Source organism: Mizuhopecten yessoensis, unplaced genomic scaffold, assembly GCF_002113885.1.
Source record: "Mizuhopecten yessoensis strain PY_sf001 unplaced genomic scaffold, ASM211388v2 scaffold8233, whole genome shotgun sequence".
In the NCBI taxonomy this organism is placed as follows: domain Eukaryota; kingdom Metazoa; phylum Mollusca; class Bivalvia; order Pectinida; family Pectinidae; genus Mizuhopecten; species Mizuhopecten yessoensis.
The window spans coordinates 747387-819475 of record NW_018407445.1 but is presented as its reverse complement, the minus strand read 5'-3'; the positions used below and the strand labels follow the sequence as shown (position 1 = coordinate 819475).

At 34.3% G+C, this 72089-nt stretch overlaps 4 protein-coding genes across 6 annotated transcripts; 2 read left to right on the top strand and 2 right to left on the bottom strand.

Annotated features, from left to right (window-relative positions):
- Positions 1 to 2344: 2344 nt before the first annotated feature.
- On the bottom strand, positions 2345 to 7923 carry LOC110455512 (signal peptidase complex subunit 3-like). Its single transcript, XM_021505686.1, has 5 exons — positions 7722 to 7923; positions 6370 to 6443; positions 6117 to 6193; positions 5427 to 5542; positions 2345 to 4252 (listed from the first exon to the last, which is right to left on the bottom strand). The coding sequence occupies exons 1-5, from the start codon at positions 7862 to 7864 to the stop codon at positions 4123 to 4125; spliced, it is 540 nt and encodes a 179-aa protein (XP_021361361.1). The 5' UTR covers positions 7865 to 7923; the 3' UTR covers positions 2345 to 4122.
- A 201-nt stretch (positions 7924 to 8124) lies between these two features.
- Positions 8125 to 17790, top strand: LOC110455508 (lysosomal Pro-X carboxypeptidase-like). Its single transcript, XM_021505681.1, has 9 exons — positions 8125 to 8302; positions 8839 to 8979; positions 9977 to 10078; positions 10525 to 10706; positions 11237 to 11394; positions 12127 to 12299; positions 12559 to 12723; positions 15450 to 15637; positions 16313 to 17790. The coding sequence occupies exons 1-9, from the start codon at positions 8135 to 8137 to the stop codon at positions 16512 to 16514; spliced, it is 1479 nt and encodes a 492-aa protein (XP_021361356.1). The 5' UTR covers positions 8125 to 8134; the 3' UTR covers positions 16515 to 17790.
- Positions 17791 to 32102: 14312 nt separating this feature from the next.
- On the bottom strand, positions 32103 to 36520 carry LOC110455511 (ubiquitin-fold modifier 1). Its single transcript, XM_021505685.1, has 5 exons — positions 36459 to 36520; positions 36303 to 36359; positions 35657 to 35714; positions 34541 to 34613; positions 32103 to 34032 (listed from the first exon to the last, which is right to left on the bottom strand). Coding segments are annotated over exons 1-5 (264 nt in total). The 5' UTR covers positions 36461 to 36520; the 3' UTR covers positions 32103 to 33958.
- Positions 36521 to 36704: 184 nt separating this feature from the next.
- On the top strand, positions 36705 to 71272 carry LOC110455509 (tissue factor pathway inhibitor-like). 3 transcript variants are annotated; one of them, XM_021505682.1, is made up of 4 exons: positions 55576 to 55746; positions 66168 to 66380; positions 66705 to 66827; positions 67414 to 71272. In XM_021505682.1, exons 1-4 carry the CDS (start codon positions 55683 to 55685, stop codon positions 67752 to 67754), a joined length of 741 nt encoding a protein of 246 aa, XP_021361357.1. In that variant the 5' UTR covers positions 55576 to 55682; the 3' UTR covers positions 67755 to 71272. The 3 variants fall into 3 exon arrangements, with proteins under 3 accessions (XP_021361358.1, XP_021361357.1, XP_021361359.1); XM_021505683.1 differs by lacking the exons at positions 55576 to 55746; positions 66168 to 66380 and adding an exon at positions 36705 to 36911; XM_021505684.1 differs by lacking the exon at positions 66168 to 66380.
- The last annotated feature ends 817 nt before the right edge of the window (positions 71273 to 72089 follow it).

Below are 72089 nucleotides of genomic sequence, written 5' to 3'. Positions count from 1 at the left end.
CATTACCAACAACCACATTGTTTATGAAAAGGTTATATAAAATTTACAAGTCATTGCCATAATGATAGTTCATCAATCATCTGTGCTCTTTCCTACAAACAAGCATACAGTTATATGTAACTCAAATACATTTACAATTTTACATTAAAGATTTTTTTTATTTGTCTCCAGTGAGAAAAACATTCTGCATAAGAATGAAGAGCGTACCGTCCCAAAATTTCAACTACAGCACTATATATCATAAATGAAGTCCAAGTAAGCAATGACAATTATTTCATTAAATGAACGATATAATTTTATGAAATGAAAAATGTTCATGAAATTTTAACTTGTGAACATTTGAATGTAAAAAAATCATTTCAAATTTTAATTCTAACCAGGTTTTGGGGTGTAAATGACATTTAAACAGAAGCATTACTGTAAGTATCCTAAAGCTACTTCATCTTATGTTTTCCTAAACGAGTCTTGGATATCAAAATAAAAGAATTAAGCACTGTTAGGTGGAATCATGTTTAGATTTACGTCTAAACCAGAGAAGTCTACAATACACACTAAACAGGTTGTTCTGCAAGTTAACAGAAGAAAATACAAAATAGTTTTGTAGAGAAATGAATTACAACATACCACAAGAATTAAATATAAATTAAATCAGTCATGTGATTTACTCCATGTGTAGTTTTTATGTTATAATTTAGTTTAAAATGGCAATGATGCTGAATGTCAAATTTATAAGATATTTTACAAAAGTTCATGATTTAATGTATCATGTAATCACTTTCCTCAAGTTAGATATCGTGATCACTAAATTTAAACATGATTGCATTTTAAAGAAAGTATTCTTGGATGTCAAAAGATAAGTCTTAAAAATATAATGAGCATTCAGATCTGTGAAAGATGATACAATTTACATAATTGAATAATGTAATGTAACAAAATTGTAAGCAAAAAATTGTNTCCTACAAACAAGCATACAGTTATATGTAACTCAAATACATTTACAATTTTACATTAAAGATTTTTTTTATTTGTCTCCAGTGAGAAAAACATTCTGCATAAGAATGAAGAGCGTACCGTCCCAAAATTTCAACTACAGCACTATATATCATAAATGAAGTCCAAGTAAGCAATGACAATTATTTCATTAAATGAACGATATAATTTTATGAAATGAAAAATGTTCATGAAATTTTAACTTGTGAACATTTGAATGTAAAAAAATCATTTCAAATTTTAATTCTAACCAGGTTTTGGGGTGTAAATGACATTTAAACAGAAGCATTACTGTAAGTATCCTAAAGCTACTTCATCTTATGTTTTCCTAAACGAGTCTTGGATATCAAAATAAAAGAATTAAGCACTGTTAGGTGGAATCATGTTTAGATTTACGTCTAAACCAGAGAAGTCTACAATACACACTAAACAGGTTGTTCTGCAAGTTAACAGAAGAAAATACAAAATAGTTTTGTAGAGAAATGAATTACAACATACCACAAGAATTAAATATAAATTAAATCAGTCATGTGATTTACTCCATGTGTAGTTTTTATGTTATAATTTAGTTTAAAATGGCAATGATGCTGAATGTCAAATTTATAAGATATTTTACAAAAGTTCATGATTTAATGTATCATGTAATCACTTTCCTCAAGTTAGATATCGTGATCACTAAATTTAAACATGATTGCATTTTAAAGAAAGTATTCTTGGATGTCAAAAGATAAGTCTTAAAAATATAATGAGCATTCAGATCTGTGAAAGATGATACAATTTACATAATTGAATAATGTAATGTAACAAAATTGTAAGCAAAAAATTGTCAAACAAAGGACTATGTATGGTTTGGGCCTTTTTTGGCCCCCAAATCCATCAAAATTAAAAAATCTGCAACAGAACTTTCAAACGACTGTTTCTTGAATTTTGAATACTTCCCCAGTACTATTATGTAACCATTTATTTGTGTTTTCAATTTTGGCTGCCATGGTAACCAGGTCATATTTGCATAAATTATTGAAATTTGATTATTCAGTCAATTTTGACAGGTTTTCACTTAGTTTTTCTCTTAGTTACCATAGAGTGCACTCTTGAACAAACTTTATATTTCTCCTAAAGATGTATTATAGGTGCCTACACATTATCCTTTGATATTAAGTTTGTTCAAGCATGCGCTCTTTAGTTTCTAGGAGAAAAACTATGCAAAATATAACAATATTCATTGATTATTAGAAACAGTCATTTCAAAGTTCATTTAAAGATTTTGAATTTTAATGCACTTGGGGGCCAAAACAGGCCCAAACGATACATAGTCCTTTATTCATGAACCATATCCTCACTCACATACATTCCTCATTCACATCGAGTCATTAGAATGGAAAAAAACATTTCTTCTTTACAATAGTTTATGCATGGCAACTTTTTGATATATTTATACAATCATTGATGACTGCACACAAAAATACCACCAACACATTTTCCTGCTCCTTTAACTCATAAAGCCCTTCAAGGCCCATCTTTTGTACGTCAGTTTTGAAAATCTTGCATACACAAGTAACTGATCATGATGTGTCACTGTAAAATTTCTTAATCCGGCACAATCTTAGTTTATAGCACTGTACTATGTTAGACAAAAAATTATTGTGGGAAACGTTCAGGTGGTAAATTACCTTCTTATGCTGAACAAAACTTAATGTGCAAATGTAACAAATGTTTATGAGCAAAAATAGATTTGCATTGAAGTATTTCCTCAAAATACCATTTTCACACAAAGTATGTATATTCACCATATTAAAGTACCAAGTAAATTCTGTGATAGCGACTTTTTAATCCAATAATTTCTTTTTTTCTTTTTCTCTAACCATTTAGGCTTTAATGTTTAGGGAGAAAAGACTTTTCATCAAATTCCTAGCCGGTAGCTGCAGGATCCAGCACTTCGGTCATTAGGATGTTTGTATTAGCAGCTATTAGATATGAACTAATTAATCAGCATCAACAGGCTTATACCTTCTTCTCAATTTAGATGAATATTTGTATATTTGTTATCAGAATGATGGTCTTCAAAGCCATAAACTTCAGCTTCAATACATAATTCCCTATTGGATGTCACTAAACAAGTTAATGAAGCATGTTATAGCATGCCCAAGTTAAGATTTTACAAACTCTGCAAGAGTGATTCCCATTCAACAGTCACCTTAGTCTTTTTGTCACCTGATGAAACATGTTTTTTTAATTAGTGAATAGATTTTAATATAACTGTCAAGTATGATACAGCTAAATCTCATACTAAACTTCTTGAAAAACAATTCAGTGATCAAAAAGAGACAATTTCAATAAGGTAAGGAACTTCATCACTTTTCTATCATATACATTGATCTTGAAAATGATAGAGATTTTCCTGAAGAAAACATATCATGTCCTCTTTTCATACAAACATATTTATACATTGCTGACTTTATTAAAGAGTTGAAAACTTCTGAATTATTTCAACTTATTCCATAGTATTGCTAAAACTTATTGTCATAACAAATATCATGACAAATAGATCAGTGGATAAGCTCCCTGCCTAATAATCAAAAGGACATGGGATTAAATCTGTGTGCAGAGATGCTTCTTCTATAAAAAAAGGAAAGTTTTAATTCCTAAATGTTTTGTTTTGTATATAAGTCTTTGCTGTAGTAAATGGGCAGGCAACTCTTTAAGTCTGAATATGTGGAATAAATAGGAACTCTTCAATCATTGGAGATGCTGGAATCTCTACCTTACACTATGTGTAATTTTCATATTTCATCATTTGGAAAATTATTGAATTTCCAATTAAAGTACATTTTAGGCCGATTTTCAAGGAATAAAGGATACTATCAACCGATATGTTGGAGCCTTTTGCTTTGCAATCCATATAAAATAATCACAGATTAATCTCAAAAAGAGAAAAAAAATATGATAAGTTACAAGGAATGTGTATTTACTTATTTCTTTATAAATTGTAGATGTTGATAATTGTAATTTCTTTATGCCCTGGCTCAAGCAAAGTAAAAAGAAATTGATGTTTTAATGTTTTATTTTTTTTGGTTTCAAAAATCCCCAAATCATACACAGTTTTTGTACTGTCTGTCATGATTGTCCTTTGCACTAAAGCCTGTTCGTGCTGTATTCATTTGGAAACTTGAACTTGTGAGATCCTTCTCCTCTGATTTTTGGTAATGTCCCAGCATTGGGTATGACATTCCATGACAAGGTCAGAGTCACATTGTTGTTTCCCCTACAATGAAATTGAAAATTATGTCAAGAACAGAAATAACAGAAAATATAACCTGCCAACTCTTCATGGTTTACACACAGTACCAGTTTAGGAAACTCTATTACTGTGAGAGTCTTACAAATATCAATCTCATGATTGTGGTAATAATACAGAATAATGCAAATGAAATATTTCATCATCACATGGAAACATATATACTGGAAGGAATGGAAGACAGCAAAGAAGTTATCCGGTTTTTTCAGAAAGATATAACATTGAAACAACATTCATTTGTACAGAGATAGGTGATTCTCTTACCCTGGACAGATTTATCGTTACTTTTACCGGTGTGAGATTTCCTTGTCTCACCCTAGGGTTGAGACAAGCTACACATGCTCTTTGCACGTTCTCCACAATAAACCCGACGTCACTGATGTGACCTGAAGAAGAGCTACTTTTATGTGGTCACACACATACACAAGTTTGTCTGCTAATCTTGTCGTGTTTACATTTGACATCAAAGAAGATTGGATTGATTTTAAAATGTTTAAAATATGACGCGTGAACCGTCTGACGCATACATATAATATTAATATGCTATCCACATGTTCCTGTTTACAAACAATATGCTTCGTCTTACACTTGGACAGGAACAACAGGGTAAGAGAAAAATAATCATTCACCCCTCGGGGATGAGATAGGGGGATCTCAACCCTCGGGGGGAAGACTCAACCCTCAGGGGGAAGATTCTTAAGTTGCCAAACACTCAGCAAAGCCTCGTGTTTCGCAAATTAAGAATCTTTCCCCTCGGGTTGAGATTCCCCTATCTCACCCCCAAGGGGATGAAAGATTTTATTATTCTTTCACCAGGGCCTACAAAATTACGTCAATTCTCCACAGTGCCACATATTTCAATTCATTCCTCAACATCCTCAGATGGAATTTTTTATATTATTCCCGTTACAACAAAGAAAGACTGAAATACTAAGATTATGAATTGCATCACATTTATTTATTGCACTCAATATACTGGAGTCAGTTAAAATTTGGTAATACATATCACCTATACAAGCTTTCAGGCAGGGGTGGTCAGTCGAGCCATTTCAGTAACTTGATTACAGCTAGGAAAAGAGAATTATAACAAACTATTTTCAATCTCACTACAGTGATACTGAACTGATTATTAGATACTTACTTGAGGCCATTGCCATAGTCCCAGAAATAATATTTGGTATTACTGCTGCGGTAATCCAGTACAGAGTTTTCTCCCCTCTTAATGATTTTGTCCCAGATCACTACCTGGTTTAAAACCTGTAAAAAAGACAAAAGACAATTACAAACATGTACCTGGTAATAAAATGCCTAAAACTTTAATTGCTTTTATAGATCAATGACAACCTCCCAAACATATCTCTACTACATGTATACAGCAATTCAACATAGACAATTGATATCTTTTTGCAAGGGATGTCCCACAACGAATTATGTTTATATCATTTTAAGACCCTGTTTCAAAGTCTGAAAAGAGTTGCATCTGATGCCATGAGCTGGATTAGTGCATACCAGCAATGTTGTGAAATGCTAATCTAAATCTCAGTCAACCATGACTGCATCCTCGAGGATGCCATGAATGGTACCTTGAAAGTGAATTGACATCTAACTTACAAAGTATATGGTTCAGCAGCATACCAGTACATTTTTGAGTCAAATTTTCAGGAGATTATTTTTTATCTTTTTTTTTGCAATATAATGTTTGTTGAAAACCAGTTAATAGAGAAACAAATGTCTATCAAACTATATAAAACTAGGCTGAACTGCATCATCATCATTAGCTTCCATATATGGGGGATAACCTAAGGAAGAAACTCCAAGTAACTTTACTTACGTGATCTTTTGTTTCATATTCGGCTGTCAGATACAAGAATAACTGCTTCACATTCCAGTTAAATATCCTAGATAAATGTTTGTTTGTTAAAGAAAACTCTTAAATTAATCACATCATTATAATATATACAATTACAAATATCCCTAGTAAAATCAGTTTATGCAAATCAAAATTGTATACATTGTACATGCATCTAATTACTGTATCATAATTTTATGAATTCATCAATACAAATTAACTGTATAAAGGATATCAGCTTGCATATCAAACACAACAAATCCTAGGTCGTTTTTTTCTCTTGTAGCACTGTAATCAGGAACATTTTTTCTGCAAAAGACAAAATATGAATATGGAAACTTCAATGTATACAAACATGCATATAAAACATTTTTCATGGTGATTGCATTGAATTTTGAATCTATAATCAAACAACACACACGCAGTATTAAGAGAGCATGAAATGCAAAATCAGAGCGTATGTTAAGTGTCCCTGCAGTCTATTGGTCAATGGTAACTAATTCTGTAAAAGTAAAATGCAGAATATATTTTGCTATCAACAACGTCTTTGCCAAAGTGCCAACTACAACTGTAGGTCCTATATTGCTACTTCCAAGGAAAATCTGAATTTTAAAACAGTGGGCCATTTTCAGTCAATATCAAAATTCCATGTAAAATTAAAAGAAAATTGGAACATGGAGGGGTCAATTTCAGCATTGAGGGGGTAATGGCCCCCTCCAGGATTATCCTTGACTTCAGACTGACAACAATATATATGTATACAGTCACCATGAAAACTCTGTTTGAATTAGTTCTTAAGCAAACCTGGTGTGAATCACAACGGGGCAATTTTCTCATTATTTGCCAGTACACGAGTCTGCATCCATATTACACGTTTGTAATATAAACTATTTCTATCTCAACCTAAAATTTAGTTAAATTATCAAGTTCACGAAGCGAGAAGCAGTTTCTTCCCACACATGAAAAACATGTGGACATGCAGATGAGTCAGTGAAAGGAAAGATTATTATCTTATAATTCGATTTCCAGTGATTTTTTTTATTTACATCGATGCAAATTTGGTATGCCTTTATAACCTGTATCTGATGGTAAGACTTGAATAATAACTATTTCTGTACCAAAACACCAAATAGTTCACCCCCTCTCAGCACATTTGTGTTGTCTTCGTGATGCTTATTTTCAGGAACACATTGAATAGACACACACTATAGATTTATATTAAAATGCAATGATAGATTTTCATCAAATCAATGAAATTGTGTTTTTATACTGTACATTAATGTTTAATTTCACCGACTGAACTGTTTGGTCTGGTCAACAATTTTATCAATGGACATAAGATAAAAATCCCGGGGGGGGGGGGACTGGCCAATCAATTGTTGAAGATATTACTCATTTAGGTAAATGACTATGAATGTCTCAGAATTCAAGTGCATGGACATTTAACCAATTGACGAAACAGGCACTATTAGCCATCATGTCGCATCAAAAAGAACTGAATTCAATGCCGTGTAAAAGACCCCCAGATGGCAGGCGTCCAATATCATGATATTAATGCTCAAGCCGGTTTGTACAAAAATGTCTTACACGATCGCTTTTCCTGTTCCAATATATACTGGTGCTTTATGTTCGTTGAATGCTGTCGTCAGGAAACAACAGAACGTCAATCCCGCCATCACACTAAGTGTGAAGGCGAAAATTGTGTTCAATCTGGACAGAAATGTGTTCATCTTTCCTTGTGGCTTGTTGGCCGGAAGTGCTCGTCAGCTATTGGGGCGTTAAACAACAAACGGACTTGGAAGTAATTCCGTAAAAAAATAATTGTTTGTTCTGCCGATTCGAAACGTTTGTGCATGGATAGCATATTTCTTTATGTAGTTTTATAATAGTTATTCACGTGTGTATATATGTTAATTTAGTTCGATTACAATATAAAGCATTTCAGGTTTATTATAATCCGGAATTATTGTTCTAATTTTGGACAGTCACATGACAAAATCATGGCGGCTCAGTTAAAAAAGCAATACCAGTGTTTAGTTTTGTTTTGCCTATATTTTTGTTTATGTGTCGAATCGTTACGCCCAGGTTTCCCATACCGTAAACATCATCATGCAAGAGAGGCTGACAACACTGGTTACAATTACAAGACAGCATACTTCGAACAGAAGGTTAGTAAAACTGACTTTTCAGTTTTATCACGGATTTAGATAATAGCATATTCCGTGATTTTATCATCGAGCACCGACTTCTATAATTATCTCAGACGACTATGACACGTATGTAATGGAATACGTTGTGTTAATGATATTCACTCATACAAACTGATTTTAGCGGAAGCAATAACAATAAATGCTAAAGCAGGGACCGGTTATGGGTGTTGTTTTCATTGAGTCATCTCCCTTTGACCATGTCATGGGTTGCCATTCGTGGTCATGAGTCAGTCACTGTTCATGTATATTTTAACTAGTAGATCTCTCTGTTTTTATTTTTTATCTCTTATTAATTAATATATTTTCTTTTTGTAAAAAGTAAAGAATTTTGACTTACTTAAACTGTACTGTAATATTGGGTCTTAACGGTTAAGAAGGATTGTTAGATGTTTTTGATTTATATGTTTTCAATTAAAATACTTGCTCTGTTGATAATAAATCAAAATGTTACTTAAACATATAGTCGCATTGCAGTAATTTGTTTTTGTTTCAAGATTGACCATTTTGGATTTGCCAATGACGACACCTATAAGCAGAGATATCTAGTCGCGGACCAATATTGGGACAAAAATGGTGGACCCATATTTTTTTACACCGGCAATGAAGGCGACATTGCCTGGTTCTGTAACAACACCGTAAGTGGTTTGACCGGCATGAGTTAACAATCCCAAGTGAAAATTGATTGAACTCCCTTTTTATATAGAAGCCTATAGACTTATGATGGAGGTCTTCAGATTTTCCTATTGCGATTCCAATAAAACGGGAACAAGTGGGACAAAAATCGAAAAGTTTTTCTGCTCTAACAATCTGATTACAATCATCTGTTACCTGGCTTTGTTAACTACGTACTATATGCCTGTTCAGGCATAGTACAAAGTTATTGAAGCCATGTCAAAGATGATTTTAATCAGATTGCTGCTATATGCATTCATATATATATTGCTATATGTTGGGTATTACCTTGTACATACATAGTTGAAATTGTATCGCAATACACTGGATATTGCAATACAGAGCACAATATAGTGATCTATATATTTATACACTAATCCAGGCACTGACTATGTGGAAAATTACAATTCAAGTACTCATTCTTTTAAACAGATATTGTCACACATTTAAAAGCAAAAATGTTGATTCAATCCAAAATTCACGAATGGTCTTGAACTGGAAGAATCTTAATATAACCAGAATGCATGGATGATTACATTCCACATAAAAAAATAACTCCATTTCGGAATTTTTTACTTGGTTACAAGTGCCTCTTTTATGAAAACGTTTATATTAAGTTAAGGTCATATGATCACAGACTTGACTCAATGGTCACAACTGGTCACATACAATGTACAAGTGTAATGTATACATATGACTCCATTAGTATAGTGACCAGACACTAAATCCTTTAATTACAGAACTTTTCCATAAGGTCTATTTACAAAATATATGTATTTTAGGTCTTTTATTTATTTGTAAACAATGTTATAAGTACTGTAATATTGATTCAAAAAACTATCAGAAGTATATATCAATTTAAAAGTAAATGTCAATTTATTTTTAGGTTTTAATTACTGTAATCTGAATATGTATAATTATAATAAATTTATAGATTTGGTTTGGGTTTTTTCTATCCAGGGATTTATGTGGGAACTGGCCCCTAAGCTGAATGCCCTGCTGGTGTTTGCTGAGCACAGATACTACGGCACCTCCCTACCTTATGGTCCTGATGCTGTCAAGGTAATGGTCAACTATGCCAGTGACAGTACATGTACTGTAGAGCATCAATGGATAAAATGATATGTTCTGTTGGGGAAAAAAATACTTAGAAAATACGTGTTTTAAATGAAAAGTGTGGATTATGATGGAGGGGTCAGAGACTTAGATGGTGGATCTTTCATTGAATACCATACTTCTTAAATATCATTCACAAACACATTGACATACTTATATGTGACTGATACATGTATATGAAATGTCCATGGACCAAGGGGAGTCAATTATATAAAGAGAAAGATTTGACGAGTCAGCTCAGAAATGTGAGGTGTGAAATTACAGTAATAAGACACATATTAACTGTACAATAGTGTTCCAGAACCATTTAATCTCTGATGACCAGGAAGTATAATGCTGATTTTGTTCAGTTTATAAAATATTTAAAGAGGAACGTATTCACTATTTTACAGGATCCTAAGAAGTTGCAGTACCTAACATCTGAGCAGGCATTGGCCGACTTTGCAGTATTGATCCAGGAGTTAAAGGCCAATGTACCAGGGGCTCAGACCAGTAAAGTGATTGCCTTTGGGGGATCATACGGGGGAATGTTGGCTGCCTGGCTCAGGATCAAATACCCCAATGTTGTTTACGGGTAGGACACATGTCAGAGACATAAGATATATAGTTCTTATTTTTGTATCAACTGTCTGATAATATAATACTATAATACAAAACTCACCAGTTTATAAATACACATGTGATCACCAAGTACATTTTGGTAGGTGTAATTTGGTTTTCACTTTTGGTGTCATCAGTGTCAAGTGATACATCCCTACACAGTGTATTATTACATGCAAAATGTATTTATATTTTTGAAATTATCACTTTTTTCTTCGACTAATTTTTTGCTTACAGAAAAAGTGTGAATATTTAGATAAAAATTAAGAGTCTGTAAACTGTGGCCTTTGACCTAAAACTGGATATGAAATGTGTGAATTTTTGTAAATATTTTCATCTGCTGATACTTGATTTTTTATACCCATAATCATTTATTACTGGAAAGTGAATGACATCAGAAAAGATGTATGCATGATGATAATTTTCAAGTTATCAAAGAATTTTTTATTTTGTATTATGTACTATTTGGTTGGATAGAGAGATTTATTGAGTGAATGTCTGCAGGTCCTTAGCTGCCTCGGCCCCTATCTGGAGCTTCATTGGCCAGATCCCTTGTGACGCACAGCTACAAGTTGTCACCAACTCTTTTAAAAGGGAGTCTCTCACATGTGTTAAAAACATCAGGAAGTCCTGGGGCATCATCAACACAATGGGAGCTACAGGTACAGTGTCTATCACATTGCTGTATTGATGCTAGCTTATAGATTTCTATAATGTGTTATTGATCCCAAGCTTTAGTGGTAAAATAAGGTTTAACTTAACTATTAAACAGTCCTGATACGTCTAAGCATATGCATCTTTATATTTGAAATGGATGAGCCTTTTTCCGAGGTTTTGGTGAAATCTAGGTAAAATTAAAACCTTTGGTCTAGTTTTAATGCTGTAAATCTAAAATAAAATGAACCTGTCCCTCACATGTTGTGTATAGTTATTCATATTCCTCCCATAGTTCACCAGCCATCAAAAATATTCAGACTCAGGGAGGGCACGCCTCTCCACCACATTTGATTTGTGTGTGTTGTTGAATGTTTCAGACTCAGGGAGGGCACGCCTCTCAACAACATTTGATTTGTGTGTGTTGTTGAATGTTTCAGACGCGGGGAGGCCACGCCTCTCCACCACATTTTATTTGTGTGCGTTGTTGAATGTTTCAGACTCGGGGAGGGGACGCCTCTCCACCACATTTGATTTGTGTGCATTGTTGAATGTTTCAGACTCAGGGAGGGCACGCCGCTCCACCACATTTGATTTGTGTGTGGTGTTGAATGTTTCAGACTCGGGGGGGGCACGCCTCTCCACCACATTTGATTTGGGTTCATTGTTGAATGTTTCAGACTCGGGGAGGGCACGCCTCTCCACCACATTTGATTTGTGTTCATTGTTGAATGTTTCAGACTCAGGGAGGGCACGCCTCTCAACCACATTTGATTTGTGTGCGTTGTTGAACTCGACAGCGGATACAGAGGCCTTGAAGTCGTGGCTGGTAGAAATCATGTTTAACCTAGCTATGGTGGATTACCCCTACCCGGCCTCCTTCCTGGAGCCTTTGCCTGGCTGGCCTATCAAGGTGTGATCTCTGTCTTCATAAAAGCTGTTTAACAGTTTATTGATATTCAATATACAGCCAAATGCTGTTAATTTACTGACCCAAGTGGCTGGGAAATGAATCTGCTTATTTTTGGAAATGCTTTTAAATATAACGTTTACAAAGTACAATGTATGTATATATAGGGTTTCCTACAGTCAAACTTTATTATGTTCTTGTATTCCTCACCTATCTCAGTTTTTTATTTGAAGACAGTTCATTGCTTGATTGTCTATTCCAGGCTGTGTGTGCACCTCTGTCCACTGAAGTTGTGGATGAAGTGGCTTTGATAGAAGCTCTGTCTAAAGCGGTCAAAGTGTACTACAACTACACCGGTCAGGCCAAGTGTCTGAATGTCAATGAGAATGCTGTGGGTAGCCTGGGTGATGAACTCTGGGGTTACCAGGTAAGCAGGCTGATACAGTGACACCTTTCATTTAGAATATTATTAGTGATTTATATCTGAAAATTAAATCTAAATTACCAGTAGTACTTACAGAACATTTAATGTTGAGGCTTTAATACTGTGAAAATCATTCAGAGGTTTGTGGCAGTCAGACCATATAAAACAGAATTGTATTTTAATGTCTTTAATAAGATTCATCAGTTTGGAAATATTTAATGTCAGAGTTTTACTTTATACACAAGCAATGTACGTATGTAACGTGTTGCAATGATTCAAGACCGACTGGTCCCTATGATCGAGTGAGTATTAAGACCTTTTCCATACAGTGTATACGCTCTCTATGGAAAGGCGAAATGTCCCGGGTCGAATGATATGAGAAAATACAAGTATATGCTCAGTTAATTTTTATACGCTCGCCAAATTGGTATACATTATAATCATGATATGAAGTTGTGATGCCGTGAAAAGAATTTTGATTCAACAAATTTTGCAAAAGTTATTCCCCTTTGTTTATTTCAGTATTTGTTTTTTTTGTCCGGAGATCTCCTCCTACATTTTTCGAACGACTTTTTTGAAACTTGGTAGACTTTATAATCATGATATGTTGTTGTGTTCCCTTAAAAGAATTTTTTATTCAACAATTTTTGCAAAAGTTATTGCCCTTGTTTATTTCAGTATTTGATTTTTGTCCGGCAATCTCCTCCTTTTTTTTTCGACGGATCTATTTGAAACTTGAAATACATATAATGATGATATGACGTTGTGTTTCCCATAAAAGAATTATGATTCAACTATTTTTGCAAAAGTTGTTGCCCTTTGTTTATTTCAGTATTTGATTTTTTGTCCGGATTTCTCCTACATTTTTCAACCGATTTCTTCGAAAGTTGTTATACATTATAATCATGATATGAAGTTGTGTTCCCCTGAAAAGAATTTTTATTCGATTATTTTTGCAAAAGTTATTGCCCTTTGTTTATTTCAGTATTTGCTTTTTGTCCAGAGATTTCCTCCTACTTTTTTCGACCGATTTCTTCGGAACTTGGAAATTGTAAAAGTCATGATATATAGTTGTTTCTACGGAATTATTTTTTTGACTATTTTTGCAGAAGTTATAGCCCTTTGTTTATTTCTAGTACTTGAATCTTGTCTGGAGATCTCCTACAGTTTTCTATCAATTTCTTTGAAACTTAAAATTGGTAGGCTTTATGATCATGATATCAAGTTGTGTTTAATGAGTTGGAGACTAATCTTTTGATTACTTGTTTTCCTCAAACTGTTCGAAAATTAAAGAAAATTGAACATTGACTTTTAGTGAAAGGTGAGATTTATAGCATGTTAGCTAGCCACTCTTAAGGTGATGCAAATCTTATTTTAATGCAAGATAGTATAAAACAATATATGGCATTCAACGGATGTATATTGTTCTGCCCTGTGGTACTCTTGTTTACTTGTGTGCCAAGGTAAAAAAGCACCATTCTACAGATGTATTCCATGTACCTTGGTAGATCATACAATGCATTTTACTGAACTACAGTTGCTCATAATTTCAACATTTGGCGTAAAAAAATGAGCCAAAAAACATAAATTTTAGAGATTGAGATAAATTATGTCTCCCCTTCGAATAAAGGGAGACATATTGTATTAGTACTGGTTCTTCTTCTGGTTCTTCTAATCACAACTTGTCCGGGCCATAACTTTTAAACCGTCAAAGATATCTTGATGAAACTTTAGGTATATATGTATCACCCACAGAAGGTGTGCATTGCACTAGAATTAGGTCACTGTGACCTTCACCTCAAGGTCAAAGGTCAAATAAGTGCAACATTTTCAGTAAATTCTTGTCCGGCCCATAAATTTTAAACCGTTTAAGATATCTTAATCAAATTTGAAGTATACCTACATCCCCCACAGAAAGTGTGCAGTGCACTGAAATTAGGTCCTGTGCTTCACTATATACAGAGTTATGGCCCTTTGTTTAATTTTAATACCGAAGTTTGTTCGGAGCATTAGTTCCATGTTATTTCACCTACATTGACCAAACTTGCTATAGTTTTAATGTATCTTTGGAAGTAGAGTGTCACAGTCTAAATTCGGGTCTGGTGCCCCATTATATAAAGAGATATGTCCCGTTGTTAATTTTTTATACCAAAGTTTGTCTATTGGCTAATAAGGGGAGACATATATGTTTTTGTTCACAAAAACAAAATTCTAGGTAATAACTTTTTTCTCATCCCTTCCTGCCAAATAGACTGGACTATGTTGCTTTATCTTGCATATTAAAGGCAGAAAGAACCCCAAAACTCATAAAAATCAAAAGTTGAACTTTTCATGGAAATTATAAGTGTACCCCTATGTGTTAAAATGTAGAGATTCTAGATTCTTTTAGATGTCAACTAAATTCCCTATATAACACTTTTCTCACAGATACTCTAACTAACTTTGCATTTGCATATAAAATGACTAAAAATTTGTGTTGCTATGAATTTAAGAAATGAGCATTTACTGTAATGTTGCATGGTGTAATATTTGTAAGATTTTAGACTTTGTATAATTGTTACAAGAATTTGAACGTATCTTTACAGTTTTATCTCCTTATATTTGTATTCAGATGGTGTATGTTCTTCTTCATTATCCCCTTGAAATAAGATGTGTAGCAGCTTAATGACCATATTAGGATACCTAAATGAACACTTTTATATCGTACTCAACGTTTACTTGCCCTGTAGGCCTGTACCGAGATGGTGATGCCGTCCTGTTCTAACGGTGTGACCGATATGTTTGAGCCTGCACCATACAACTTCAGCCAGATCTCTGACCAGTGCTACAAACAGTTCAAAGTGCGGCCAAGAAAGTCCTGGGTTATAACACAGTATCTGGGGAAAAGTCTCTCAGCTGCCAGCAATATAATATTCAGGTGAACAGCTCTTGAACACCTTTTGCCAAAAGTTGCATATCTTGGGAATTTTGCAGGCCCATTTTTAGTATGAAAGATAAATGACACTCTCATTTCCGTCCTTGTTTTAAACCAAATTTTTCAATTTCTATTCATTACAATTGAAGATGTATCCGTCAAAAAAATTAATAAAATAGATTATGTAATTATTATTTTTCAACACATATATGTAAATATATATACTTATTACTAGAGTATTAAGATGATGTTCTCAATTCAAGAAATGCTTTAAAACATACTAATTGGATTTCATAATTTAGAGTATGACATAATGTGTATAACAAAAATGTGCTTTCAAATGTCATTAAAAATATATATTTCATACAAATATTCTATCCTCTTTTTTGTCACAACATTGTATATTTCTATATGGCTTCAAACACCATATTTATTTATAAAAAATAAATAGTAAGAAAACGTGATGCATCAAACCTTGTTCATCCTTAAATCAAGATCTTTAGCATATAAACTCATGAGAGGACGACAATTTTAAATATTTGATGAAAAAAAATTATACCAATTATTTGTACTTTTGTTATTTGTGCTCCTTTTGCAGGTAAAATTATTATGTGTGATGTTTTGAATATTTATGCAATCTTTTGTCAGTAAAAGACTGATTTTAATACTTGTTTACAGTAATGGTCTTCTTGACCCCTGGTCATCTGGTGGCGTGCTGAAGTCTATCTCACCAAGCCTGACAGCATTTGTCATCCCCAATGGAGCCCACCATGTAGACCTGCGCAGCTCTAACCCTGGCGATACTCCAGACATCACCAAGACAAGGCTGGCAGAGGAGTACATCATTCATAAAAAGTGGATCGAGGGAGACAACCTGTGATCTCTAATGGAAAATGATGTGGTGCAGTTGTGATTCCTGTACAGAAAGGCTGCTGGTGAACATCTTGAATATAATTCCACTCCGCTCAATTATTTAACCCTTTCACCCCTATGCAACTTTAGTAGACTCTTCTATGCATTGATCTGGATGAGTCCATTATGGTCTACAGTGGTGAAAGGGTTAATAGTGTTAAAATGTGAACTGATTAATACTTCATACTCGATCAGTATTCAAATTTGGTATTGTTTGGAATTTGTGAATTTGAATCATAGTGCAAGTGCTGCAAAACAAAATAATTATCTCTAACAAAAAGATCTGATGGGAACATATTGAGTATTGCACATTCAATATAGATAAACTGTATGTGACTAGTACATAGTTAACCTAGAGATCTGAACAATCCATTAACATCCCCAAACCACCCATCTTCCACCATGTTACCTTGGGCCGACTTCCCGTTATGTAATTGCCTCCTTGTATCTTTGTCCCCCAACCCCCACTACACTCACACTTATTTACAATTGTAAAGAAGTACTCTGTTTTGATTTGTGCTTGGCGTTATTTGTTTTAAATCTCTCATTGTCATTGATGGCCAGCTTTGGCCTTTGTCCTTAAATTAGCCTAGTCGTGTCTATGAAACTGTTTATACACATTCTTCTGTTTGGTAGCACCCTATCACTTGTGGAACATGAATGGTCTAAACAGTTTCAATAATTTTTATTGTAGATGTACAGTCCTTGACCACTAAATAACAGAAGGCAGTAAAACTGGCAATCAAACTGTGATACATAGAGTGCAATTAATCTGTTGTAAATAACATGCCTGTAATTCCTGGATTTTTTGTATGTCTTGTGTAACTTTTGATGTTGATCTGTGTGAATGAGGATGTTTAGATTCTGATCTGAAGTATTTTACATAAATGCTATTAAACAATAACCATACATTATTTTCAATAAGATCTTATTTTAGATATCGAAATAGATACATGTATGTTAAATCATATCAGAAAGATCAGCCCCGTCTCTTATACTGAAGTATTTTGAGAGTATGATCTTGTGATACAAAATGTACATGAAGTGTTTACCTTTGACATGTGTATCTCCATAATCATATACATATATATTATACTGTATCACATTGAAATATGTGTATCACTTCAAAATATACAAGTAAAACTATATTGATTCTGAAATGTGTCACTACCACAAAACACACATTATACTGTATTACATTGTAATGTGTGTCACTGTACAATTACACATATTAAATATTTCAAGGGTCTTATATACCGCTTTATCACAATCTAGTTCGCAGATCGTCTCAAAGCGGTTCACAAATTATTATACGTGGTTATAGGGCCTTTGCAACCAGCCAATACCTTTCTTAACTCCCTGGGGAGCATACAACAGGAGCTGCCATTTTGGCGCTAACAGCTAGCATTCAACAATTCTAGCACTGCCCAACCACGTACTCATTTACAGCTGAGTAGACTGGAACAAGCGAAGTAAAGTATCTTACTCAAAGATACAACACAGTACCGTGCCGTGCCGTGCCGTGCCCGTGCCGTGCCGTGCCGTGCCTTGACTCGAACCCGCAACCCTTCGGTCATGAGCCCCGCGTCCTACCACTAGACTACTGTACCGCCTATTATACTGTATCAAATTTTTTAAAAGTTTGTTTCTCTAATTAACATACATTATATGCTGTATTAAATTGTAGTATGTGTATCGCCATACACATATACTTATAATATCACATGTATTATACAACTAATGTAAATGCAATGATTGGTGATATTTTTTTATCAGTGCTTTGTCTCAGAAAAGGTAATGCCATAATATCAAGAAAACTAAATATACTCATAAATGTAGAGCAATGTGTTGGATAGACTCAAAATGCTCTTAATGTATGATTACATCTCATAAGGATGTTCCCTGCCCACCCTATCCCACCCTACCCAAAACACACACAATGCATTCCTTAGTGGTTACATCTAATTACAATAAATGTAGGTTTACATAAGTATGTCCACACTGTCATGATAGATATTGCAAGTGACATGTTAAAAAATGCAGGAATAATCTCATCTTTGTTACAATTATAAAAATACATGTACTTTTTTTGTGTAAAATGTTTTAAGATAAGATAATAATATCACCAGATCTTAAGATAAGGTAGTTATATCACCAAATCTTAAGATAAGATAGTAATATCACCAGATCTTCAGATAAGATAGTAATATCACCAGATCTTAAGATAAGATAGTTATATCTTAAGATAAGGTAGTTATATCACCAAATCTTAAGATAAGATAATAATATCACCAGAACTTAAGATAAGATAGTAATATCACCAGATCTTAAGATAAGATAGTAATATCACCAAATCTTCAGATAAGATAGTAATATCACCAGATCTTAAGATAGGATAGGAACATCACTAGATCTTGAGATAAGATAGTCATATCGCCAGATCTTAAGATAAGATAGTAATATCACCAGATCTTCAGATAAGATAGTAATATCACCAGATCTTAAGATAAGATAGTAATATCACCAGATCTTAAGATAGGATAGTAACATCACTAGATCTTAAGATAAGATAGTAATATCGCCAGATCTTAAGATAAGATAGTAATATCACCAGATCTTAAGATAAGATAGTAATATCACCAGATCTTAAGATAGGATAGAAACATCACTAGATCTTAAGATAAGATAGTAACATCACTAGATCTTAGATAAGATAGTAATATCGCCAGATATTAAGATAAGATAGTAATATTACCAGATCTTGGGGGAAACATAACACATACCAATATGCTTGTTAGTCCCAACCTTAATCCTCTATATTGAAAAAAGTACATGTGATATTGCAGTCTTTCCGTCATAGGTAGTACCATGAATCTTCATAGTCCGAATTTTTCTGACGTTTTATCGACTTTTTTCATATCTGTCTGTCGTCGATTAACGTCAGAACTCCGGCCCTCTATAATATGCGGGAAATATTCGACCCGCGCCCGGAGCGCACTTCCAACTGATATTTAAGAAACAAATTGTCACTTTCACACACATGTCGCACATGTGAGCATAACTATTGGAGACGTTCCTTTTATTTTGTCACTTGTTGTACATGATCACCTTGTAACTTTAATGATGATATGTATTTTATGTAATCCAACTGATGTTGAATAAAATATGTTAAGAAGTATTCTTAACATAAACAAAATAGATGTTAAATGCATTTTGTAATATGTGTATATATGTATGCAGAAGATGTTATAGGTTGTAAGTTGTTGTTTCGGATCCATTTGTTCGGCATAATGAAAATAGGTTTAAATCGAGAAATATATTCAAACTTTGATAATTAAGCAATATGATTTACCAAGCGTGCATGTATGAAGTAAGTGACAGTCATTTCTTTCTAAGCTTAACAGCTGAATACAGAATTCATTCACTTGCATAAAAAGTGCTGTATTTCATCCAAAATAACGAAAAATGAGGAAGATATTTTCAATCTAAAGTAAAAAATGTTTTATTTTCCCGGATTCATCTTTGAACAGGCTGTTGTAGAGTTTAAGTAGAGAAAAATCCACAAAGTGCTGCATCAAAAATACTGAGTACAGTGTATATTACGACTTCATGTAACACGAATATGTCTAACAATTTATATTATATTACTGTATGTGGAAAATGTATTTGTGACATTGGCTCAAGTATGTGAACTGGAAAGACGTCAAGGTGACTGGTCATGTCTCCACATCAGAAACTGTTGTTGAGGTTATTGTCATACACTGGAAAGACGTCAAGGTGACTGGTCCTGTCTCCACATCAGAAACTGTTGTTAAGGTTATTGTCATACACTGGAAAGACGTCAAGGTGACTGGTTATGTCTCCACATCAGAAACTGTTGTTGAGGTTATTGTCATACACTGGAAAGACGTCACGGTGACTGGTCCTGTCTCCACATAAGAAACTGTTGTTAAGTTTATTGTCATATACTGGAAAGATGTCAAGGTGACGGTCATGTCTCCACATCAGAAACTGTTGTTAAGGTTATTTCATATACTGGAAAGACGTCAAGGTGACTGCTCATGTCTCCACATCAGAAACTGTTGTTAAGGTTATTGTTATATACTGGAAAGACGCCAAGGTGACTGGTCATGTCTCCACATCAGATACTGTTGTTAAGGTTATTGTCATATAATGGAAAGATGTCAAGGTGACGGTCATGTCTCCACATCAGAAACTGTTGTCAAGGTTATTTCATATACTGGAAAGACGTCAAGGGGACTGGTCATGTCTCCACATCAGAAACTGTTGTTAAGGTTATTTCATATACTGGCAAGACGTCAAGGTGACTGCTCATGTCTCCACATCAGAAACTGTTGTTAAGGTTATTGTCATATACTGGAAAGATGTCAAAGTGACTGGTCATGTCGCCACATCAGAAACTGTTGTTAAGGTTATTGTCATACACTGGAAAGACGTCACGGTGACTGGTCCTGTCTCCACATCAGAAACTGTTGTTAAGGTTATTTCATATACTGGAAAGACGTCAAGGTGACTGGTCATGTCTCCACATCAGAACCTGTTGTTAAGGTTATTGTCATACACTGGAAAGATGTCAAGGTGACTGGTCATGTCTCCACATCATATACTGTTGTTATGGTTATTGTCATATACTGGAAAGATGTCAAGGTGACGGTCATGTCTCCACATCAGATACTGTTGTTAAGGTTATTGTCATATAATGGAAAGATGTCAAGGTGACGGTCATGTCTCCACATCAGATACTGTTGTTAAGGTTATTGTCATATAATGGAAAGATGTCAAGGTGACGGTCATGTCTCCACATCAGATACTGTTGTTAAGGTTATTGTCATATAATGGAAAGATGTCAAGGTGACGGTCATGTCTCCACATCAGATACTGTTGTTAAGGTTATTGTCACATACTGGAAAGATGTCAAGGTGACGGTCATGTCTCCACATCAGATACTGTTGTTAAGGTTATTGTCATATAATGGAAAGATGTCAAGGTGACGGTCATGTCTCCACATCAGATACTGTTGTTAAGGTTATTGTCACATACTGGAAAGATGTCAAGGTGACGGTCATGTCTCCACATCAGAAACTGTTGTCAAGGTTATTTCATATACTGGAAAGACGTCAAGGTGACTGCTCATGTCTCCACATCAGAAACTGTTGTTAAGGGTATTGTCATATACTGGAAAGATGTCAAGGTGACGGTCATGTCTCCACATCAGATACTGTTGTTAAGGTTATTGTTATATACTGGAAAGATGTCAAGGAGACTGGTCATGTCTCCACATCAGATACTGTTGTTAAGGTTATTGTCATATAATGGAAAGATGTCAAGGTGACGGTCATGTCTCCACATCAGAAACTGTTGTTAAGGTTATTGTCATCTTCACGAAAGACGTCAATGTGACTGGTCATGTTTCGACGTCAATGTCATCACAGATACTATAAAGATAGTCATATATCTAAACGATACGTCTTTACTCAACTATTTAGTCATGCATGTATACTAGAACGACGCTTAAGTTTTCTCTGATACACATGTATCTTTACAGTACGTGTCGATGTTTTTCTCTTTATGACATACGAGATAGATGTCATTGTCATTTCGCCGATTCGTCACGTCTTTATACCACTACTTAATCTAGCTACAACAGAGACATATCATGTGTCCACAGTATGATGTTGTTTCTAAGAGTCATCGATGCAGTAGTGGTATTTCATTTCTCAATGTTAGTCTCTTTCCTCAACGTTAACCGGAAAAAGACTATGATAGAGATTGTGTGTCTCGATATTTAAGATGTCCTAACGTATTTACTCATGGCATAGAACGTGTTGAATAATATTGGAAACACGTCAAGCTTATAGTCATCATATTTTTTCAATAAATATTGTTGCTCAAGATCATCACCATCTTCTAGAGGCGTCCAGGTCGGGATACATGTTCACCATGTCTCCATAACATCGATATCGTTAAACATCATGAAGAGACGTCCAGATAATGACAGATGTATCCGATGTTTTTCACAGACACGTAGTAGTTTATAGTTGAGGTGCTTCGTTGTTATCATTGGTATGAAAAAAGGAACATAAAGATTATGATAGAAGTATTATATGGAGATACAAGGCGATGTACTATATAAACTTGAGATAATATAACGTATAGTCATCTGGAGCACTCCAATATTATCAATCTTTAACTTTGAAGCCAGTATAATTGGTGTTGTTTAAACGACGTAAATATGTATATACATATGCATAATGTATGACTGTAGTACATATTTGGAAGAATCTTCTACTTCATCTAAAATGTCTCAAAAATAAACCTTTCAGGAATATCTGATTCTTTTTATAATTCACAGCATGTTTGAGTAACAATATATATATTCAATGATATACTGTATGTACTATATAATCAGCAGTACGTATTACCCCGGTTCTGAATCATAGTATAACACTTTCTGAAAGTGGGTTTGTTCTTAAAATAGATAAAAATAAAATGAATATTTTCAGACACAGTTTTGGAAAAATAAGTATAAAATAAAATGGTTATCGGATTCAAAGAAAGCTATTTAAAACATCAAATTATTTAATTGATAACAGTGGTAAAAATTAGTTCGATGCAGTACATGTTTAACACTGAAATAATTGCTCCGGCTTTTCGTGATTACTTGATATCCATTTCGGAGGAACACATTTGGTATACAAATAAATGCATGCGACCAACTGCAAAAAAACAAGATCACCGCCACTTAAATCAAGTTTATATCATAACTATCATGTCAATTCTAGTGGGTCCATTCATCAAAGTGTCAACATGCTTGATACGGCTGGTCCTTGCTCGCCTGGACGTTCCGTCCCTGCCTGGTGTGAGCTAGCACTCGTCAGCACACCTGAGTACACCTGCCAGGTAAACTGTGCAGTGCCATTCACGCGACCACCTTGGTTCCAGGTACGGATCGGTACCCTTGCTGCTGACTTTTTACCCGACTCAACACAGAGATAATTAAACCAGTAATAGATAATTCACAGCAAACAGTTGTTATAGAACAAACAGCGTGTTAGGTGAAGATACGTGGAGGGAAAGACGAGCCTTCTGATATCAATATACACACTCATCATTCCGTGATTTGGTAGGTATCGGTACGACTCGGGAGATATGCACAGGTTGCACCGTCCTTTTTTTTGGCATTGTCTCGATGTGGTGTTCTTTGACGCCTTCTTGGCTCACACCGGTACTAAATCTTTCGGTACCGTCTACACAGAGGCTCGAGACATGTTTGCAAAACTTACATTGTATATTCATTATAAACAAAGCACCTGATACCGCAAACAGAACCGAGCCGGCGGAATGAAACAAGACATCGTGCCAGGTGGTTTCTCTCTCTGGAAAACTAATTAGATTTGTACGGGAATATTATAGTATAGTCAGAGGAGCATGCATTTATGGTAATTTGTCCTACATATTTCAAGTGCAGATACACCTTTGTGATTTTACATGTATACTTACCATGATGTACCAAACTTTGGTACGTTGATTTACTACGTTAAACAAAAGAATATAACAATAGTAATGAACATTTCTTAAATATCCCCTTAATCTACTGATGTAAAGTTCATACATCTTGTTAATAAAGATCCTGTCTTCAAGATAACCTCAGATATGAAACAACTAATCACAAAACTCAAAATGTTAAAATGCTTCCTTCTGTGATGGGATTTGCTTGTGTTACAAGTTTGTAGATAAATATGTTTTGGTTTAAGCTCACATGCAATGATCATGTTAAGTTTTGCCATCCGGCACCGTCAGTCGTCCGTTAGCAATTTGATGTCGACTTTTCTCCAGAACTATCAAAGTAATTGACAGTTAAACTAATAATTTTCCTTATACCGATACAGAACTCCCAGATAACCCATCTGGCTGGGACATGTTTGGCTGCTCCTTGAGAACCAATCGACATCAAGCTCAGTACAAGTCACTAACAAGTTACTTTCCTTGCCGATCTTGAAATGTAGGATAATACGGCGCCATAGCTTCTAATTTGCTGAAATATTTTAGAGTTATACCTTTGGAACCAATTAAGCATTTTACTCGAGTGCAGAACAAATGTTCCTTTTAAGGTCACTACTAAATATTGGAAGGTTCTGTTTGGATCTAAAAAGCCAAGATGGTAGCCCTGTCACTGTAGACCGGAGACATCTTTTTCTGCTCAAGAACCATATTAAGACATTAACTCCAAACTCTGTATAAAGATTTCTAGATGTGGTACTGATTAAGCATTCTCACTTTTTGTTCCGATGCTAATATCTAAGATGGACGCCATGACCTCTGGTTGGTTGACATATTTTGTTTCTTGTTTTCTGTTACATAGATTGATTGACTTTAAACCTGTTGCTAAAGTATTAAGGCACACGAAACTCACGTGAGCGTTAAGACCGCATGGGCCCCTTGCTGATAAATGTTATCGATAAAATATTGTCCTTGATATAACATATCTACACATTTAAAGACATTTTCCATTATAGACATAAAATTGTATGCATTTAATTAAAATCATGAAATTATATACATTTCACTACTGACATGGAATAACAGACTTTTCATTATATTGCCATCGATTGGAATTGCCACAATATAACCCAACCTTTAGATGATATCATTAAGACTATGAATGCCATACGTGATTGTTGACGTCATTATTATAATGATGTCATAACTCTTACGTTGGATTCCACTCACCCGCCCTGGACCTATGGCTATAATATTTATTCAATAAGCAAATACGACAGGAACACTAGTTTGGTCTTAATGCCGGATTTACAAAAGTTATTTTTCTACGAGATTAACATATGTTAACTTAATAACGATAAATATCAGTATGTATATATATAGGAAATTCTATCTATATAATATTTATGTATTTATTCATTATATTTATCCCTTTTGTTATTATGCATTAAATACATCATGTTTTAATGCAGTAAATGTAAAAGAAACCTTTTATTTGTTATGGTATATAATGATATGCAAGTAAAAAATCCAGAGAGCTTGTTAGGTAGGGACTTTCCCAGTCACCTGCTCTCTGGGTTTGAATCTGTGATAGTTTGTTTTAATTTTACTAATATATACATAACGTATTATTACTGTTCTTAACACAATTATGATATTATGTCTTTATATTTTTCATTAAGATTATTGATCTTTGCTATGTAACTTAATGTTTTTTATACTGTGCAACTATATACGTGTACGATAAAATCGTATGATATTATGACACTATCATAAACAAAAATGACTTGACTTGACGATATAGACAACTCATATTGCGATATAAATATGCACATTTCTTTGTATAAGTTATTATATCTTTTTCGGACGAGTTAACGCTTATTTTGCTTTCATCTATTAATACTGTGTCCAAATGTTATGTCAATCCTTTGATGTATGTGCCTCTGGAATGACGAGTTTTCCGTAAAACATGTACCCCTTGTCAGGTGGTTGGCCGGTTACGTGGTGTATAGCGACAATATGTACACTGGGTACCTCTTTCTCCATTGTGCATTCGTTTAAAGTACCGCGATATATCATCCCGCTACCAGTTTTGTAAATAAGATACGCCCTTTTTTCATTATTTGAATTTCGTTTTTATTTCTTTCAATTACAAAATGTTTTCTGTTTGGAAATGTTTTAATCTATCGGATTGTTTATGTCTCTGTTAAAAATTCTGATCACACTCATCACAAACATCCAAATGAATTACATCTTACTGCTGTGTGTTTTCATATCATCATAATTTTTTGTTAGATGTATCTAAATAGCAGAAGAAAAAGTGAGCGAGTCCATTGTTGCGCGACAAATTAGTTAAGTTAGATTTTTTTTCATCAGCATCTAAACGAAATAATAGGCTTAATAACGAAAAATTATAAAATCATATACATAATTGCATTGTTAACTAAAACAACAAGAGAATATCGCAGTGTCAACAAAACTGTAATTTAGACAAAAATTGATAAAACAAGAACCAAATATAAACAAAGGAGAAAGATTAACGTGGATACCTCTTAGAAATGTACGCGAATAATGTGACCGGGTGTTTAAGAAGATAAGCATCTTTTACTTTATCGGCCACAGCCGCCGTGTAAATCTGGGTCAAATCTTAGTAACGCCACGTCCTCGTCACAGGAACCGTGGTAGCGGCAACACAAGGCACACTAATGAACGAGATATAATATATCCACCTTCATATCATGCAAAGAAATAACACACTTCAAACTTAGATCATGATGTAGGCCATAACAATTGTCCATATTATTGATGTATATGAGGGCCGCGGTTGCCGAGTGGTTAGATCATTTTTTTAAGAAAACAAAAGGCGTCTGGCACTCTGCTGCCACTAGCCCTCCACCACTGGGTCGCGGGTTCGAGACCTACGTGGGGCAGTCGCCAGGTACTGGCCGTAGGTCGGTGGTTTTTCTCCGGGAACTCTGGTTTTCCTCCACCACCAAAACCTGGCACGTCCTTAAATGACCATAGGACGTAAAACACAAAGAAAGGAACAGATCTTGAACCTGCATCTTTAGAAACCATGTGTTGTTACAGATGATCTGAAGATTGTCTATTAGCAGTCGACATCCATGGCGGAAATTATGATATTGTTAGCACGCTATTGAATACTTAATGAACTACGACATGTAACTAAAAGAAAGGGAGTGCTTATAATCAGAAAATCGAAATCAACCAATTTATCGTAAAGCTGTAGTGAGCCGTCAATGTTGGTAACTGTGTAAGTTAATATCAAGGTAAATGGCTAAAGTAGGAGAGTCTGTAGTGCACTTGATTTCAAGCTCAGGAGGGCGAGTGCGATCGATAAATTTCTTGGTATTCAAAGCCAGTACATCGTCGATATATCTGAATGTGAAATTGACGGAATTGCTAGGTTTCTTTTTAACCAGTCCTGATAAGTCCGTCAATAAATTTCAGCCTTATATGAAAACACAAACAGGTCGGTTAGAAAGGTTGCACTGTTCCCATAGGAATGTCTACATTCTGCTAGAATATTTGCCACCGACGAACTCAACGAATGATGCTGTCAACAAGGAACTCAATCATTCGCATCCTTTCATTCTCAGTACTCTCAGTAATTTCATTCTCAGTCCATTCCATTTCTCAGTACCTTTCATTCTCAGTACATTTCATTTTCGGCCTTCGTAATGTTTTTCAGAAAATTCGCTCCAAAATAATTACCAACCAAATATGTTATGTACAGATGTATTCACGACAGATATCATAAAAAGAGACCGAAAGCGTTCCCTCAGTTTGGTATACTGAACAGAAGATTTTTTGAATTCGGTATTAAATATAGTAGTATTAAGTTTTGAAAATGGCTTAGTTGAGGAACTAGAAGAGCAAGTGATAAAACGTTGTTTATCAGGAATTTTATGACGTGTCGGAATTATCTTACTGAAACATTCAGCTCGACATTTCTGTTTACGTACGATGATATTATTAGTTAATTAATTCGTGTAGACATTAAAAAAAAAAAATCTTCTTACCCTTCCTTCTAGATTATTACAAATATCTGCATCTTTCCTGGGGTTTTTTGGGGGGTTTTCCGTATAATGTCAATTCATAAACTGAAGTTTTAACAACTCCACACTGCCAACGTTAACATTTGTTTGAAAAGGTAAAAAATCTCACTATTGACAGATAAAAAGGGAAACATCTCTACAGTTTACGATAAGTCCTACGGATAGCCAACGTAATGTAAATCTTTATATTCTGTGCTTATTAAACAAATGTCATCTGTTTGTATTGGTAAATCTGCTATTTCTACACTTGTTCCACTTGTCTCTGTCCGATTTAGTTATTAAATGATAAACACGGGATGGACTCTTTCTGAGGAAGCACAGTCTTGTAAACATCTCTCTGTATAATGTTATCTTTGTCCAGATTCTGTTCAAATTCAACTCTTTTTAGCACATTTTTTTTATAAGAAAAATCATTTGCAAACGATTACAATAAAATAATCAATAAAAGCTTATTATCTGTACCTTATACTGAATACCCCCGGTAACCTATATCAAACAGGGTGAAGGCGTTATATATTTCTCGGTTTTAATTACTGTTTGATAAATAAGAAGGTGTGAAGCATGATCTTTGTTATTCCATGATTACTCAACGCAGAATTAAAAAATACATTCAATAGGACAACTGTACTTTATCTTGTGCTTTTGTAAAAATAAAATTTAAAAAAATGAAAAGATAAACGCTTGATTCATACTCAAATCAGTTACAAATTTAGCAAAGTTTCTGCATTTTAGGAATGCTTAACATACCTCTAGTAACTGAGTCCAGGCCATTCTAAATTTTACGAAACAATTAAAATTAAGATACATTTCCATTTGATTATCCTGTTTTATATTTTGCATATCAAATAAACCATGTCCAATCCTGGAATAGTGAATATATCTACCCTTGTGCTGCTTGTTGTTTGGTTGAAGTCAGCAGTGGAGTTGTGTTTTATTTAATTTATAAATGTATACAGACTCTATGTGACATCGTTTTGAATGCTCTTATAAGAGAACTGCCGGACGCCTGATGTAGCTGTTATTGGAATCTTATTGAATGAATGGAAGTTGCAATATTATATTGTAACATTTATTAAAATAGTTCTATTCTAAAAGAAAACTTGACTGCTCTTTTCCCGTTATCCAATGTATGTTTACAGAACTAATGCACATGTTTAAAGATTAACAAAACTTTTAATGAATGAAGGAACATCGATATATTCACAGTTTTGATTTTATCTTGTCTAATGTTATATTTTTAAACAATTTCCAAAATCAGTTTGTTCGATCCTACTTGAAAGCTATATATATCAAATGTTACCTTAAGTATTTTACGGAATTCCATTCTCCCTTACCTATATCTATACAATAGGACCTATGACTACTAGCTAACCTCATAGTTCAATAACGTTCTGTATGCCGGGTAATTTAACCGATTCCTCATTTGAGTAAGGTTTTTAAATACTTCCGATACTTTACTGTAGGTAACGGCTTTTTACCAGCATTAATAATTCCAAACATGTTACCATAGTAGTATTTAGCAATACAACAGCTGGTATTATATGGTGGTGGTGGTGGTGCTGGTGATGGTGGTGGTGCTGGTGGTGTTGCTGGTGTTGCTGGTGGTGTGGTGGTGCTGGTGGTGATGGTGGTGTGGTGGGGTGGTGGTGGTGAAATACTATGGCAAAAAGGAAGGACTGCATTGAAATGTTCAAAAAAGGGACAATCATCCAATGCTATTTTATATACTGTCACCAATAAATAAAGTTCCGGCTCCTTTGGTACCTTGCTATTTAATAAGATCAATTAAAACAATATCAACACGCGATTTCCCGCAAATTGTTAATCAACAACTTTTAGTTATGATATTCTATTTATTTAAAAGCTGTTAATGGTATGTCATGATCGATACTTTACTCACACTGTACATATTATTTGTAAGTATATGAAAACGTGCGTAAAGTACAAATGATGTCGAGCTATCTCCCTGAGCGCGACCTAGGGTCACGTGGTGATTGTATAGGGATTTTATTGGTTAGATTTATGATAGTGATACAGGAACAACGCCTAACACTTTATTATTTGTTGTTCTCGCCAAATGGCTTAAGCTATAAAATGTGCACTTGGATATCCAGTTAAAAACACTAATATTTTCAACATGAAAGAGTTTTGAAATTAACAGCTCAAAATGATATGATGGAAAATAGACGTGCGGAATGATTTATTGTTCGTTGATTTGTTCAAACTTAATGGTTCATACTTTACTTCTTCCTTCCGTTAATAAATCACTTCATATCAAATATAAAATGTATAAATATTAATGGAAATAATAACTGAGGGAGGTGCCCGTTAACATTTTGCTCTTTATGATGTTTTCTTTATATACTTTTATGATTAAATGAATGACCATATTGTAGGGAACAATTTCTCCAATTGTCAAGTTTTCTACTAAGTGTTTTTTTTAATTCGGTATAGCTGACATTTTAATTAAACATGGGTTATATTGGCGTTAATTGTCACTTGAGTGAAACTATGAAATATATATATATATATCGCTGAGTATAATCTTAATATTCGTATAAGTGGGGCAAGTGTACTCCAATTTGATGTAAGCATATAAAAATGATCTCGGGATTTTTATCAATATCTTGTTTACCAGCAATGATATCGTTTGTAGGTTTGAACCACGCGACCACTTCATAGCCCCAGCTTCTTTATACCCACCGCCAGTTCCCTTTTATCTGTATGGTATTCGCTTCTTGAGTAAAAAATAATCTATGGATCATATCGAAATGTCAGTAGAAAATGGACCAATCCGTCTTTCAGAGAACATTTTGAAGGGTTTTGCACTCTTTGACTCCTTATAACCCCGCTTCTTAATCTTTTGGGTGATCAGCTCCTTCTTGATTCTATATACCAATCCTGATTATCAATGACCATTTCATGCCGTGTTGGTCTAAATTTATGGGGAACTTCCAGATAAAGTGCTTTTTGTTTTGCGCTTTATACCTTCGTTATGACCCCACCTTTCAGTCCCCTGGACATCATTTTCTTTAGTATGGATTCTGATATTCATTATCTAATGAATAATTTATCAATGAAAGACAAAAAATCTCCAATAAAAAGTCTCATAGGAAATTGGAATTTCAGTTGGAGGTTTTGCATTTTGTGATCCAAATATAAGTTGTGGGGACCGGAGAGCTGGAACAGCACCTCTTGATAATGGATTCTGATTCCCGTCATCTATGTGCGTAATATTGGTTTAAATCCATCACTTACTTTCAGAGGAGAAGTCTTTTGAAGGTTTTTGTACTAATTTACTCCATAAGGTTCAGCCCCCTCTTGAGTTTCAACTCTTAACTTTCGTCGTCTACTGATCACGAAATTCAGAGATATCTTTCGAAACTTTGCATCGAGTAACCCCTAATGGTCATCTCAATTTCCGAATCTAAATTCCTATCCTAATCATCTTTGGATTATCTTAAGATATGTTGGTCAAAATCTAAAGGTTATATTAGTTTTAAGCAGTTTTGCAATCTGTGACCCCCTTATGGCCCCATCTCTCAGGTCATCCTGAAATGAAGTGGAAAATCTGTTTTTGCATGACGATGTGCCGTCAGGAGGCAATCACATAGGTCAGCCAAGTCACTCAGGCGACCTTACATAAAGCAACAAAAACTGTCCAGGCTAAGACAGTGGCGCTGTTTGTAGTCTTTGTTTGGAGATGCTTAGTAAAAGGGACATGGTATTGTAAACATACTGTTATGTCGGAAATTCATTTAAGGATTGAATCTTGTTTTGATCGATTTCATGGGGTGATGAATTGGGTTGGTCTTGAATCAAACTCAACATGAACTGCTTTGTAGTTCATTAAATATTTTCCAAGACCAACTTAATTCATCACCCCATGAAATCGACCAAAGAAAGATTCAATCCTTAGATATTATTCAAAAAGATAACAAACTATACTATTTTTTGCAGAATTTTATTTTGAAAGTTTACTACATATTTGTTGCAAACTTTTTTTCCTATTTTAGAATTAAAATACCTTATAACAATTCATTTCTTACATAACATTAGTATACCATACCAATAAGACATTAAAATGTCATATTTTGTACAATCATCATATAAAGTCAGAAAAAAAAGTTTTTTCTTCTATTGATATGATTAAACCCATTTAGATTCTTCAATTGAAATACAAAAGGAAATAATATTTCTTGAATTTTACAACCAATTTCTAATATTTGCTATAAATTGAAGTTGAATTAATGAAAGTAACGATACACAAAATGATAATGGAACTGTGAAGCGTACAAGAACAACGCTAATTATTTTGTGGCTACAAGTGTGTTCATTTTGAAATTGTCTTTATAGAGCATGTCCAGTTTTAATCTGGATTACATTTCTTCGTTACTAAAAATAAGATTGATTTGCAGTTTGTTCCAAGTATAAGCACATGAGCATAGGACACCATTTAATATGAAAAGACAATTTAAACATTTTTGTCAGAAGTCTGATCAAGTAAACCTGCAACAAGGAAAGGTCTTGGTACGGTCTCTTCATGTTGTCAATACTAGCGAAGATTGATGAGCTTTGAAAATGTATGCTAAATTCTCGAGATTAAATTTTAAATTAACATAACTTTACATGTCTGGTATATCTTTTATGGTTGATGATAGGCATTATATGATCAGACTAGAGTCAAAACAATACAGAGCAGTACAAAAACAAAATACATATCACAGGTGCTTTACTTGATTGATCACTCCCCCCTTACCTAGTTATTCTCAGACTTCATTTATAAAACGACTTACTTTTAGTGCTATGATATATAGTACCAGTAAATGTACTAGTATATACTGAGTTGTTCTACTGAAGTTCGACAATTAATTTAGGGGGAGAGGGGCCAATCAATTGCAGAACCTCTCATATATACCACTGATCTGAATTTTAAGTGTAAAGAGCAGGTAAAGCATAACATAGGCATAACAAGTCAAAACAGTCAAGAAATTGATATCAATTCATTTTTTTCAGACGCTTGAATTTCATGGTAACTTTGAATTTGCAAGCCACACATAACATATGCAAATAAATATTGAAAATGTTACACCTGAAACAACTTTGTTACTGCAGTAACGTCAGTGTGGACATCAATACCCTCATTGCACGTGTGTGAATTACATATGAATGATTTTATGATATAAAAATACTAACAAAAACATGTTAATAGTTATCTCCCCTTTATAATAGAATCAATCCAAACCAGGGGATTGTTACATAATGAATAGAATCCTTATTGTTTTACCAATATTTCTTGATATTTTCATTTACATTTCAAGTTAACCTTATAAACTATTGTCAGTATATATATATATATATATATATATATATATTTCAATCTACATTTCTTTCAGCATGAACAGTTGTACTTTGTTGATATTTCATAATTTACATTTTAAAGCTGTATGTTAAACTAATTGTTCTTATATAACAACCAAATCATCATTTAATAAGTAAAACCTAGTCTCCCAAAATTTCACCAAATCATCAAAATGTTTGAGAATTCTTTTTGAATAGGAAATAACTAAATCCTTTGCACAAGGAATGTAGGTGTCAAATGGTTTAGTCACTCCAGAACATGATGAATGTTTTTCAGTTGATTGTTCTGGACAAATCCCAGTTGGTATACATAGGGTGGGATGAAAAGAGTGCGTTACCAAATTGTTGTAAGTATCCATTTTCCATCACCATTTTATTCAGTAGAAATCATCCTTTGACACTGGAGATTTTCATTGTCCAATTTAAATAAATCTAAAGTATAACGACAATTTCATTTTCCTATAGACCCGACTCTGTCTCTTGGTATAAGTCTCAATTCTGATCCATGCTTCAAAAACACATTTCCTGGAATGAAAAAAAATAATGATATTAAACATCAGAAATAACACATTCAAAAATCCTTTAATACTATGTATGTATATACATTATGAAAATGTCATTTAATGAAGCTACTGACAATTAAATAATTTCCTCTTCAATTTAATCTTTTTTTATGTCACTTCATTATCTTTGAACATGGAAATACGGTACCAAATGAAGTGGTAACATATGATAATGAAATCTTTTAGTCAAAATATTAATGGTACATAAGGCAGAGGAAGCACTATCTGAATAAGTTATTGTAAAGTATGTTGAATTATAAACTTTTTATCATGATAAGCAAAGACCCTCAAATAATAAACAGGTTAGTTTTAAATTTTGTTTGATATTCCACTATTTCTCAGAAAGTATTTGATTTTATAATGATCCATCAGTATATTAACTGACTATAGGAAGTTTATTAACCTGTGATCTGAACAACACGTAAGATATTAATCATGTATAAATGAATGGATTGATGTTCAAGTCTTACCAGCACTCTGTGCCGGGTTGATCCCGATTCCATCGTTTGTTATAATAGCACTAGTGGCTGCTGGTACCTTGAACTGGAAAAAAAAGGATTTCTTTACATTGAGTAAATAATAACAAATAGTTGGTATCATCACAGACTTAGTCTAATTCCGTGGTACTATCCGGTCTGCCAAAACCATAACATACATTTAATACATTCACACAAGTAAATGATATTTACACAGCCCAAAATAATATTCCTGCTGACCTAGCCCTTTTTTTAGGTGAAACAGGAAACACACCTACATATTTACTCATTTAACCCTATGTTAATTGATACCTCCATATGATCTAATAGGTAATTGTGCTCAGAGGTCAGATGTCATGACATACAAGTTCAATGTTATTTCTGATTCCTATAAGGATACCTTTATTGGAATGAGTAAAAACTAACAAAGCAGTAGAATTTCAAGACATCCATAAATTCAAATGGTGTAATATTATCATTAACCACGAAACAAAGCAGTATTTGCTCCGATATCTAAGATATGACTAAGAAACATAAACCATCAACAAACACCAAAATCAAAACAAACTGCAACTTCTGCATATTGTTAACTTAATGGAAACCTTTGTCATCTAAAGAGTGGAATAATCAGCTAAATAAATATTTTCCCTTTTTCATCTGTTATGCAAGTATAATGTACATTATGGCAATGAGGTTAGACAACTTTAACTGTTGCTACACTGAACATCTTAAAAAAACAAATTCTGCTGTTGATTTTTTCAAGCAAGAACATTACTCTATAAAAAGATTCAGTATGATTTCAAATTTCAGACATCTGTTAGTTAGCACTTTATTTTTCTTAATATAAGGTTGTGAGAATATTTAAGCGGAGAGAGCAGTTTAATGAATGTAGGAGTTTTGTTGTGTTGATATGCATCATAAGACTACTATTCAAAATATTTCATTCTTAATATTTCATTATTTTAAGATGCCCCGGTATTGTAAAAAGAAAAACGCAGGTAAAACTTGATAACTGGATTTGGCAACAATTGTTTAAACCTAGTACAATAATTTCTCCTCATAGAACGCCTACATGCAAGATGGTGTAATTATGATCAGACTACATATTACCTCTTCTGCAGCAAACTTGAGTACAGCTGTGAAAGGAGTTCCCTCTGGTACGCTAAGACTGCAACAAAAATGTCAAAATATACGTTTGTTTTTACACATCGACTAAAACCAACCAGCAAGCAGTTCAGTTATAATAAGTTGCGATAATGTGGCTTCTGATGAGGATTTTTTTCACATTTTGGGCTGAGACAGTGAAGGCGGGGTATTAACAGTACTAGGTTATAGCAAAGAGTAAACAAGCGCAATATTACAGCTTACTTTTAGCTTTCTAAATATCACTCATCAAATAAGTGGCTAATCTTACTAAGAATACAAGACACATATGAATCCTAGGTCTCAGCAGTTATAACTAATATAATTATAAGTATAGTTTATTACTAGGCCTATGTGTAAAGTGTTTTGTAACATGATCATAAAGCAAAAGATATTTATAATCCTTCACCTATCTTATCCTGAAACACATCCCTTGATTTGGGCGTTCGGTCAGTACGTCAAACTCGGTGTAAGTTGATTTATGTGTTTAACAGATAAATGATTTAGACGGGATATACTAGACAGTTAAGAAGTATCAACTATTGTGCCACTTGAGTGATCTACATATCACCATATGGACTAACTTCCCACAGCATAGGACAGTAAAACTCACACTTTGTATGGCAGTTTTGGATCCGAAGTCAAAATTATCTTGAATGTAACTTTAGACCTGAAATAGTAAGAAATACAATGACATATATAGAATAAGTATGAAGCTACAACACTGACAATAAAGGATAAACTTGGATAAAGTGTTAAACGTGCTTACATCTCGGCTTTCCTGACACGCAATACCGGAAGTGGAATTCCCTAATGTGACGTCAAAATTAACATGTGAAAAGAAAGGGCGGTGATAGATTTTTCTTTTCCTAAAGAAAATAGTTGGCAATATTTCCCTTAAGGTTAATAATCGTCATCCAATCAAATTTAAGACGCATTTTATTGGCACTTAATAAACAAAAGATACTGTGGTGCCACCTATCGGGAACACCACTTTACGATTCTATATTTAAATGCCTGGATCATGTGACAGGTGCTAGTTGGATTTTCTATACCGTAAAGAGCAGACGGTCCGAAATGGCAAGATGCCGAGTGTTAGCTGTTGTGTGTTTTCTGTCAATATTTGTGATATCTGCCACGGACAATCTTAGTGGCCTAACTTTTAGTGAAGATGACGTGAAGAAGGCAGACGCAGAAGAATTACCAACGTGGCTTCAAACATGTAAGTCTTGTTATCTCTCACATGTGTACAACCGGGAGGTGTGTCAGTAAGTTGTAAAGCTTGCATTCAAAGTCTATCAGAATGGATCCAAAATGATAATAATGATAAAAATATATACGATTTTAAAAGGAACCACGTCTCCTTGATTTTTTGAGGCATCACATATCACATTAACAGCAAATATTGGACGAAATCAGTAATTTAAAGGTTATTTTTATATGTCAGATTTATTATGTATAACCAGAGACGTATATTACAGTTTTATATGTCTCTGGTATAACTATAAAACTATATATAAACAGATGTGAACAGTATAAGACCCGCGAAATAAAATGTCGTACTGATTTGATAAGATTATATGTTTATATTGATGCTGAATTATATAGAAAAATATATACATAATACAATATCTTGCAATCATGACTATAAACGATAAGTGATTATCATCAGGAGTGGAGCACTAAATTCTTATAATATTAAAATTTACCCAGTTTTATGCATACCTTTATTCAACACTAGTAGTACAATGGGCATTGCTCTAAAAATAATTGGTTACCTTTCCCCGTACAATTTGCATTTGTATCATACATTTGTTATATACTAGTCCGTATGGATCAGCTCTAGATCTACTGTATCTAAGTGAGAAATCACCCCTGACCCCTGGAAATATCTCCCGTCGGTACTATCTATCTGCTTGTACTGATAACCATCGGAAAGGCCACAAGGTACCCGGGTCCGTACAGATTGGCTTCTCTCGGCTCTTTCCGTGACCGACAGATTAATGTATTGAACTTTTGAAGAAACTCATTTTATTGTTTTTTTACACGAAAGGGTAAACAAAATATTAATTACATCTTATATAGTAATAGTTACCCCACTAATACGACCATGGTGCTTACAAAATTTGTCCTAATTAACATCAAATCATCGCTAGCATTAATGAAAAAACTAAAAAAAAAATCTATATTTTTCCATAAGCTTCTACCTTGATCTATGAATCTATGACATAGAAAAATATTGATTCAAGTAAAAAAGATATTAAAGTGGTATTTCCATTGACCAATATTTGAAAGAAATCAATTACCCAGAAGACATATATAGATTTTTCGGCAAAAACTTCATCCTGAAAAATTAGTCAACACTTCCGATTTTCCTCTTGGATAACCAGGACTTGATTTGAGCATTGATACTCGGACCAGCGAGGAAAATATGTGGGAGTCCCAGCATATTACAATAACTTCAATCGATTGGAGCAGGCATAGTTTTATAGCAGATGAATGTCTACTGGAGTCATATTCAGTTTCTAAAGATTATGTGCTAAATCGCCGTTATGATTATAACTTACATGGTACTACTCATGTGTTTAAGCTAATAAACCAAATCCATGTTATACTATCTGTGTAAGTATACAAGTTTATTATTGATCAGGTGTTAGATCACAAGATCGTCACTTTCAACTAATTGCTAACATTTCCTCGCCCTATAAGGGAAACTTGTTGCACGTTCGCTGGTCTGCTATGACTCCTTGAGAATGGTTCCTTTTGTATTGATAGTTACGGTATATCAGATTTTAAAATCCTAAAAATAATTCAGTTGATTTCACAACATTTATCCACAACTTATTGAATTTGTGTAATAGCTGCCGAAATATCGGCGAATATATTTGAAACCATTAATTATATGGAAAAAAAGGATAGCAGTGGATGATACCTTCGGGTATCTCTAGAGGCGTCAAATCTACACGTGTAAAGGGATTTGTATTTCAACCCTGTACGCTGTTATTGTGTTAAGTAAAAAAATTGACGTCACATCGTCTTTTTCACAAAAGGATATTAATTGTCCTCGACTACCATCGATTCATTGTCAATAGTACTGAACTAGTTTGATCGGGCAATGACTATATATGTGACTGTAATGAATCAAAGCCATGTGGAATGACCTACCTTGATATAGTAGTACCTACCCAATATCACCACTAAATACTTTGCTTTGCTCTCTAAACTTCAAAGTCCACAAACAATTGATTCCTTCTGTCAATAGCTAATGACATTATGTAAATAGACGGTACAGGGTCAAAAACTGGGCAAGTTTAGTATGTTTTGAAAATCCTTTATATGCATATGTCGGTTTCAACGGTGTAACAGTACATGTCACCGTCAAAAACGCATGAAAGTAAAAAGTTCTAATATCAAAAAGGACAGCGCAACGAACGGTTCGAAGATTTGTCTTCAAGATCCCAGGTTTGTCTATGCATCCCCTAATTATAGTCACTTGACATTCTGAAAGAAGCTGGAAACGCGTTTAAACGAGAAAGAACACGTACAATCTCATAGAGTTGCTACGAACTTCATAGAAACCCCAACGAGTGACTTTATATGATTTCTAGCTACTATTATTACCACGCACCCTGCACCCTAATGGATGCTTATATGAATGGAGACAGAGTGTGCGTATGGTCAAATAGAGTATTTAACACAGCAGACCGCAATATTACCTACCAGACTTATCATGTGGGGTGAGGTTTCATGGTATATCTGTGTGTTAAATAAGGTACAGGGCCGTACCTATCACCTGTGTTTCCCACATCACACCTATTGAGACGAGGTGTGCTTTACCGCTGATCCACCCGACCAGGTAATGACTGTGTTACGCTCCCTGTATGATGTACGACGATTCTCTCACTTTTTATAAGTGAAACCAAATTGTCACCTAAATATATTCAATGTATCCTGTTTAATGCTCTCTTAAAGTTGCACGGACTTTTATTTATGATAAACTAAAAGGAAATATTCTAAAAGGTAGATAATTACCCGTTTGTAGGTGTATATGTACCCACCAACATGTGTATATTTACACTTTTGGTCTTAAGTCGATAATCAATTTGAATAACCATGAATTATTAATGTCGTTGATTTTAAGACTTGTATACACTTTAAGGTGACTCACCATTTAGTTTTAGAGTATACTCTCAAATATAAAATTGTTGAGTTCTGTTACCTCTGGGTAATATACCGAGTTCGGTTTCTGGTCGACTAATGCAAGAAAGCAATGACGAATTTTACACTATTAGTGTAGTAATATTTCAGAGCAAGCCTGCGTTAACTTAGATCAGAGAAGTATATATCACAGAATATGTAGGTTTCTGTTTAGATGGAGCGTTACAAAATAGTCCAACGTTTCTCCGACCTTTGAATGACTTATTTTAGCGTCACAAAATAAAACTCAAAGACGATACATCATTAACAAATGACACACCCTTAAAGTAATTCTCTAATTTGCTTGAAATGATATCTGAGTTGCCATTCTATAAAAAGTAAAATAAACAACTAAAAAAACCGAAAATATAACATACAATGTAGATAGGGACCAAAGAGATTAGGCACAAAAAAACACTGGGGAGATATATCACAACATTTTTTAATTAAGTGAAATAAGGTGCATGGAAAAGTTAACGTTTCCTGTATTACACGTATTATATCCATTGATGGCCCCCAAATCCATTTACATGTTTAGGTTACAACCACAGGTACTAGCCTCGTCTAATATTATATTATATTAAATTATAGGTGTATTGACAGACGAGGCTAGTACCTGTGGTTACAACAACCAAAGTGAATAATCAAAAGTCTGTCATCAGGGTACAGATTAAATTCTTATTGTTAAAAATGGAGTAATGAAAACGTCTGTAAACATTGCTGTGTATATTGACGTCACTCTGGTAGACAACCTTGGATTAATAAGAAATCTATTGATCAATCAACTACATGTACATACATGAGGAAAACAAAAAACGACAGCAAACTTACTGAAGTCGTTATAGCTGCCATTATCTATTACCATTTTCATCATATGATAGTTTAAAGTATGGCACTGACGACAAGAGGAGTTTGCGGTTATATTTCAAGCGCTGGAGGATAAGGAGATATTGCATAGGACATCTCTATTTATCAAACATATTGAAACGGTACATGAAGTTAAAACAGTTCGTCGAATCTTCTGATCAATATAAGGGATATGGATGGGGACATTTAACATTTATTGACAGATAATATGCTACCAGGGGCGTAGCTAGCCCTTATTTGGAATGGATTAATGTAGGAGAGGGTCCACGGCAGGACCTTGGTAGGGAGACAAGGGATGCCAAAAGAAATGTTTTTGTTTATTTTTTGTTTGTTTGAAATTTAGGGGATTCACCTACGTTCCAGCGTATAGGCAGCTACGCGGCTGGATAGAGATTCAGTGTCTAGACTGGTCCATCCATCTAGGCTAGTATTGATACCATAAGAAATGTACATTAAACTAGCACGTAACGCATTAAATACAACATACCGTACACTCGTGGTTGTATTGAGTGTTTATCTCGTGTCGATACTAACAGAAGATAGTGAGGCCGTTTATAAACGTAACTGGGTGTTTAGGTCGGAAATACGACCGGTGTCGTTTATGTAATTCGACACGAACTCCTCATATACTTGGATCACATGAAATCGAAACTGCTACACATTGATTAAAGATCTAGAGAATAGGATAAGTCGGGTTTTGTTGCATTTCATAATGTGGCAATTTAATAAAAAAAAGTTTCCATTTTCATTTGGGTTCATCAGAATGGTCCTATTTCTCGGTGTTAACACCAGTCAAGGAAGTTCGACGAACAGCAGGAAGAGATATTAACTTTTTTTTTTTTAAATTATTTTAAAAATCAACAAATGTTATTTGCAGTACAGTAATGTAAAAGAAGAAAAACGATTCCTAGCAGATAACTGTTTTTTAATTCAATAAAAATATGCTACACTCCGACCACAACATATAACGTATAACAGTTTACCGGTCGCGACGAAGTATTTTTTCTTGAAAAAAGTATGCTAGGAATTGAAATTTGCTGCATGTTTGATATAATAAATAATCTTTAATGAAAAAGAGAGAGTGAAAGAGAGAAGAAAAAGAAAAGAATAGTAAACCCTTGAACGTCCCTTGAGCGTCGAACCCATTTGCACCATTTAATCCAAATGTTATATATGTTCATCATTGCGTATACGCTATAATTTGAAAACCTCCGTATGTCCAGAAAAAAGTCCCAGCAAATCACTAAGACATATTAACCGTGGGGCCACTAACACTTTGTTAAATGACAACATATTGTGATCAGTTTTAATAACTTGTGCCCAACCCTTTTTCAAATTATTTGGCAATACAAAATGTTTAAAGTAAGTAAAGTATGACAAATTGGTTCCGATTTCCAGTCAAAATGGAGCAGACAAGGTGCTTTTTAAATCTGATTAATAACAACGTAAAGCAGACCGATGACGAAGCAGAAATAAACCAGTGTATAGAAATTTAAATTCGTTACTAAATTACTGAATTTGATTAAAATTCAAACTGCGTGTACATACCAATATTTGTTTCGCAACAATGCGCAAAAGATCAGCCTGGCTGAGGGGTCTATGGGAGGCTTCCTTCGTTCGGCGTAAGAAACAGGTAAAAATCTGATGAAGGTTTTTTTTATTCAAAGGTTACTGCATACAAAACACTATCATTTGGCATGGATTACTGCATCAAATTACGATATATACTGCATATATAACACTAAAATTTGGCACAGATTGTAGCCTGAAATTACGATATGTATACTAAAAGGTTCTGGCACACGTTTGTAGCTCCATGTGAAGAAGTATATATAATCTAGCTCTACCGTTAGAGGTGATAGTACATGCCAACATGTAATCTTGTGAAGTCTTTTGCACCTGAAATAGCATCGAACGTACTACGGTGACATCAACGTACGAATTATCCCTTACATCTTTAAACAAAATGTATCGGTAGAAAATTCAGAAAACACCAATACTGACTGTCGTTCCTTACTTAATCTCCGATTTAACACGAACCTAAATGTGTGAAGTAGCTAGGCTGGTAAAATATACAATCGTTCCCATTGTGGACTTGAACCGTATCAACTCATTGATCCATTGCCTATACTATCTATCTAGCTTCAGTATAGTGTTATATAGTACACCGTATAAAGTTCACAACGACTTCTGCTCTTACAATTGTAGAACATACACAAGAATTCACTTTTCCGTTGAATCTGAATTAATCTGTAAGAAATAAAATACGAGGAGAAGAAAACATGTTATTTACAAGATGATATATGTATATATAAGAATATGCGAATTCCCTTTTGATGGCGCTTGTTTTATTAACTTTAGTTGGATAAGTCGGTCATATCGTGTACATTCTAATACAAACACACACACGAAATAGGGTTAATCAAAATCATATGGGTATGTGTTTCTTGTTATTCACGTAAATATCTTTTAAATCGCTTTCATGTAAATATTTTCTTTAAAAGGAATTCAACTTGTGTTTTTAATTCTTGTTAGCTTACATCAATACTGTAGGAATATCTCCGTGCTACTGAACAACATAAGTTAACGAAACAACTTTGAATATCCTTACGAAATGTCTCCTTGCATGTTATTGGGAATGTCTTGTATTAATGTTTTAGGTACTTAACTGCGAAAACGCATACACTTATAGCCCATTGTTAGGTTAACTGTAAAAAAGAAGTTGACAAATCTTTTTTCTTCCTGTCGTTGTTAGGTTGGTTATTAACCCTGTGAGCCTCATACGTTTATTTAATGCACAAGCTATGTGATGTTTGGCTAATGCCAAAGTTCTTAATTTCACAAATATTTTCAAGGGATTTACAAGACTGAAATATGTCACGTTTTTATATAGATATTTGAATGGTTTTTTTGATTGTTTGATATTTTACCACGTAATTGAAATCGCTCGTCCGAAAGATAAATACTGAAGAAATGTAAGGTTCAGCGCATTTGTGTGGTGGCCCTACGGTTAATCGCCTGTTTGAGCACTACATAGACATTAGTTAAGCCTACTTGACACAATGACCTGTTTCAAAGACATGACATATGTAATGCTGCCATAATTATCAGGTTAGGTACACCAATAAATTGTCATTATCTGGGCTAGAAAGTGAAGTCACGCGATCCAGTTTTATGGATACTATTTGTTAAAGATTCGTCCCCGGTGAATTTCATCTGGTTTTAACTATTGGGAAACCACGTAGTTACTATCGATATGTTTGTTCTAGTACATATGGAGTTATATTGAGCCCCTGGTAAAGTTGATATTTTAGACGATGCAGTTAAATCGATTTACTAAAAATGGCATGTAGTTATGCAACTGTGTAAGCACTGTATAAATGTAATACTTAAATATAAAGCACATCAAATCAGAATAATATTGATCCATATGCTCACTCTTCATTATCAAACTAAAGCACCCCACGTGTAAACATACATATTATTATTTTGTTAACAACTGTGTACGTTTTGCGCATGTCTCTACGGCACTAGATCTATATTTTATCTACTAATACATGAGCGTATAGTCATATTGATGCGACTATTGATTACAAACAATTGGCGTTGATTGTTTTTTTTTAAATACGAAACTACTATCACCATGATGACAAGAAATATCCGATACCAATGTTTTGACTATTTGCATTTAAAATTGTGGTGGCTAGTCTTAGGATTTCTTTAAATTTGTTATCAGCAATATGATATGGGGATTTTTTCTTCATGCATTCACTGAAGTAACTTCAAACAACTACGCATCACATTTCACACAAAAATAAAGAATTTCAAATTCCGGTTAAGATAATCGAAGTGAAACTAGAAGTCCATGTCCGTGCCACCCCCCTAGTGCCCGAACACCCTAGCCGATGACTACACAGTCTGTGTCGAGGTATCCCAGGGTCCGCTTGGAGCCACTACAATGTCACAGCGCCGAACCGGACGTTTTTGTGCAAAACCACAAAGTGAAAAATGCTAATGACCAATTCAGTCCGCGCGGTGACAGGATAGCGGAGTACGGAGATATCTCTACCCGTCCCCGTTCAAGCTACACAACAAAATTTAAATGAAACAGAATATCACCAAGATTTTTTTGATTTTTTTTCTCTACCTGACTGTTAAACTAAAGGCAATTGAAAATTGGCTCCATGACCTCTCTTCGCGACTGAACAAACCTATCTTTAAATATCGGACTTTTAACATTTTTATTATGGTCGTAAAGCAAATTTTGAAAATAGAAATTTGGTTAGTTAATTCCGTTCGTTGCTTTGTCAAACTATAGAGGTTTACAATTACCTGTAGTTAAATGTTAAGTGTAATAGACGTGTTATGCAATGTAGCACGCTGGTATGGAGAGAGTGAGACAAAAACGATATATTGTATCAAATCAAAACGACATGAGACCCCCAGTGTGCAGACGTATAAACGGCTCTAAAAGTGCGAATAGGCCAAAGCTCTTAACTGATAATTTCCATACGGTTGTCCAATACCAACGTAGGCTTGTTGACAACTTATACATGTACCATGTGATGTTCAGGTACCAAGTATCTCAGATATTCATAGTAGTACATCGCTGACAACTCATACCACACCAAGTATATCATATTTTTAGTAATACCTCGCTGACAACTCATACCACACCAAGTATATCATATATTTAGTAATACCTCGCTGACAACTCATACCATACCAAGTATATCATATATTTAGTAATACCTCGCTGACAACTCATTCCACACCAAGTATAGCATACATTTAGTAATACCTTGCTGACAACTCATACCACACCAAGTATATTAGATATTTAGTAGTACCTCGCTGACAACTCATACCACACCAAGTTGCCATATATTAAGTAGTACCTCGCTGACAACTCAAACCGCACCAAGTATAGCATGTATTTAGTAGTACCTCGCTGACAACTCATTCCACACCAAGTATATCAGATATTTAGTAATACCTCGCTGACAACTCATACCACACAAATTATATAAGATATTTAATAATACCTCGCTGACAACTCATTCCACACCAAGTATATCATATATTTAGTAATACCTCGCTGACAACTCATACCACACCAAGTATACCAGATATTTAATAGTACCTCGCCGACAACTCATTCCACACCAAGTATATAAGATATTTAATAATACCTCGCCGACAACTCATACCATACCAAGTATACCAGATATTTAATAATACCTCGCCGACAACTCATACCACACCAAGTATACCATATATTTAATAGTACCTCGCCGACAACTCATTTCACACCACGTATATCAGATATTTATAGTAATACCTCGCCGACAACTCATTCCACACCAAGTATATCAGATATTTAATAATACCTCGCTGACAACTCATACCACACCAAGTATACCATATATTTAATAATATCTTTCCGACAACTCATTCCACACCAAGTATATCAGATATTTATAGTAATACCTCGCCGACAACTCATTCCACACCAAGTATACCATATATTTAATAATACATCGCCGACAACTCATACCACATTAAGTATACCATATATTTAATAATACGTCGCCGACAACTCATACCACATTAAGTATACCATATATTTAGTAGTACCTCGCTGACAACTCACACCACACCAAGTATACCAGATATTTAATAATAGCTCGCTGACAACTCACACCACACCAAGTATAACATACATTTAGTAATACCACGCTGACAACTCATTCCACTCCAAGTATATCATATATTTAATAGTACCTCGCCGACAACTCATTTCACACCACGTATATCAGATATTTATAATAATACCTCGCCGCCAACTCATTCCACACCAAGTATATCATATATTTAATAATACATCGCTGACAACTCATACCACACCAAGTATATCATATATTTAGTAGTACCTCGCTGACAACTCATACCACACCAAGTATAACATACATTTAGCAATACCTCTCTCACAATTCATACCACACCAAGTATACCATATATTTAGTAGTACCTCACTGACAGCTCATACCACACCAATTATACCATACATTTAGTAATACCACGCTGACAACTCATACCACACCAAGTATATAAGATATTTAATAATACCTCGCTGACAACTCATACCACATTAAGTATACCATATATTTAATAATACCTCGCCGATAACTCATTCCACACCAAGTATATCAGATATTTAATAATACCTCGCCGACAACTCATTCCACACCAAGTATATAAGATATTTAATAATACCTCGCTGACAACTCATACCACATTAAGTATACCATATATTTAATAATACGTCGCCGACAACTCATACCACACCAAGTATATCAGATATTTAGTAATACCTCGCCGACAACTCATTCCACACCAAGTATATCAGATATTTAATAATACCTCGCTGACAACTCATTTCACACCAATTATATAAGATATTTAGTGATACCTTGCGGACAACCCATTCCACACAAAGTTTATCAGATATTTAATAATACCTCGCCGACAACTCATTCCACTCCAAGTATGTCAGATATTTAATAAAACCTCGCCGACAACTCATACCACAAAAAGTATATCAGATATTTAATAATAGCTCGCTGACAACTCATTCCACACCAATTATATAAGACATTTAGTGATTCCTTGCGGACAACCCATTCCACACAAAGTATATAAGATATTTAATAATACATCGATGACAACTCATTCCACACCAATAATATAAGACATTTAGTAATACCCCACTGACAACTCATACCACACCAATAATATAGGATATTTAGTAATACCCCACTGACAATTCATACCACACAAAGTATATCAGATGTTTAGTAATACCTCACTGACAACTCATTCCACACCAATAATATAAGATACTTAGTAATACCTCGCTGACAACTCATTCCATACCAAGTATATTAGATATTTAGTAATACCCCACTGAAAACTCATACCACATCAATAATATAAGATATTTAGTAATACCCCACTGACAATTCATACCACACAAATTATATTAGATATTTAGTAATACCCCACTGACAACTCATACCACATCAATAATATAAGATATTTAGTAATACCCCACTGACAATTCATACCACACAAAGTATATCAGATGTTTAGTAATACACTTATACGACACCAATAATATAAGATACTTAGTAATACCTCGCTGACAACTTATACGACACCAATAATATAAGATACTTAGTAATACCTCGCTGACAACTTATACGACACCAATAATAAAAGATACTTAGTAATACCTCGCTGACAACTTATACGACACCAATAATAAAAGATACTTAGTAATACCTCGCTGACAACTTATACGACACCAATAATATAAGATACTTAGTAATACCTCGCTGACAACTTATACGACACCAATAATATAAGATACTTAGTAATACCTCGCTGACAACTCATTCCACACAAAGTATATAAGATATTTAATAATACCTCACTGACAATTCATACCACACAAAGTATATCAGATGTTTAGTAATACCTCGCAGACAACTCATTCCACACCAAGTATGTCATATAGTTAATAAAACCTCGCGGACAACTCATTCCACACAAAGTATGTCAGATATTTAATAATACCTCGCCGATAACTCATTCCACACCAAGAATGTCATATATTTAATAAAACCTCGCGGACAACTCATTCCACACCAAGAATATAAGATACTTAGTAATGCCTCGCTGACAACTCATTCCGCACCAATAATATAAGATATTTAGTAATACGCCACTGACAATTCATACAAGTATATAAGATATTTAATAATACCTCACTGACAATTCATACCACACAAAGTATATCAGATGTTTAGTAATACCTCGCCGACAACTCATTCCACACCAAGTATGTCATATATTTAATAAAACCTCGCGGACAACTCATTCCACACAAAGTATATAAGATATTTAATAATACCTCGCTGACAACTCATTCCACACCAATTATATAAGATATTTAGAGATTCCTTGCGGACAACCCATTCCACACAACGTATATAAGATATTTAATAATACATCGATGACAACTCATTCCACACCAATAATATAATATATTTAGTAATACCCACTGACAACTCATACCACACCAATAATATAAGATATTTAGTAATACCCCACTGACAATTCATACAAGTATATAAGATATTTAATAATACCTCGCTGACAACTCATTCCACACCAATAATATAAGATACGTAGTAATACCTCGCTGACAACTCATTCCATACCAAGTATATTAGATATTTAGTAATACCCCACTGACAACTCATACCACACCAATAATATAAGATATTTAGTAATACCCCACTGACAATTCATACCACACAAAGTATATCAGATGTTTAGTAATTCCTCGCTGACAACTCATTCCACACCAATAATATAAGATACTTAGTAATACCTCGCTGACAACTCATTCCATACCAAGTATATAAGATACTTAGTAATACCCCACTGACAACTCATTCCACACCAATAATATAAGATACTTAGTAATACCTCGCTGACAATTCATTCCACACCAATAATATAAGATCCTTAGTAATACCTCGCTGACAACTCATTCCACACCATTAATATAAGATACTTAGTAATACCTCGCTGACAACTCATTCCACACCATTAATATAAGATACTTAGTAATACCTCGCTGACAACTGATTCCACACCAATAATATAAGATACTTAGTAATCCCTCGCTGACAACTCATTCCACACCAAGTATATTAGATATTTAGTAATACCCCACTGACAACTCATACCACACCACTAATATAAGATATTTAGTAATACCCCACTGACAACTCATACCACACCACTAATATAAGATATTTAGTAATACCCCACTGACAATTCATACCACACAAAGTATATCAGATGTTTAGTAATACCTCGCTGACAACTCATTCCACACTCATAATATAAGATACTTAGTAATACCTCGCTGACAATTCATTCCACACCAATAATATAAGATCCTTAGTAATACCTCGCTGACAACTCATTCCATACCAAGTAGATAAGATACTTAGTAATACCCCACTGACAACTCATACCACACCACTAATATAAGATATTTAGTAATACCCCACTGACAAGTCATACCACACAAAGTATATCAGATGTTTAGTAATACCTCGCTGACAACTCATTCCACACTCATAATATAAGATACTTAGTAATACCTCGCTGACAATTCATTCCACACCAATAATATAAGATACTTAGTGATACCTCGCCGACAACTCATTCCACACCAATAATATAAGATACTTAGTAATCCCTCGCTGACAACTCATTCCACACCAAGTATATTAGATATTTAGTAATACCTCACTGTCTGTTCGTGTCATGTTATGCTCAAACGCCATTCCGTGTTAGAATCTCATTTAACTGTTGACGTGTGGTTAACCTCAATTGTATTCACGTGGTGTGATTAGATAGAATTATAGTCTGTCCTTTCAGCTATACATTTGTATGTGTGTTTATGGAAATAATGACTCCCAACTCACGTATGGATGCAGTGTAAGCTGTAACATATCGAACATGGCAGTATATTCAGTTATCTTTCACTCCATGATTGACGTTGTTACGTTTGTCTTCGTTCCTGTTTGATATTGCTACATTCTGTGTTTTATAGTAAAATTATTGGATGAAATAGTGCGCAAAACAGAAACGTCATGAGAAATGCTAAGAACAACGTCACTTTCTATCCAATTATTTCAACATTGGAAGTCATTGTCCATGGTAAGTAGCAGCAAGCACTAATTATAATGTCCCAATACATGAAGTCTGATGTCGAGAAAATAATAATCAACATTTGCATTTCGCTATGTTTGACCCCCGTCATTGTTAGGCACAGAATAACATGCTCTTCTAAGCTTTACCGGATATGGCTAGCTCCTACTTGTATAATCGGTAGGCAGATGTTTACTTGATCAGATATGAACAATATCTACGATTTCCTGTATGTTTTTATGCAATGTCAATTATATATGAGCGCGTTCAAGTGCTTTTAAGGCTGATAGTATTGTGATAAATTAACTCTGGAAAATACGTTTAGTTATATACATGTGTTGCAATACGCTAACAGTTTGATGTATATCGTATACATCACACGCTTGAAGATTGCATCCCGTCTACACAAATCGGTATATAAGATATATAGATTTATAGATCATGATAATTTATGATATCATTTATACTTTTTCATTTCTCGATACATCTTGTTAACTCGGCGTTGATACAGTGTATTGGTATCTGCATAAGTGACTGCTATAACCTCGTGGAAATAATAGACGTTAGTATACAGCATGTAATGTGCTATTTCAGAAAAATGTACAATCATGTTATCGCCCAAGTGATAATATCTAATTTCAAATATTGTGTATAATCTTTTCTCACATTAATGAATCACCTAGTTCCTTGTTACTGACTTATCTTAAAGTAATTAACTTTTGGCCTATTCAGTAAAGCACTGAACTAGTGATATTTAGTTCCAGGTTCGAATCCTACCGGCTTTTAGGAAACGTTATCTTTATAAAATTGGTATCTAAGTTGGCACGCGTGTGCTGCGTGCGATTACGGTAAATAGGAATATGAGGTTCTTTATATTATTTGTAATTATTGGTTGTTTCAGTTATATTTATAGTATAGATTGATTGCGACCACATGTTGTTGTTGTTGTTGTTGTTTTCGAGAAAACGTTTTTAAAGACTTGCATTTCGTCAGATCGTACTTTTATACACAATGTGAAACTTAAACAAACTTGATTTTCGTTATATGTTTCAATTAAGCTACTGATTTGTTTGAATCATCTGCGATAATCAATCAATCGATTAAAACCCGCTGAAATGCCTTTTGGCATGACTGAATCTCAATGAAAAATGCGGATTAATTGTCTGTAAGTCTGATTTGACACAATGTCTAATGTGAACATTATACTTTGGTTAAATCAAACAGCACCATCTATAATGAAAATAATGTGTACTTATTTCATAAAAAAGTTGCAAAACACAACATTATAACTATAATGGTAAATATGTAATCTTTACTCAACAAAATAACACACATTCAAAAATGAAATCTTAGATTCAGAACACCTTGTTTGAATTCAGAATTCACTCATAATCTTCATCCATATCTGTTTCGTCACCTTATCTGTTTTATTTTTCTTTAGGTCTTAAAATTACGTTGACTGGAATAGCTCCTGATTTATAAAGATGGTTTGCCACTTATGATATTGAATCAATTTCATCTTCCACTCATTAATGTTTCTAATTATTTAAATTTCACATAGGAATGAAAGTACAAATTGTCACTCTATTTCAGAGGAATGGCAAAATATATAATATATAATAAAATATAAATATACAGAATTCGTCTTAAGCAGCAATAGACACAAATTTATTTGTGCCATAAACAATAATTTAACAAGGATATTTGCAATGATACAATGCAATAATACAAACTCCGATGCACATTTCACGACATCAGGACTGATGTTACTCTTGGTTTAAAACAAATTGTTCCGTTTCTCATTCGTTTAAAAATGAAAACGGCAATATTATTTCGTTATATCATTTATTATATCACTGACTGTAAACAAACACAATAATCTTGTCAAATGCGCGAGTTTGAAACTTTGCAGTATAGAGTCAATATCAATCTCTACACCTTTAAATAAAAAACTGAACCCGAATGCCATCTTGTATTATATGTTATCAACAAGTACAAATATTCGTGGTATACAATGTGTCATAAGTGCAATTAATACATTTCACATAGCATTATGACGAAAATCACTAAGACGTGTCTGTACCTATGGTGTATTAAATTTGCTTACGATAATCTGGCATTAAATAAACAATTCATACTCTTAAATCATTCTGGCACAATATTGGTCCTAACATAAACACTTGCTTTAAAGTGTTTACAACAATCTCGTATTGTTTTGAATATTTGTATAAGCAAGATATGTTCATTCAAAAATCCAGTACGTATACACTTATATAAAGTCCTTTTAGGGCAAAACTGGACTTATGTACGAACACTAGGCACTAGCCATAGACACATCTATATTGATAAACATTAGCATTTACCGGCTGTACGAATGAACCTACGTATCATGTGAATTAAAACTTGTGTGATGTTATCTTCATTATTGATATGAAGGTAAGGACAACCCTCGACTGTGTCAGAATTGACCGGGACTTCACTGAGTGAGAATGTGTAAATACTGTGACATAGATTTGTATGTTTTCAAGACGGGTTTATCTACCGTACACATATATCGTATCCACTACTGAAGTTGGTGGAGAGCCAGACCTTGTACTCTATCATATCGCTGAGCTGGGGCAATACAAATGTATTATTTTCATCTAACTCCCAACGATTATGTTTTGTTGCAGACATATAAGGGAATTAAATATATGCGTTTCAAATAGGCGAATGCATATGCATGAATTAAGATGTACGTTCATTTTAGCGTAAACTATTAATGACTATGATGTCTGCGATAGTTAAATGCCCTGTTTTGGAGAGAGCGGGTTAGAGGAAAGAGGGAAAAGTGGCCAGAGGGATAGAGAAAGAGATGACAGGGAGGGGAGGTGGTAGGAGAGGGATAACAAAGGTGTGATAGAGGAGTGGGACAAATAGGTGGAGAGAGAAAGAAGATGACGAAAGAGAGAGAGAGAGAGTGAGGGAAAGAGGAAGAGGGTATGGAGAGATGGAGTCACAGGGGGAACTCGAGAGGGTGAGAAAGAGAAATAATTCCTCCCATGTAAGTGGTAAGTGTCTTCCATGTGGTAAAGAAGAGAAATGCCAGAGATACATGTAAGTGTACACAGTGGTTAAAATTATTGCGATGTAGTTAATGTTAGCACAACGACGTTGTTCCATTACTAAATTACATGTACTTTTGATGCGTACGCTTCAGTTTCAAACGATCTTTCTCCATTACAATTCCGTTCGCACGAGTGAGGGATGATTAACTCCCATTGATATTGGTTGATGTCAGTTCATCGAAGTATTTAATATCAATTTTATATTTAACAAGGCAACAAATCTAACATAAAATTTGCAAAAGCCATGCCAGATATACTTTAACACTGACTATTTTGCTTTGGGTGGATGATGGTGCAGAATGCTTTCATATGTCAACACAGTCGTACTTTTACCCACTTACATTGTCCTAGTAAATTAAAACGTCGATAAAGAGTTCTTTGAGAGGTTCCTATTTGGAAGGCAATGTCTTCTCTATAAAATGACGCAGGTATATTGAAACGGCTAGAAATTGGAAGTTATACTTAGTCAATGTTGATATAACCCCCAGAGTTGACTGAGCACGCCCGGTAAGTTTACAGAACACCTAACATAACCATGTGGCCACATTAAAAAGGGGGCGGGCCGTTAGAAAAGGGACGATTATGTGTTTTAAAACCGTAATTGATTTCTGAAACGCTGTACCAGACTGGACCTTACTCCAATTCATAAACCAGTGTGAGTTGAAACCATTTACCAGATGCAACAATTCATTGCTCAAGTTGCAACACTATACTAATGGGAAAGTGTATAGGGGTATTGTGGTGGTCAATCATGATGCAGTCAACACTCGGTGTGCAGTGGTCTGTCACTGAGCATGCACCGTATAACAGTGGGAAATGGTCGTATTATGTTAGCAAAGACGCATGTGCATTGTGTCATATCCATTCTGTAATGATAGAATGGCAAATGCAGATAACATGTGGATGTCGTTGACATATTGTTTACCCCTTAAGCCTCATTCACGTTTTTAATCCTACTTATATATATAAGGTGATAATCTACCTGCTATACAATACCTAATGTTTAAGTAGCATATATTTAAGCAAATGCAGTAATTTATCTGTCGGCGAAGGTCTTAACTGGAGTAAGAAAAGGAATTACCAATTTTATTACACCTTACTATTAATTGTGTTTGAAATGATATTTATGACGTCATATATTGTGCTGAATTTTGACGGCAACTCTCGTCCTTGAAATTTTCTAATTACAAAGTTCGTAGTACTTTTTATAGATAAAAAACACATTCAGATAAAAAAAAAAATCACAAATTCAGTGGTTATGAAGCACTGACATTGACAGAAAATTGATATGTTTATTCAATCATTAACTGAAAGTGATTTTGACCAATCGTTTGAACTCCATTCAAAGACAAATAGAGAGAGTGTTCTTCGAAATACATGTAACGCCGGCCTGCTTGTCACTGATAAGAATACGATTGATCAGTAGTGTTGTCTCTTACACAGTCTTGCATACAGATACATCACGTATTTAACCCTTTCACCCCTGCAGACCATAATGGACTACTCCAGATCAATGCACAGTAGAGTCTACTTAAGTTACATAGGGGTGAAAGGGTTAAAGATGAAGACACACGATGCCTATTCGTTTCTCATGTAATCTATCTTTTTCGATGAAAAAAGGCTGAATGACTATTAGGTTTGGAATGAAATCGTTGACAATGTCTTAACTGTAAGCCTTTTTTGAATGTATACACCAGCATTCAAAATGTGATTTAGGAAAATTGTTGATTAATACATTCATGTAATTTCTGTTAAAAGAATTAAGATTATCTAATTAGTTGAAGGAAAAACAAATATCTTGATATTTCGTATCACTACGATCTAAATATGTATGTACGTTATACTGGAACAAGATCTGACGACACACACCTTTAGCGTGTTTACCTAGCTCATAACACCTGTTGTTTCTCATGACACCACGTTGTATTACTAATCAGTATTTTGCCGTCGATGTGACATACCTCTACATATAGGAAACACAGACGTCCGTTTTGTAATACTGCTAATTGTTATTTGGTATTTGCATCATGCTTGTCCGAGTAGTCGTGATCGCATGTCTACTTCAGACTGCCGTAAGTGCGGCAGTGCAAGGTATGTATTGGTATAAAACTTAGGGGTGGTATGAACCTTGACTAAATATACTCCGTGATCGAAGTGAACGTGTGTATTCCTCTTTGAAGATAATATTCTTTCATCTGAGTCTGTATAAACGTTTTGACCTTTTACGAATTGTTTGAAATGATTTAGCGAAAACATAACGACACAAAATGTGTACATAAGCTGCATTGATAATAGTCGCTTTCTTGTTCTAGCTTCTTGTATATTATTTTTTATTTATAGAGGATAAGTGATAATATATATTAAATATTAAAATGGGTTACCGATGCTCATGTTAACCTGCGAGCTTAAACGTTAACGTTATAATTAACTCATGAGAATGACAAATATCATAATCTAACATATTGGATATTCTTATGGGATATTCTATTTCGCCTACATTTTGATGTATCAGGAAACAACAGTATACATAGTGAATACGCGCAAGGTTACTTAACTATGTAAAATTGTCATAAACAAATTAAAACTATCTAGGACTGGTGAAACTTCTTGCAGGTACAGGTACATGTGAAGTGTTTTCCTACATATTATTTAGAACATTAAACTGACAAATTCCCTTTGGTTGCTGTATCAGGTTATTTACCAACACGCTTACTGCAAATTCTTGATCAATAGCAAAGTTTATTAATTTATTCAATTCCCTGACAACGAAGTGTCTTTATTTGACTGAACATCTTGTATTGCCTTATGGAGAGCTAGTTATTGGGGTTGATTCGTTATTAACGTGTCATACATGTATTCACTTTAACATACACTTCACTTAAATCAATTAGTTTTGATTTCGACTTCTTTATAAACTGTGTATTTCAAGCACTCATGTGTTTAAGAAGCACAAAATACACTAATTTTGGTTAAACATTGCTTTATGAGGTTAGAGATATTATCTTCGTTCTTTTTGCGCAACTTTATAAACATACATATATATATAACCCTTAATAAAATGCGGAGAGGTGGCATATTTTTCAGGATTTATCATTGGCTATCGGGGAGTCACGAATGATTGATAACGCGATTTCCTTTTGGCTTTTGGGAAATACAAACGGGTTAGGAAAACTATTACCGGTTAAAAATCTCAATAAAGGCGATACTTTATAAAGAGAAAACATTTAACGTTAATCACACTTAAAATGAAACGTTGTGTCAGTGTTTATTTCAATCAATGAATAACATTAAATGTCCCATTTCAGTCACCTACATCCTCTGCCCTTACCCAGATAAACGGCCGAGGCTACACCCACGGCATAACAAGGTGGTTGTTTCATCGTAAAGGGGAGGACTGTCCATACAGATTACTAACAGAGGTGCGACATAGGAAGTACCTTGTACCTATAGAACGGATAGACTTCTGATAGATGTAGATATAAAGCTATTTATTGTCAGTACTGAGATATGTTTGGGGGCGAATATCTGTCTTCGTTGTGGGTGATACATTTAAATATACCGTACTATATAAATCATTTATATCAGATAACACTAATAGTTCATGGTTGGACTATTCAGACACCAATAACGATTTTATGTAAAACGGCATGGGAATTAAAGTTATTTATTATGAATAAAATATCTCCCGTGGATTTTTCTTCTCGAATGTATGTTTTACTTGATTTCAACATCACAGCTTGTTGTTCATTTATTTATTGACCCCTTATTTTTACGGAAATACACTTTCCTTTTTATAGTGGGTATGCCACTGTGAATTTTGTGAAATTTAATTAGGGTATAGACACCTTCCTCATGATTGCTTGGTCAGTTCAAAAAGACATAAAACACATATGGAATTACAGTATGTTTTATTTAAAAATTATGAAGTTTTATCGTATTAGATATCTTTGGCATATACAACCGTAAATATATGGAATACCAGGTGTAAACATGAGTAGAATGGAACATTAGCAAGGCGAAAAAAGGCTTCGCGGTATAGATTTACTCCCAAACGGGTGCATAATACCATGCAAAATTGACATAAACTCGTTTAAAAAGATTTATGCTATACAAAATACTGCGCTGATTTTATGAAGTTTATCCTTCAATCAAGTGAACAAATTGAATTCGATTTATTTCATAACTTTATCCCACATTTTCAAAGCGTTCGGAATGTGGCTGTGATATCTTTTTTGCTTAATCATTCTGTTAAGAGGAGAGAGATCTATCACTATTCGAGATAGAACCTACTGCTTCTATATCACAGGTTCGTTTTGTACGACACAGTGTGGGTAACTCTACCCTAGTAAATTGTGACGGATCTTTAACGGGCACCAGCTTCTAATACATATATACAGTACACAATAGCACATTATGATTTCTAACTACCTTCAGTATGATACACATTGGTATAACCGACACCACTACCCTGGTGTTTGTGCTTGACTGCCTCGGCCAGACAAAACGATATACCCATCTTTGGTAGTGTGGAAATTGAATGTTCGTCCATTGCACTGCTTTGTACTTCGCAAAACAATTTACCATTTCGATTTAACTTTTAATGCTGATGCGATGCTTTTTAACCCGCTACTGATATGACGGCGCTACGTGAGATCGTTCATTTTGACCCCTCATAAATAGGTCATCAGTATCTGCTAAACAAATAAAAGTAATCAGATCAATGCATATATAGAACGTTGCATAAATTTAATGAAATATCACCTTATGTCTACAGATAATTGTATACATTCTTCATAAGATATCTCACAAACGTTCTCGTGACGAACACAACAAAAGTAGAAATATCATTTGAACTAATGAGCTTGTTTTTTTTATTGTTTACCATAATGCTAGTGGACAGTGAGTGATCTCCTGTATATAATTTATCACCGGAGGAATACTTTGGAAGGAATACTTTTGTATCGTTAATCACACACTTTTATTTTTTTATTCTTTTAATTGGTGTTCACCCATATGTTACTTGACAGCCCCTCTGGTTGTTTAACTTATCTAATAAATTTTAAAGGCAAACCAACCATAAGTTAGAAAAATGTTTAAGGGATTTAAAGGGAACATAAAGTTCTTTGAAGATGTGTAATATTTCACACAATTAATGTCTCTTTGATGATTATAACTCTTTTTTTTCATTTTAGCGTTGAATTCTAAAGTGCTGCATAATATGTATATTGTTTGTTGAAAGTATGAAATGTAACACTGTTAAGGAGTGTATGTATCAGGGCGCATTGTCCGCCGGCTGTCACCAACTATATCCACCAGTATCCACTTCAAGGGTGTCTTAAATCTCAGATGGCGGTCGTGTAAAGCGTCATGTGGTGTCTAATTTGATTTAGCAGATCCTCAACACCTGATGTATGTCAAACTAGGTCCCCAATTGTCCAGGAAACAGTGACCATTACTTAACAATACTGATCGAGTGTAGACTATACATATAGAGAGTTAATCAGGCGGAAGTCAGTGCCACGCGCGTTCTGATCCGAGGCCACCCAATCGCCACCATTCTACATACCTCCTTTTGTATTCAAACCAAAAAAGAAATACATGTAAAGCGGCCATTTACGGGTTTCGATATATCCTATGGTTTTCGGGTTCGTCTCCACGAAGTACATATTCAGACTAATGCGAATACAGGCAAGTATTGCAGTTATGTAAAAGGTTGTTTGTTATTGTCTGTGTTCGCACCACTTGTTAAACACCAAGCGAATTAACAGATGTGAATAGTGCACATGCCACCTCAAACATATCTCTTGTACTTTTATACTTTAATCTGTTTTTATGAATCTTTAAATTCCTTTCATTGCAAAGCCATATGTTCTGCGTTTAAAAATACTCTGTTTTGAGATATTATCAGTTGTCGGGAACTGGTACGGATTTATGTGATCAAAGTGTGGTTTGCACAATATGCAGACACGTACCGTTAGTTAAATTGTACCACATGGATTGATAAGACAAACATTAAAAATATACACCAATTGTTAAGGTGTTGCATTTAAGAGTTTACCTACTTGATAAAGTCTTACTAATATATAAATTGAAATAAATTCAAGATAATAGTTTTTTTATTTCCTTCACACTTTTAATGAGGTTTCGGTTGATATTACACATGTCATCAACATTTTAGTTTAGTTTAAACATTAAGTTCGTGTAGCCTATCCCATAAAGTCAAGATGTCGGTATAGGCTGCATGTCTTTCCTTGGGCTTTACTCGAACAAGATCATACATTGTATATGATTTAAGCTATACAATTTATCAATATGATGCATGTTCGATATGTCATTGTCTTACCTTACTAAAAACAAATTACATAAAGTTTCTTTATGAAAGCATGTAGGCTTTCTGCATGTAAAACATGACACGTGCTGTTTTATGAGGATTTCGTCAGTCAGGTAGTGCATGTTCAATATAGTGACATGATGTTTGTTTTGAATATTGCAATAGTGATATTCAAGATTTATAATATGTCTGAAGCTGGTACCATTCACTTGACATACATACTAATTCGCTTCATGGAAAAAGTAAGTCTTAGTTTGAAACATTAATGACTCAGTCTTGGATTACTTGGCACCTGGGTGCTTTCCCCGATTTAAAACACTAGTAAATATTGGGAGGGAGGGAGAGTCCTGGTGTGAACCGTCACTAACGAGCGGTGCATGTATCGGCGTCTAGTCAGCCCTGCTCCCCTTGTTTGATAAGGTAATTATCGGAGTGGTGATGTTGACATTTGGGGCTTGAGCTCAGTTGGTGATAATTGGTTATATTTTCCACTCTATGGATATTACGTTGTTAAGCGGGTTGACGACGTGTATCCCACTTGGCAGAATATATTGTGGTACTGAAGATCTGGTTGTGCCTGTGAGACCAGAAGAAAAAGAAATGGAGAAGATAATCGGGTATCAGGAATTGCACGCGCTGGTCGCTTCTTCGATACAAGAATATTTTTACAATATCGAATTATATTTCGTACGTTTCGCTTAGTCGCTTAGTTGTACATAACCCTTTTTTAAATGTAACTGGATAGCCACCTTTCCCACAAATAAAAATCTTAACTGAACGTACCGTTTTTACATCCCCGTCCATCAATGTCTTAGCTACGAATATCCATGTTTGTGTTTTGTGTCATTGGACTTGCTTTCCTTTATTGTAGATTCATGTACAAGGCACTGACCCTGACAACCGACAACCCTGTACATTCTAGCATAATATTTTCAAAAACAAAAAAACTGAAGGCACGAGATCATCAGAATAAAAATTTGTTGCATACGTATCAATTTGAAGAAACCACCATACTATTTTGTAGAACATTAATCTTTTAATTTCCATATACTTGGTCTTTTGTAATGAAAATATCGGTTGAACTTTTCTTTTTATACCATAGATGAATCGTGTTAAGATTGACAATGAACTCTTGTAATGGATCGCTTTACAAAAGAAAAACAAGTAAAGAATAGGTCTTGAAATCGCATTATTTTACGGAAATAAACTCGGGTTATGTTTGAGGTCGGGTAAGAGCCCCATACCCACAGGTGGTGTCTACCCCTATCTTGTACTAAATGGTATTGACTTAACACGTATCGTAAATGAACGAACAACACTTCCTGCTGAGGACTTAATGCTCAAATGCCACAGTAGAATACTGTTAAGAATGTGATTAATTTTTATGGTCAGGAGGGTCTAGGGGACGTATGATGGTTCGTCTGTGACAGGCACTGGCCGTATCTACGAGTCAGGGCCTCGATCTATGTGATCCGATTTCAATTTGGGAGGGTTTTGTTGTGTCTACGGCTAATGGTGCCTTGTCGCTCAAGATACACTGTTTGCCGGTGTAGGTACTGAATCGGTGAAAATTATAGATTAAATTATCTTCAAAGACCTGAATTGTTATCACGTTACACTTAGCGCAATTGAACTGCAACACACGAAAAGTTTATCATTCATGAAATTCGAATTCCCAGTGCCTGATCGTGATGTCTGTCCAAGCCGGTGGCGGAGAAAACAGAAATTATAATTACTGTTGTGGTGCCTTGAACTTTGAAATCCAGAATACTTTAATTATGCCTGTTCTCTCTCCGTGCTTCTATGGCCAATAACTCCCCGATTAATCTCTCACAAACATCACGGGTCTGTTAATATGCTTGGCTTAAACAATCAATTAATCGCCGTGCCTTGGGAAAGGCGCACAAGACTCCAATCTTTGTGAAATGTTGTTCTGGATAACAAAAATATAAGTATAAATTAATAGAAGTATAAATATATATTAAGTTTAGCTCGTCCTGGCAACAGATAACATCGGAAATTAATATTTCATTTGTATTTGATTAAATGTAAACATGAATAACAGGTTATAATCATGCAAAGCTCACTAACTGTTTTTAGGCAAATATAGTGAAAATATGAAGGACATTTTGCGAACACTTCACATGTCACACTGTGATCATGATTTCAGATTTACTTTTATAAAAAAGATGTATCAGTAAACGCACATCTATATGCGTGGAGGAAATGGTCGCAAATATCCAACATAATGTTTACTATTTCTTTTATTTCTATACAAATGCAAAAATTGATCGCCCAAAATGTGTTTATCTCGGTAAATCCACAATGTGAAGAGTGCTGTAAATGGAATCGCGAAATAAACTAATGAGGAAAAGCACATGTTTTCTTTATAATAGTACAGTGTTTGATGAACAGTTCAGTATTTAACGAAACATAATAGTATTTGATAAAATAGCGAATAACAGTGAATAATATATATATTGAACACTAATTATGATATTGTACAGCATTCATTAAATGCTTCGTATTGAGCACTCTATGTGAAATTGTTCTTCGGCCGGAGCAATTTTTGCTAGTAAGTTCTATATTATCCATTGTAGGAAACCTACTTATTGTGGCTCAGCTGAAGTGGCTTTAACAGTCCTCAGCATAATGTAGGCTTACTCTTCACTTGCTAACATGACAGACTATAGAAAAATCAATTGATTAAAGTACCTGTAATGTTTTGTCAAAAATAAATATAAACGCCCATTTCATTTTCGAATACAGTAAGATATTCGAGAAAGCAAACATATAATACCTTAAAGTGTCACTCATTAGTGTATAGCCTATTCAGGCGCGGACAGGTCGCCTAGTGCATGACCCAGGCTATAGTGTTGAACATTATAGGAAACCCAAGCACAATATCTAAAAGTCCGTCAGGGACTCTTTAATATAATAAAAAGTCGATAATTCTAATGATATAATAAGTGCATATAAACACTAGCTATTTTATTCATATGGGCCACCCATGCATCTCCTGCCAATTTGTTTTTTTATCAACATTCTTCTCAACTTGCAAATTGTCCACGTTATAGATTGTCTATTGTGGTATGCTCTTTATGAATGAGTGGTTTGCACGTAGGGTTATGAATATGGAATTCAGTGTATTTAATATGTCATTTGTATTTTTGACAGTGTGGGGTTCGAGGACCTTATATAAATGCGACTTTCATTTGTGCGAAATTGACAGCTATTTACCGAACGCGTAACATAATTTAAACGTTAGTCTTGTTACATAATACCGGGTGTAAAAGGGATTGTGCAGAAATCGTTAATACATTTGCGATGGAATCATTTATATGGACCATCATTGTCAGGATTGACTCACATCATTTTGTCATTAGTTCACGATCTCATAGAATTTGAAGCGCATCTCGTAGATGCCATAATGTATAAAGAAGTTAGAATCATATGACATGTTATGAAAAATGAATAATATAATACAGATATTGAAATATTCATAAGAAAATTAAATTAAATGCTTTTCTTTGTTCCATACAAATTTTGTTACGATGAACCGGGTATGTAAGTGCAGTACGGAGTAGTACCCAGCACTGCCGCACAATTGGGATCACTTGTTTGAATTCAAATATACAGAATATTATTTTTAATTCAGTGAACAAAGTGTATCAAATGATACGTGACATATGACTCTTCTCTCCATCATTATCACATTAAGATTGGAAAACTTTAAAATGCCTGCTAATGAGTTTAACAATTTTACAGATATACTACCCCTTAGACTATCGAATTCCGCGTCTTGTCCAGATAACTGATGTTCAGTGTTGTAATCAAGATATAACATGTTATCTTACAATTTGTGAATGACCCCTCGCCATTGTCTTCCCTAGGTCCACATTTGATATACCCAAGTCGAACCACCCCGTGTAGACATAAACATCAGAGAAGTTAAATGAGACAAAAGACATGTTATGTACAAAAGGAGCCATGTCATTAATGTTAGAAGCTTTAAATCAAAAATGTCGCTTTATCCATCTGAACCTGTCAGCGCTATGTGAATCACATGGGTAGTATATGAAGAACGCTACTGATCCAGGTCAGACGAAAGTCGCACAATTTTGTCAGTGGAGTCGTTAAAGTGTCAGCCATCTTCCTGTCCGTCCGTCCGCGACAGGTCTGGGCCTGGTACCACTGTCACACCCAGAGTTTCATTATCACTCATTAACAACTACACCACAAAGGGTTTTACACACCTGTCGGTAAACCTGGCATGGAATTGCGATTTGACAAAAGCACACTTTAACCATTGAACATAATAATTGTATAGGTGATAATTGACGGTCTATGATGTTTTATAATCTGTATGAATATTTCTGATATAGTTTCCCGCTGGACCGATAAAGATTTACGACAGCCAGATAACATACTCAGTTTTATGTCGTTTAAATTGTTCACTAAAGCCACAAAATGCATTTCCTTCAAATATCTTGCATACCTACACTACGGGTACTGTTTTTATTAGCAAAGGAGTTAAAGAAGATATCTATATTTATATCCGAATATTTCAATTCCTACTCAAGTTGGACTCAATGCAACTACCAAATGTATCCCGTTTCATTTGCCGATGAGTTTGACCAGATTAGCATTGCCTGTGCGTATGATTTTGCGAAGGGAGATAACTATTGACATGTTTAAACCAAGAAAATACCACTTGATGAGTTTTTACATTTTTATTGAAGCAATACAAGAAATTGTTCAAACAACCAAAAAAAGGTTCAACCAGCAAAACATTATCAAATCACGGTTGCTAGCGGTAGTGACAAGTCATGTTCTGCCCTAAAAAAAATCCCACCAGCTACCCATTCTGCATCTCGTGTCAGTATCAACCCTGGTACAAATCGAAAACAAATTAGATCCATGTGGTCCCGTCTTATATGAAATACAGTCTAACAGCCAACAGCCATATCAAATTTTTTCGTCTTTTCAAGCCACGTTTGGTTTCCAGTCTAATTTGACATTCAGTCACTGCAGCTTCATATTCCAGAAGATAAAGAACCTTGAAATTTAGCGGCTCTCCACTTCGAGCTAGGAAAAAGATGGCTCCCGCAGACTCGAAGCTGAGCCTGCGCACCGCGTCTAAATATTATTTTTCCGCGGTGACGCGTCAGAAAATTTAATCTTATGAATTCATCAACGAACATTAAATGACATCTAGAATATGGTTTTGTGTTTTGTATCTACGTAATTTGGCTGTAATGAACTATCAACGTACCCCATCATGTTTTATGATGGTCTTTCAATGACGGACCACATTTTTTACATAACGTCAATACGTAGACTTGCACAAGCTCCAGAACCTGGGACAAATCAGAATTAGATTGGACTTAACACGTTCCAATTATTGAAGAATCACACGTTGATTGAAATATAAGGTTTGAATCTTGCTTTGACCGAAGCAAGATTCAATCCTTAATTGGTACATTAGGCGTTTGTTTATGACAATATTTTCAATAATGTGGCAAACGTACATTATCTCCCCCTTGATGTACCGCCAATGTAAGATTTCGTTATCAGCATGTTATTGGTTATGTGTTATTTTGTGAACATGTACACAGAAAACATTTATAAAATTGCCATAGCATCATATGAACTTCTATAGACCACTTAGTATAAATATGTTGACCTATAATTGTGTTATATGCCCTACCGTATTATACTTTTGTATCTATAGTTTACATGATAACATAAACAACTACTTTTTGGCCTATAGAATTGATGAAGTGGTGTCTTACCTCTATTATTAATATAGTTGTAGTCAGTCCGTGTTATTGATGCAGTGTTGTATACTTGATAGCATGGATGCTATTGGATGTTTTTTTATACTGTTGCTGAAGTGGTGTCATATTTTAAGTATTGCTGTGGCAGTGTTCAATTTATATTACTGATTCAGTAAAGTGGTGTCATATTAATGGTATTCTTGTTGCGTTTTTGGTCTATTTAAAACAACGGTGTCTATTATGTAATATGACAAAATTATGGCCAACGTATGTGTTCATGATAATGTGTGTGATTTGTGTTATTTCGTCTCTGTTGTTGTTGTCATCTCTACTTGCAAGTGTCATCTAGTTAGCTTTAACGTCTTGTACAAACGTTTTTATGAGCCATCATTATTCAACAGAGGAAGAGCGCTACTATTGCCCCACACCTGTTGCACCCGCACACGCCACTTATATAGGCACGGATTACGAGATGGGCTCATATATAATAGTAAAATGCGACCCTGGCTATTACCTCACAGGAATGATGAAGATTTACTGTATGGCGTTACCAAACCCATGGAAAAAAATGGCTGGGTGGGATAATGTCGTTGGGCAAAATCCGGCATGCCATCGTATGTATTTAGCTGATATTTTTCGTGGTTGTGGTGACATGTTCGTACGATTTAAAAATGGAAATTGCCCACAAAGATTACCCTCAGACTAAAACAGATATTTGTTTTCTTTTTTATAAACTGTTAGAACAAATTGATTGCAAGATATTTAAACAAATATTTTAAGTATGGGTTAATACTCAATATTCGAATTTGATAGAAAAATATCATGATTGCAAAGCAGGAAACCCTTTCAAAAGTCGGTATCAGAAAACGTATTCTTTTCATGTGTTATATTTAAATTATATAGATCATTTGCAATGGGTAGTTATTTTTACATTCCAGCAATGACAGATAAACAGCAAGAGCGTGATGATACTTCTAACGATAGTACCAAAAAGATCCTTACCCGGAAGAGCCGTTCACCAGAATTTCTAGTAGACATGGGCGAACCCAAGACAGTCAAAGGTCATTATCAGGTCACACATGTCATATTTCATATGTCTTAAAAAAATATGAAGAATATTACATTTAGAACAATCTACTTCTATTGTGTGACTAATTGCTTTCAAACTCGTATTTTAAAAATGTATTTTTTTTTCATAGAAATAAAAAGCGTTCTTATACTATATCTTATTTTCATTAAAACTGCTCATTGTATTCCCTGTATATTGTTTTATGTATGCTGGTTTTTAATTCATAAAAAGGAGTAATGCATATTTTCGCTATAGTTTAAAATTCGCTTTTCTTCGCCCTCCATAACATGGACAAATTCACCATTACAACGAATATCAGTAAACATCATAATACACATAGTAATGAACAGTAGGTGGAATACCTTTTATCACGATCTGCGTGTACAACAATTCAATTATACTATTGGCAGCATGTACCCTTTTTGTAGAAATTCCGCGTTCGTTTAACAAGAGTATGCTTGTAGTATTCTCGATTTTGAAATAAAGAATTTCGAATTCATTTGGAATCACATGATTTTCGTATCAATGGTTAACATCTGAATCTCAAAGTTATACATGTTTACGTTTTTACAATCTAGACGACTTCGTTGACCTCTTTGAGGAGGAACCCCAACAGGAGACTGTGCTAACTATTAATACCAAAGTGATGTATGCTAACGAACTGAAGGATCGGAAGAATAACAAAAAGGGAGACTTTGTCATTACACCACTCAAGTATAAGTCACACAAATTCCACGACAAGAATGGCCAAGCGGCGTGCTCATTGGAAAAACTCACCGGACCATGCCGATCCAGAAAGATCAGATACTTTTACAACACCTCCACAGAACAGTGCGAGCAATTCATATATGGTGGCTGCCGTGGAAACGGTAACAACTTCATGACGATGGAGGACTGTGAGAACGCATGCAGGAAGTAACACATCGCAAGTTCATGTCTCGATTTAATGACGATTTGGTTGTCATTCATTGGAATTAAAGTGAACATAAGTATATTGATATTGTTATCATATTTCAGGTGGAGGATTTAGCAAGTTAAAGAGATAAATCTGAATACACCAATATGTTGCATTTTATATAACGATTGCCATCCGCAATATTGACATTAGTTTGTACTGAGTTGTAAAAAAGGAAGAATGTTCTAATGAAGTGAAATTATCGCTGTTGTGATGACGGTTGTTCTATGATTTTACAACAATATAAATTATATGGTAATAATCTAGCAAAATCGAATCGATTATCCATTTTGGTACAAACTTTTATCATGAATGATAAAGAAGATTTTTTTTTAATAGTTCATAGTAATTATTATTCTTACATATTATTATTCCTTAAACTGGTGCTATAGGTGAGATTGAGCTACGATTGTGCTTCTTCTTATGTACAAACTATATTTCTTGTTAAACTTAGTAAAGTAACTATTATTTGTCAGGATTAGTTCAGTTTTTTTAAATTGCATATTCTTGTTTCCTTGAACGATATATTTTATAAGTAAGAATGCTACTCCCTACAATCTTACAGCCACATCAATATATATATATTACTTTACACTATATATCATTTTAAAGATATTAGTTTTTGCATGATGTGAACTAAGGTCAAAACATCATTGCATTGATGTAAAAAAAAACATTTCTGATCAATTATCCTAGTTGTACAAATTGCCGCACAGTGTCAAACAAATTAAGAAGAATTATCATGTTTGATAATAACGACATCCATGTAGGAAAAGTTTGAATGTGAGGGAGAGAGTTGTTGAGTATGTAAGGTGGTTATAGACAATAGTTTGATTAAAATTTAAAATAAGTTCCTATCATACATGATAAATATATTATTACCAGGCATATTTGAATTGAAAGATTTCTATCTGGAATTACGTAATGTTAGATGTTATTAAAGATATCTTCCCACATGTTAATAACATTACATTGCTGACGCTTTTGCAACTAACTAAAAGGACGGAATTGCAGGGTAAGATTCTTAAAATCAATGTTATGAGCGCCAATGTTACATAATGATAGATAATTATGTCGAGGCCAGTAGGTAAGTAATGACGCTCGAGAATCTACGTAACTAATTGGACCAATTACGAATTCTGGAATGTCAACGTACAAACAAATGCAATAAAAGTATTACCATTGATAGTTATGCGCGGAAAATCCGAGCGCCGATAACGGACTGTAGCGCATTAAACCACAAATAAGTGATGCAATCAATTAATAGCGATATGCAAGACCAATATTTGACTTTTTAAAGTAAAAAGTTAAAGATTTCTACATGTGTTCCAAGTTATCCACGCGATGTAAGATAGCACATACCTATGTTTTATGTAGTTATAGATTTCTTATTGCACGTTTAAATATTCTATATAAGAGTTATATTTGCAAAAGCTGATTTTTAGTTAATAGTGAGCGTGTGTCCAGCTTGAGTAGGACGAACACCTCGCCGCATGTTCACACGCACGAGAATTCATGGCGATATTCGATAGAAATTCCATAACTTTCGCTAATAATTCCACTTTTTTAATGCTAAAAGAAATATGTTTTTTTGCAAATATTTTAAACTGCCACAACCATACTTGTGTATATGTTTGAAACACGAAAATTGGTAATATCATTGTTAAAAGAATATGTGACTACTAGTAACACGTACATGTAAATTATACTTTTATTTTCATTCTCGGATATAGGGTAATATTATATCTGGAATTGTTTGTACCTAATGGGTACCGTATAGTTCTTTAGACCTATGTATATATCTTTATAGAATTGTCTGTGCCAAATTGTACACTACCACATATCATTGTATCATAGAGTTTAATGTTTTCATAATCAATAACAACCGTAACTCAATTAAATGAGTTTTATACAACAATGCAAAATCGATGATTTTAATGGGTTTTTTTTATCTATATTCTAAACAGTGTTCAGCTTTTTCACTTGTCATATTTGATAGTTTTCATCTATTTGAAAGTGGTTTCTTGTTATAACAAACACGTGTTATGTTCTTGAAAAACAGCATTCTCATTTGTGAAAACAAGTTTGAATACTGTTATTTCATATTATAATAAAAATGGTTCTTTACCCCACAGTTTTCCTATGAAAACAGTGTTACAATTGCAACATTGATAAGCCAAGTTCAAACAATTATTTGAAATTTTCTTCCATAGTTTTAAGCACAACACATTTAGTTGTGAAGATTTTCATATTAAATTCCAACGAGTGATATTACATTTTCATTTTATTCTTTCTTAAAACATCATTTTCTTTGACTTCCTGCTTCTGTGATTTGATATATAATGCCTTATTAATATTTATCATAGCTTGCGGAAAGACGACAGTTAATAAGTGGTATCCGTCATACCTTTAGTGACTCATTTTCCAATGAAATAAGTTTCATACGTTTCATGTTTACTTTGAAGGTGACAATGCTATCATTGTGGTTTTAAATGTTTCGAAAACTTCAAAAGAAAATAAGATGTAGAAGTGGTGCTGTAAAATAAATTATTATTTTACTTAATATTTAACATAAGGGAGTGTGTAATCATGTAATGTGTAAAACTGTTCTTCGTTATTAATCTGTACCAAAGTTTTTGAGTAATATATTACACAATAATTTACCGTCATGTGTTGATTATATCTATTATGCTATAACAAATGTAACGAAATAGGTCTTCTTTCACCAACCATATAGTTACTTAGATATGAAGGATACATTTTGGAACGGCTTTACTTGTATTAATGTGGCGCGTGCATGGTATGCTGTCAAATTAATAATTCTTGCTGACCAATGAAAAACGTCGTTAAATTGCCTGCATGGTAGAATAATTAAATTCACTGAAGCTATCTATGACCGGGGCACTGTACTGAAGTGGTGTTATTTTCTCATTTCCATATTACTGATAATTAAATAATAATTATTTATTACCACGTGGCAATGGGACACAATAACATGGTGATTACATTTCAATTAATATTAGTGACTGGTAATTGGCATTATAGCATTATTTCACTGTTCCTACTTTTACATGAGTGCGGTTTCTAATATTTAGTGTATGTACTTGAATTAAAGAAATTCTATTATTCTTGTTTGACAACTTTCAGTACACTATCGTTTAGCATTGTGATATATGCAAGTACATTATGAACATTTTGATGACTGTTATGTTGGAGAGCGTGTTCCTGATACAAGCAATGGAATTTCAATTCCATCTTGTAATGCAGTTACAATCCCTTCACTGACAGGCTTTTACGTACACAACTGTGTGCATCTTAGGCTTATCAATGTTACTGTGTAACTATAGATGTTACGATAAACACTTAGGAAGCTTGTGAATACTGCTGCACAACTGTAACAAGCTGTACTCAACTTTTTGAAGCTTGTTTACGTTACTATACAATTGTAGAAAGGACTAAATAAACTATTTGAAAATACAAAACGTTTGTGTGTTCTTGTTTCCTTGGAATTGTATGTTTTACTTATAAATGTACAAAACTAATCGTACTATGTATGTATGGAATATGGAATGAACGGTTTAAGAGCGTACATAAATAAGATCGCCGTATCGTTCATAATCAGTATTCGCAATAGTTGTGGGGGTTTTCACTTAAAGAATGTGTGACATTATTCCGTTCATTAAGGTTCTGGCTCAAGTTTTCAAGCTGTTATACTATGTATACCCCTAGACAGCAATAACTTCGTGTTTGTAAAAAGTTGCCACAATAATCGGAAACCATTTCTTTTAATTCATCTTGTTATACAACTGCTCACATAAACACGAAAGTAATTTCATCAATAACATCAGTGACACATTATATTGCCGATAGCCATGGTGATCATTTGTCGAAACACATAATATATTCGAAAGGGTCCCATCTTGATTCACATCATGGGTTTCGGAGATGAAGCAGAAGACGCATAACCTTTCGGAACACCTGGTCTTATTCCTTGTACTTTTTCAAGGGTTTTGTTGTAAATATTTACATAATTTATAAAATTATAATAAATATAACTCTATTTGGCATGTGGTTGGATTAGTACTGTAATCATCATAAATAATTGAACACGTGGTTTTTAAACAGTACAACTGGAGTCCTTAAAATAAATCGTTCGGTAATAACTCATACAAAGGCTGAACTGATATTAATTAATGTTATCGAGGTTTGTATAAGCGCGGTATGGTACCAGCGCTCGCTACACCTGTATAAATTCGATCCTGTTACTTAAAGATACGGCGAGGCTTGGTACAGGCTACG

What these genes read in the sequence shown, in the direction of transcription:
- LOC110455512 (XM_021505686.1), bottom strand. Translation starts at nt 7,864, where the DNA reads ATGAACACATTTCTGTCCAGATTGAACACAATTTTCGCCTTCACACTT. An exon ending in TGTGTTTGATATGCAAGCTG is followed by an intron (nt 6,194 to 6,369) that starts ATATCCTTTATA and finishes TAACAAACAAAC; the next exon opens with ATTTATCTAGGATATTTAAC. An exon ending in GACTATGGCAATGGCCTCAA is followed by an intron (nt 4,253 to 5,426) that starts GTAAGTATCTAA and finishes ATTTCATTGTAG; the next exon opens with GGGAAACAACAATGTGACTC.
- LOC110455508 (XM_021505681.1), top strand. Translation starts at nt 8,135, where the DNA reads ATGGCGGCTCAGTTAAAAAAGCAATACCAGTGTTTAGTTTTGTTTTGC. An exon ending in CAACACAATGGGAGCTACAG is followed by an intron (nt 11,395 to 12,126) that starts GTACAGTGTCTA and finishes TGAATGTTTCAG; the next exon opens with ACTCAGGGAGGGCACGCCTC. An exon ending in GCCAGCAATATAATATTCAG is followed by an intron (nt 15,638 to 16,312) that starts GTGAACAGCTCT and finishes ACTTGTTTACAG; the next exon opens with TAATGGTCTTCTTGACCCCT.
- LOC110455511 (XM_021505685.1), bottom strand. An exon ending in TCAAGTTTGCTGCAGAAGAG is followed by an intron (nt 34,614 to 35,656) that starts GTAATATGTAGT and finishes TTTTTTTTCCAG; the next exon opens with TTCAAGGTACCAGCAGCCAC. An exon ending in CAACCCGGCACAGAGTGCTG is followed by an intron (nt 34,033 to 34,540) that starts GTAAGACTTGAA and finishes TTTTCATTCCAG; the next exon opens with GAAATGTGTTTTTGAAGCAT.
- LOC110455509 (XM_021505682.1), top strand. Translation starts at nt 55,683, where the DNA reads ATGCTTGTCCGAGTAGTCGTGATCGCATGTCTACTTCAGACTGCCGTA. An exon ending in GCAAAATCCGGCATGCCATC is followed by an intron (nt 66,381 to 66,704) that starts GTATGTATTTAG and finishes TTTACATTCCAG; the next exon opens with CAATGACAGATAAACAGCAA. An exon ending in CGAACCCAAGACAGTCAAAG is followed by an intron (nt 66,828 to 67,413) that starts GTCATTATCAGG and finishes TTTACAATCTAG; the next exon opens with ACGACTTCGTTGACCTCTTT.